General features: G+C 39.7%; 1 protein-coding gene across 1 annotated transcript; it reads left to right on the forward strand.

The window, feature by feature from the left end:
- The first annotated feature begins 28,858 nt into the window (after positions 1 to 28,858).
- On the forward strand, positions 28,859 to 56,834 carry CYTIP (cytohesin 1 interacting protein). The gene is made up of 8 exons (XM_081095367.1): positions 28,859 to 29,426; positions 36,763 to 36,812; positions 37,035 to 37,089; positions 41,469 to 41,571; positions 41,788 to 41,881; positions 45,015 to 45,084; positions 52,177 to 52,243; positions 55,128 to 56,834. Exons 1-8 carry the CDS (start codon positions 29,253 to 29,255, stop codon positions 55,589 to 55,591), a joined length of 1,077 nt encoding a protein of 358 aa, XP_080951493.1. The 5' UTR covers positions 28,859 to 29,252; the 3' UTR covers positions 55,592 to 56,834.
- The last annotated feature ends 15,255 nt before the right edge of the window (positions 56,835 to 72,089 follow it).

The following is a 72,089-nucleotide window of genomic DNA, read 5'->3' on the forward strand; positions in this document are numbered from 1 at the left end:
TTCTACTACTAGTACTGCTACTATTACCACTCCTATTCTTACTACTACTACTACTACTACTACTACTACTGCTGCTGCTGCTATTGTAACTACTACTACTACTTCTATGGCTATTACAACTACTACTACTTTTACTGCTACCATTTCTCCTCCTCCTTCTCTTCCTCCTCTTTTACTTTCTTTTTCTCCTTTTACCACTACTACTAATGTGGGTGTGTTTTTTTAGTGACTATATTCTAGGCACTGTCCTAGGTATTTTTTCATATATCTTCACAACAACCCTGCACAGAGATATTATCTACATTTCACAGGTGAGTTTACTGAGGCTCAAAGAATTTAAGAAACTGAGTTCTGCTTTCTTCTTGTTTTGTCCTCACATGGTAAAGAGAGCAGAGAGAGAGGCAAGCCCTCTTGTGTTTTCTTATAAGGGCACTAATGCTATCTTTAGGCCCCCCCCACCCCCCCTTATGACCTGATTACCTCTCAAAGGCCTCATATCCAAATATCACCACAGTGTGTATTAAGATACAATACATGTATTTTTGAGGGACACAGTCAAACGAAGGGTCTTCTTGAGGGCAGGTGGGTCCCATGTAGGAGAAACCCAGTCTGTCAGACTTCATAGTCAGTGAGTAGTGAGGAGGACAGAGTACTCCATCCTAGGGCAGAAGTGTCACTAAGCATTCGTTTTCTATTTGTTTTGTTTTTGTTTGTACTATCTGCTGAGTATTGGTAGTTATGGGCTTAGAACCATTAATTCTTGGCACAAAAAAATTTATCTTCAGTACTGTAGTTAAAACCACCCATCTTGGGGACAGAGAGAAAGGTGCTTGGATTATCAGATCAGCATTATTAACATCAGCAGTTCCTAAGGAACCCTGCAAATATACTGATGCTTTGGCATGCTCCAGAAGTTTTATTATTTTTTAAAAAACTCACCTTTTAGTGAAGCTATTAAAACTTATTATCAGATTCATAAAATAACAAAGAACATATAAAAACAAATTTAAATTTTTACTCTCTGTTACCTAAGGGGCTGTGTGTGTGTGTCTGTGTGTGTATACACACACACATACTTTGGCAACAGTTAAGAAAGTGTAGACATACCTTATCTGGAGGGAATAAAGTTAGAGCAGGTGCTGAATTAGTTTTAATAAGATCTTTGAAGAGGCACTTAGAGTGGTGGAGAGAGAGCTATGGCCTGAGAGATTAAGAATGGGAGGTGTATTTAGCCACAGGCCATGGGGTGGTAAGGCTCTGTTTCTTGTTGTTTTGGAATAAAGTAATGCCAACCTCAGTGGACTTCTCTTTTTCCCTTCACCTTCACTGAGATACAATTGACAAATAAAATTGTAAGATATTTAAAGTATACAATGTGATGGTTTGATAAATGTACACATTGTGAAATGATTCCCCTCATTTTGTTAATTAACACATGCATCACCTCATAAGGTTACTTTTTTTTTTCCCCCAGTGAGGACATTTAAGTTCTATTTTCCTGGCAAATTTCAGCTGTACGATATGGTGTTATCAACTATACTTACATATTATACATTATGTCCTCATACTTTATTCTTCTTATACTGAGTAGTCTTCTTGTTGAAGCAACTCTTTTGCTAATGGTTTGTGATCAAAGGCTACTATAAGGTAGCAAAGAGAATCATTGACTCAGTCTTTTCTGAACATGGCCTTCCACTTTCTTTTCCAGAATGTTCCTAGTCTAGACAGAGACAATGAAAAGGAGGGAACGTGGCCTGGAAGAGGGCTGGAACTGACTGTTGCATCATATTATTCTGTGTACAATTATTTTTTCTGGTGGCTTTAACCAGGTTTCAGAACTCCCAGCTAAGTGTTGTCATAAAATTGTTGTAGGTAATTTTTCCCCTTCAAGAGATAAGCATTTCTATACAGCTCATTAGGCATGCTTTATGCCCTATACAATTCTATCCAATGTATCAGTAGGAAATTCAAGTATGCAATTTGTGCACTTCATATTCATTACACTTCATATACACATTTGTTCATACTTACTACATAGTGAATCTTGGAATCAACAAGATTTTTCATCATGAAAATTTTTATTGAATTTATTGGGGTGACATCTACACTAATAAAAGAGAAACATGCAAATTAACCATCACTCTGCCACTCTGCTACACCCACAAGACACACCCACCAGCCAATCAGTAGCGAGTATGCAAATTAAACAAACTAAGATGGCGGCAGCCATGGAGCTGGAGTGAGCAGGAGGCTTAGGTTTCCCCCAGCAATGGAGGAAGCCAAGCTTCCCGCCTGCCCTGGCTGGTCCTGGGCTCCACTCAAGGCTACAAGGTTTCAATTATAGAAGATAAATAAATCCCAGATACCTGCTTCCAGCCCACCCTGGCCTCCACTCAAGGAGGCACTGAAAAAAAGAAAAAAAAAGAAAAGAAAAAAAGGAGAGGCTGGGAGCTTGGGTCTCCAGGGGGCATGACCAGCCTGAAAACGGCCATCAGCCCCTCACCCAGGCTGGCCAGGCAACCCAGTGGGGACCCCCCACCCTGAAGGGGCTGTGGCCAGCCGCAATCAGCCATCAGCCCCTCACCCAGGCTGTCCACACCCCCATGGCGTGAGGGTCTCTGCTGGGAGGCTTGGCCAGCCTGCAAACAGCCATCAGCCCCTCATCCAGGCTGGCCAGCCACTCCAGTGGAGAGTCCCACCCTGAAGGGGGTGTGGCCAGCCTGAAAATGGCCCTCAGTCCCTCACCCAGGCTGGCCAGGCACCCCAGTGGGGACCCCCACCCTGATCCGGGACAAACCAGCCGGCCCCCACCCATGCACTAGGGCAAACCAGTCAGCCCCCACCCAGGCACCAGGCCTCTATCCTATATAATAAAAGGGTAATATGTAAATTGACCCTAACAGCAGAACCACTGGGAATGACTGGTCACTATGACACACACTGACCACCAGGGGCAGACGCTCAATGCAGGAGCTGTCTCCTAGTAGTCAGTGCTTTCCCACAGGGTGAGCTCTGCTCAGCCACAAGCCAGGCTGACGGCTGCCAGCACAGAGGTGGTGGTGGTGGGAGCCTCTCCTGCCTCCTCAGCAGCGCTAAGGATGTCTGACTGCAGCTTAGGTCTGCTCACCGCTGGCAAGTGGACATCCCCCGTGGACTCCTGGGCTGCCAGAGGGATGTCTGACTGCCAGCTTAGGCCTGATCCCCCGGGGAGTGGGCCTAAGCCACCAGGTGGACATCCCCTGAGGGGTCCCAGACTGTGAGAGGGCACAGGCCAGGCTGAGGTACCCCCCTGAGTGCACAAATTTTTGCACACTGGGCCTCTAGTTGGTTAATAAAATTTTACAGGTTTCAAGTGTACAATTCTATAATACACCATCTGTTCATTTCATGTTCACCACCCAAAGTGGAATAAGCAAGATTTTGTTTGTTGTTTAGTCAACCTCTTGGTTTATTCATTTTCACCCAGTTTATATCAATAGGCTAAATTTTAGTAAAATTCATCAAGTTAGCTCTTGACCACATTTAGCATGATTCTTCTTGTCTTTGGAAGACTTTCATTTTGTCATTGTTGTTCAAGTCATTGTGAGTTTAAATAGATCTCTTATACTTGAGAGACTGGTATCATCTCTAAGTTTAAAAAGGGAAAAAGGAGATGTAAGATTATTCCTAAAATGCCATAAATTTGGATGAGGTGAAATGCCTGGTACATAACAAAAAAAAAGCCCCCACAAACATCAGGTCTAGCCACCTTTAAGGAGCTGAAATAGTTCACGTTTCTAAGATACTTGGGTAAATTAAACCAAACAGGAAAAAACAGAAGTTCCTGAGTCAGAGAGGAACTGCTCATTAGTCATTTGACTTTGCAAACAGAATGATGATGCCATTACCCTAAAATCTAAAAACTTAAGATAACTCATTGTCGATTATGAAAATCCTATGGCTATGCTCTTGCATCACGAATCCCATGAGCAACTGCCTTATCCATTTTTTAGATCACTCCAACCCTTCAGACCTCTAGAACTAGATAATGTTTTTACCAACTTTTTAGATGATGGGGCACTTTGGGGAAGATAGCTTAACCTCATTCCATCTTTAGAATGATGTACCCCATTCTATATAATTTGAATGGGAAAACTATACATGGGAACAAATGGACAGACAAGTGTTCCTTTGACATAATAGAGACAGTGCTCAGTTTCTCAAAATGCAGGGACAAGGTAACATTACGTGCAAAAGCAAACACTGATCTCTTTGGCCTCCTGTGGATGGCAGTCATGTGTAATACGCAGACCACTGTCACGCCCAATGAAAACCATGAAGGGGAAGCAGAATGGAGAAGTAGGCATGAAGGTTTTAATTTAGTGGTCTTGTAGCATTTTGGAAAATATAAGTCAGTGTGGTATTTGCAGAAGTTCTCACAATGTTATCAAAGATGTCATATACCCTCTCTTGAAACATTACCTAAAAAATGCTGGTTTCTTTTAATCCTTAAATCTAGGGAGGAGAGAGAATGTTTCCCTTTCTAAAGCAACAGTCCACTTCTGCCCCCCTGGGTCTCTGGGTCCACATGCCATGCCAGTGCTCAGGAGCTTGGGATTTCTTGGATATTTTAATTAACATTTATTGAATACTTAGTATTTTTCAGGTACTTCTAAAGCACTTTAATTTTCACAAAAAACCCTCTGAGGTTGGTACTATCTATATACGTATATAAAAGCCAAGCAACCAGAACAACCAGAACGACTAGAATGACCGGTCACTATGATGTGCACTGCAGCGGGCCAACTGGCCCAATGGGCATCGGGCAGGCCAGCCAACCTCCTGCAGCTCCTCCATCAAGCTGGCCCCGTCCCCATTGGCCCCAATTGGGCCAGCCGGCCGTACCCCACCTGTGCACAGATTCATGCACCAGGCCTCTAGTTTTTTATACAGATACTAGAGGCCTGGTGCATGAAAATTCATGCAAATGGGGGTCCCTTAGCCCAGCCTGTGCCCTCTCACAGTCTGGGACCCTTGGGGGATGCCCACCTGCTGGCTTAGGCCTGCTCCCCAAAAACAGATGATCTAAAAGAAATAATCATATCCTTGGGTAAGGATTTTTTTAAAAGGTAATGGTCGCATGAAAATTCACTGCCAGTGGGTTGAGAAGACGGGGACTCCAGCGCCTGCCACCCCCCAGCTGAGCTGAGGGGACTGGGCATCACCATCTTGTGGCTGTGTGCACCACCATTTTGTGAGGTTGTGACAGTCAATTAGCATATTACCTCTTTATGATATAGGACAAAAACAGGCACAGAGGGAGACAATGCACTGGTCTCAATAACTGGTATACTGTCCCCATAGGACACCTGAAGTAAGTCCTCATGTGGTACCTGCAGCATTTTTTTAGCTCTTTCCCTCTTAATCTATAATTATTTTAGAAATTTAAACTGATTTTGAAGTTACAGAAGTACATGTGTAAGGTAAGGATTAAAACATACAAACAGGTAGACAGAATTCTTCCATTCCTTATACCCAAGGACTACTCCACAGAGGTGTAACTATTACCAGTTTATAATGTATTTAGAAATAATCTATGCATAAACCCGGCTATATACACATATGAATACATATTTATTTTAGCTTGTGGTTCTCTTAAGGATTTGTTACACCTTGACATATTATAGTCATTTTGTGAACGTGATTATTTCCCTGAATTGACCATAAGTTCTCTGAGTTCATGCTACATATACTGTTCTGCTTAGCTATTATTAAGTAACAAATGAGCCCAAGACTTAGTGGCTTTAACTAACGAGAACATTTATTTTGCTCAAAGACATGAAATTTGGATAGGGCTCAGTGGGAACATCTCATCTTTGTTTTACTAAGCATCTGTTGGTGGCTCAGAGACTGAAGGTTCAATCGTTCACATTTGTGGTGTTCAATGCTGCTTTCAGGGGGACCTTGAGTGAGACAGCACCTAGCACACCTATGCATGGTCTGTCCATGTAGCTGCTTGGCTTCTGAAGAGCATGGTGACTGGATTCCAAGCATCCCAATGGAACTGGGCAGAAGCTCTATTGCCTTTTATAACTTACCCTTGGATGTCACATAGTCTTATTTCTGCAATGGTCACAGGCTTACCGAGAAATCCATAGGGAGAAGGTATATCCCAACTCTCAAAAAATCATATGGGCCAAAACCGGTTTGGCTCAGTGGATAGAGTGTTGGCCTATGGACTGAAAGGTCTCAGGTTCGATTCCGGTCAAGGGCATGTACCTGGGTTGCGGGCATATCCCCAGTGGGAGATGTGCAGGAGGCAGCTGATCGATGTTTCTCTCTCATTGATGTTTCTAACTCTCTATCTCTCTCCCTTCCTCTCTGTAAAAAATCAATAAAATATATTTAAAAAAAATCATATGGTAAGAAGAGCATGTGGGTTGGGCTATATTGATGAGGCCATCTTTAGAAAATACTATTTGCCACAGTATCTTTTCATCTTGGGCTCATCTCTCTACTGTCTAGCTTTGTATGGAGTAGATGCCCAATTAATGCCCAAAGACAATTAATTGTTGAATGAGGGTTAGGAGGAGGTGGCTCTCTGTACTGAGCTAGGATAACAAGGGAGGGGAGGTGGGGCTCATGCTTGGGAAGACGCTGCTGGGTATCTCAAAAACAAGATCCAGGATATAAAACCTCACTGGGCACAATTGCTAGGGGTGGATAGAAAAAGTGTTCCTAAGCTATTCCCTTGGGGTAGTTAGCAGATGCTTTGAGCTTTCTTCTCTGTCCAAGAGGTTTCTGAGAAGTGCCATTTTGATTGCAAAGGGGAAACGGGCTAGCACAATACTGGGTTTCATGTGAGCAGGTGCATTGAGACTGCATCTTCTAAGAACCACAGTCAGCACTAAAGCCCTACTCTTTTCTAGGGAAGCTCACCTGAATTGCTCACACGCCTTTATTGTGTGTTTGGCAGTGGTTAAGTTAGTATGAAGGTGAGACTCTGGGTAGAAAAGATGAAGGTGGAGTGTGAACTTTGTGTGCTCTTAGATTTTATGGGCATACATATCATAGGTTCCTATCAGAGCAGGGCCTGAAAGGCTGATAGTATCGATGTTGGTCCTCTGGGTCTGAGACTAGGTCTCTAGCACCAGTGGAGGTTTGGTATAGAAGAATTCATCTCTTGGCCAAGCAAAGCAAAGTAAGCTATACATAAGGGAAGGGTGGGGACAGAAAGGAAGGTCCTATTCACAGGACTTGTCTCAGAACTCATTCCTGTTATGTCTTGTCTTTTTTTTCTGGTTTTGTTTCTCTTGTTTCCTGAGTCAGTTCTCAAGCTCCTCTGCTCACTAGACATTGATTGAAACACTTGTTCTCCTATGGCACTGCATCACTTAAACTTGATAACCCTTGCCATAGCCTGTGTGGCTCAGTTGGATGAACATTGTCCCATGCACCAAAAGGTCATTGGTTTGATTCCCTGTCAGGGCACATGCCCAGAGTTTCAGCCTCAATTCTCGGTAGGGGCCATGCAGGACACAGCCCATCAGTGTTTCACACTCACATGTTTCTCTCTCTCTCTCTTCCTCTCCTTCCTCTTATTCTCTCTAAAATATCAATAAAAACATATTTAAAAAACACACACCTGATAACCCTGAATCAGACCAACTGGCCCAAGGAATAATTTCCACCACACCTCACCCTGCCACGCTCACATACTGCAATGTGCATACTCTGTCTTCTTCCATAGGGTCTTTATGAGGCATTCGAGCTCCAACTGCTCTGCTTTTCTTCCCATTTTGTCCTGATAGAGTTAGAGCAAACACTCATTAAGATTCAGTGATGATGTGTTTACAGAGCTTAGAACCAGAGATACAATTTTAAAAATGCTTGTGTGCACATCTTTTGCTAATATTTCTGGCTACTTGTAGGAGCTTTCTGTCACATTGCCTATACTGACTTCTCCACCCAAGTGGGTATTCATAGTGTTTCTTAACTCCATTTTCCCTTTAGTTTAGTTTATTATTTTTAACATTTAGGCTGCTTTATTTTTATTTTTTTAAAAAAGATATTATTTTTTTAAAAAATATAACTTTATTGATTTCAGAGGGGGAGGGAGAGGGAGAGAGAGAGAAACATCAATGATGAGAGAGAATCATTGATTGGCTGCCTCCTGCATGCCCCCTACTGGAGATCAAGCCTGCCACCCAGGCATGTGCTCTTCATCAGAATCAAACCTGGGACCCTTCAGTCCGAAGGACAATGCTCTATCCATTTAGCCAAACTGGTTAGGGCACATTTAAACTACTTTAACTCATTACTTTTGAATAGGTCATTAAAGGTCAACCTTTAGCTGCATACCCATCACTGTCCACATTCCTCCCCTTCCGATAAGATTAACTGGTAGAGTATGACGTCTAATGGGGGTTGCCTAAAATAGGAAGAGGTAGCAGCTGAAACATGACTTTCATGACAGCCTTTGGTGTTCAGGTCAGATTCTCTTACTGGACATTGGTCTGAAGGGTTGGTCAGACACTAAATTATTTAATCGAGTTCAAGGTGTACATTTAGTGTGACTTTCAGAACTGTTGTTTTTGGAAAGCTACAGAATCTTGGTATTTGTTAACCTGCCATTGTAAATGCTTTCTGTAGTGTGGAATAAAGCAAATATAAGATTTTCCAATGTGGTTTAATTTTGGGGTCTTAGAGTTTGAACACGAGCTTGACTACTGTTGTCTCAGTGAAATAGCTTCCTTCCATCATCGCCCATGATATCATCATCCGTCTGTTGCCCAGGATGGTTCAGAATCATCAACTCTGTCTCCCATTTCTCCTTATACCTAGGAGTCACCAAGTCCGATTGCTTAGCCATGTCCAGTGCTTCTGGTTTCTCTTCTTTCCTTTTCCCCTCTCCTCACTAACATTGCTTATTTATAAGTTTCTGGAATTAGTAAACTGTAGCTCTCTCCCCTACAATTACTTGTAATCCACTGCCAAGTCAATTTTCCTAATTTTTTTTTATTTAGTTTACTTATATGTCACTGCTAAAAATATTAGTGATTGCCCTGTGATTATTTTTAAAATTCAGTTTATTTATTAAATTTTTGGGGTGACATTGGTTAATAAAATTATATAGGCTTTAAGTGTACAATTCTACGATACATCATCTGTATATTGATTTGCGTGCCCACCACCCAAACTCAAATCTTCTTCTGCCACCATACACCTGACCCTGGTGATTATTGAATCATTTCTAAGTTATTGAGAAAATAGGGACCCTTACCCATCCAGCCCCAAGAAGGTGCTTGGTAGTTATCTTTTACTTAATACCCCACCCTCCTGAAATACCAGTATTTTAAAATCAATCTTTGATCAGTTATCTTTGTGTTCTCTCCTCTCGGTGATTCTCCTTATACTCACTCATATGTAAAATGTTTATTCTCCACTGGCTGCCATATCTAACTGTTGAAATTCTACTGATTCTCTAAACTTGTCTTCCTCCTTCAAAGGCAACTCTTGCCCCCATCCCATAGAAGAAATCAGTCTGTATTCTGTCTTCTTGAAGTGCTTTGTGCGATTTTTTTCTTTTTCCACTTTTTAAAAAATTTATCTTCATTGTTGAAAGCATTACATATGTCCTCCTTTTTTTCCCCATTGACCCTCTCTACTAAGAACCTGTCCCCCCCCCCGCCCCCGCCACCCACCACTATTGTCTCTGTCCATGGGACATGCATATATGCATGTAAGTTCTTTGGTTATTCTCTCCCCTCCCCCACCCCACTCCCCACCCCGGCCTCTTTGTACTCTGGAAGTAGGCAGGCTGATCTCTTCCTAGACTCATGCAGGGCAGAGATGAGGTTTTAATAACTTCAGCATTACTTTCCCTTAGCCCAGAGCAAGATATGTAGTAGGGCTTTAGTAATAGTTATTGTTTTGAATTTAATTTTTACAGATTCTCTCTGGGAAAAGGTTACATTTAACTCAAACCATTAATTCAAGGTTTTCTGTAAAGGGTGTAAAATTGGTGTGGTGAAAATGTATGGTTGGTTTGGTGTCTAATTACTCTGATTATGTTTTCTAAATAAAAATATTTAAATGTGATTTATTATATTTAAGAGATATAATTGTTGAAGGACACTAGGACTCTTTTCTCAAAAATTGGAGCAGGAAGAGATTAACCAAAGCACTTATATGCATATATGTATAGCCCATGGGCAGACAATAGTGCGGGGGGGGGTGGTTGAAGGGGGACAGTAAGGGAGAAAAGGGGACCCTTGTGATACTTTCAACAATAAAGACACATTTTTAAAAATTTGATGTGCAGAGCTTGATCTGTGTATTAGAGCTTCTTAATTCTAACCGCCCTCATACACACAAATAGTAATACCAATGGTTGTTGTTTACCCAATGTACTGCCATGAGAAATCTTTAAATATTTTGATTTATATACCTATGCCTTTATTTTCCTCATCTTTTTTAGAGGTAAGCTCTATTATGTGGTACGCTTATGAGAAGTGAGACCACCAATGTGTCTTTCCATCTTCATCTGTACTAACAAGATCCAACTAAGGTGTAGGCCAGTCTGAGAATTAGGGTCACAGAAATTTGGGTATTAAAGACATGAAACTGCTCTATTTAAAAAAACATTTTTTTCTTCTTGTAATTTGTTGCCCCAAATTATTGTTCTTCTGTATTAAAAGTTGTAGTGTTCACAACTGATTCTCTTTGCACCTTGTAACAATATCTAGTTATCCTGTTTTCAGTTTTGAATACTGTCATTTTTCCATCACTACCTGCAGGTCATATATACCCCTTTTCTGGTGTTATTCATAATGGACCTGCTTTTCAGTCCTCACTACACATTTAACTACTTCTTTTGGGCACAGATCTTCCTTTGAAGCCAGTGGGAGCTTTGTCACAGATGAAATATGTGCAGGAAGGGAACCGTTTCCCACCTTCCTCTCTCTCTGACCCTTTCATCATGTGTAACAACGTTTTCCACTCCTCTGCAGATAAGAATCTCTTTGTGAATTTTCTATATTTAACACCAACTCTACTGTTAAGCAACATCAGCCTTTCTCACCACATCCACCCAGATGAAAAGTGAGCAAAGACAATTAGGTTACTCTGGCAGGCACCGTGACCCGACAAACTGATAATTTTTTATAGTATCTTCCAGTCCCTGTAGATACAAACAATGTGTTCTCTTCTGCAAATGTCGGGAGGCAGAGTAAGGCAATTTTCTTTGTAGCACCTGTATTTTTAAAGAGAATCTGATATGTTTATTTTGTCCATGCATGCTTGGTCCTTTGCTTGACTTGTTAGAGCTAGAGGGGCGCTTGATGACTCTAAATTGTTACACGCTCAGTGCTCATGTGCAGTCACTGGAATTCATCCAACCCTCTTTGCCTCTATGCCTTGCCTAACTTGGTCAAACTTCAGGAAAAGACACTCCACAAATTCCCTTGATGAGGCATGCTAGCGTTGAATGGTCTTTCCTTTCTGGATAGCACCACCTCAAGTAGTCACTTGAAGAACAATAACCAGCTTGTTCTTGTCTGGACCTCTGACGGTGTCAGTCATGTCCTCTTTTAGATAAAACACACGTCAGATCAGTCCTCATGCTCTGCCACACCCTGTCATTCAAGTCTTAGCTTCCTCCTGATTTCTTCTCTGAATCTCCTTCCAGGTACCCACAGTCTATGAAAGGCTAAAGTTGGGCCTTTCTTTACTCTGAAGTGTGTTCTCATATTTAACCTTTTTCTACATAAAATAAGCTCAGTGGGGGAAGTTTGCTTTTCACCAACCAGTTCAGCTCTACTTCTAGTTAAGAAAATTCAGGGACCAGGAAGAGCTACTCCTCTGACAAGTTTTAATGAAAGGACAGTCTTAGCTTTTAATTGGAGTGTTTTCATAAGCATGGATTGAACACTTGAGGCAGACAGTATATATTTTTAAATATTCAGTTATGAATTATTATGAATGATCTAAATGACCATTCCCCTGCCCAGTTCTTTAGAGTAATTTTGTTTTGGAGTCAATTTTTTTCTTCTAATTCATTTAGAATAATTATCTACATGTCCTTGTGTGTAAGATGAAGCAGAAGAAGGGGATTGTCCCAAGCATGTTTTTAACTCTACTCATATTTTTAAATTTTTGTGATTCTAGATAAAGATGACTTGAAGGGATATTTAACAGAAAGACATGAATTGTACAGTTAATAAAATTTGGTTCAATAAATTTAATTTAAAAATTTGGAGTCAAATTCATCTTTCTCCCTCTGAGAGAGTCTTCACATAACTCAAGAAGAGTCTCCCAGCTTCTCCTCCTGCTGCTTTCCTTCTCTTTTTCCCCTTATTTTTCTCCTCTTTCCTCTTATGCTCTTCTTTCTTCTTCTTTCTTTCCATTTGATTCTTCAAGAGGAAAAAAAGACAATTTTTAAGGACGTTTATGTAATGACTTCTCCAAATTCCTATCGTAATGTAGACCGATATTGAACAAAAAAATCTGTGGCAATGTCCATGTGTGGCTTTTAAACTGTGCTATTTTTATGCTAAATTAACTGCAATTCCCTAGTTTCCCACCTGAGACAGCAAGGGCTCAGGAGAGAGAATATGTATTGGAGTGTGAGGTCCTTTCCATATCCATAATATTTTTCCTTCTCATGAGAAAAGGGCATGCTCATCCAGTGTGCACATTTAGTACAATGGATTTTTATTGCTTTAATAAATTAATTTGATTTCCCATTGAAATTCCAGTTACAGTGATTGCCTCTGTATTCTATCTCCTCTTCTATCTTACCTCAAATAATCAAACACAAAAAAGTGTCTTATATTTAGAACAGACACAAAGAAAATCAGTATTTCATCTAGTGTTCTTTTATCTCGGACTTTTTTCAGATACCTATAGAATGAAACCTTTTTTTTTTTTTAGCTTTCCTATAATTATGTTTTAATATTGAGGATTTTTTCTTGTCAGAGTATATTTCTAGCAATTTAGTAAAATGTTGTAAATCAGTCAGAGTCTTTAAAAAATTTGTCCTACCAAGACTGAAATACGTTCCTACATATTCATGTTTGAATTGATGGGTGGATGACAGCAGTAGGCAGAAGGATTGAGTACGAAACAATTCTGTGTCAGGCTTCAGAAATCTTAGCAATGTGATCTGTAGCAATGAAAAGGAGTAGGGAAAGAGCAAAAAACAGAAATATGTATGAGAATTTGGTCTTAAGTAAGAAAATAGCAACAAAGAATTATTTTTAGTCGCTGGCCTGGTAGCTTTGTTTGTTAGCATGCCATCCTGATATGCCAACGTTGCATGTTCGATCCCCAGTCCGGACACATACAAAAAGTAACCAATGAATGCATCAATAAGTGGAACAACAAATTGATCTCTCTCTCTTCTCTCTCTCTCTCTCTCTCTCTCTCTCTCTCTCTCTCTCTTCTCTCTCTCTCTCTCTCTCTCTCTCTCCTTTCTTCTCTCTCTTAAATCAATAAAAATAAAAATTTAAAAAATTCTGTTTACTAAGGATGAGCAGAAGAATAGTAAGGTTAGAGAGCTGGAACTTTCGATATCATTATGGACAAATGAACTGATTATCTTAAATTTTGTCGAAAAGTTGTCTGTTATCTGGCATAAGTCATGTCGAAATTTTAGAGATTTCTTGAAAGACCATAAAACTGATGGAAAGGTTTGAAGGCTGAATTTATGACACAAGATGAAAAAAAGGCAAAGTGGTTTCTAAAAGGTAGCATGGTTTGATGGGAAGATCATTGGCCTGGGAAATAGAAAGCCTGTGACACATTTTACAGTTGCTCCCAATGACCATGTGTCCCCAGGCAAGTTGCTTCAGTCCTTTGTGTCAAATTGTGCCTATCAGCAAAATGAAGGCATTATATTGGGTGATTATTAAGGTCCTTCAGCTCAAACTTTATAATAGCTTTTCATCTACTAGCAATATAGAATGAGAGAAAAAAATATGCAGAGTATGGATCAAGTTCACCTTGGTAAGAAAAAAAGAAAATACTTTTTAAGTTAAGGATAAACCATTCAGAATTGGGGGAAATTTTATTTAATCTACACTGTTGACATTTGGGTTTAATTCTTATCTTCTTTTCCTTTTTTTTGCAAAGCCCATTGTATCTTGCTTATTCTAAGCAAGTGTTCAAATACCAGCTGCATAAAAGAAAAACAAGTGTGTAAATGGAAAAATCAGTGCCAAGTACAATTTCTTCTAGGGAGTCCACTGGTTTCCTCTCAGCCTGCCCTACTTAAAAAAATAAAACCACAAAAACACCTGGTTCGCATGCCAATTTTGTGTGTTTCTTTGTAAACCTTGTTAGAGATTTTGCAAATAAGTAGAGAAAGAGGAAGAAAAATAAAAATGATAAAACTAAATAAAATTAACAGGTTGGCAGTACTTAAAAGCAAAATAACACAGAATTGCATTCCTGTCTGCACCGAATCATTCAGGAGCCCATGGAATCAAGTAAAACATTAACTACGACCCACTTGGAGAATGACAAAGAGGACCTTGGGTTTGCTGAGCAAGGACTCGATGATCTTCCAAGTCCCATGCAGTCCAAGGTTCCAGGACATGATTCCTGCCAGCAGGGAAATCACATCTCAAGAGAGGAGGAAAAGGGAAATTACACAAAGCCAAGGTAGTTCACCTGAAAATGACAAAAGCTATTTTACCTCCTAGTGTGTCTAACCACTCCCAGCATCCCATACACTGGGGAGTTCCCTGAATTAGCTTTTTCAGTTGCTTGAGAAAATGAACCATATCCCAAAAGCTAAACTATTAAGCAAAGGATAGCAAACAGCAAGTAAGGAATACAGTGGAGAGTGACAAGTGCATAATGGTATGCATTTGTAAACTATTTGCTAGTTAAGGGAATTCAGAGGCACGAGTATAATAAGTCATCAGTTTGTAGTAATTGAAATACAAATCAAAGTTAATTGTAGTGAACACTATTGCTCATGTTATCTCTGCATTTCAGAAAGACTATTTTAAAAACATTTCTTTTTAAAAATCTGCTCTAAAAGCCAGCTAGGAAATTGACTCTCTCAGCCAGGGAGAGTTGGGAGTCAATAGCCTGGCCAAAAACAAAACAAAACAAAACAAACAAACAAACAAAAAAACCCACCATGTTGCAAACCCTGTTTTCTGGAGTGAAGAGGGAAGGAAACGTTTCCTAGTTGGTTACGTAATTGGTGTGTGATATGCACAGAATGCTTTGCCAGGTGTGTGAGTGAGGTAAAATATGTGACAAACACACTTTGCCCTTATGCTAGCTATTATTCAGAAAGATGAAATACAGCAGCCTGAGAAAGACTTGGGAATATTAACCATCTGCTTCCCAGGCAGTGAGTGGAGACCTCCCTGATGATGGAGTGGGATATCACATCATAGATAGGAGCGACAGATCGACACAATCTGGCTTTTCCTCCATTCAGTTTCTTAGCTAGTGGCTGGAAGCCAGTGAGTGACACATTTTCCTGTCTCTTCCTGTAGAATGGCATGTTTTCTCTTCCCTCTTTCCTGTAGAATGGTGGTGCTGCCTTTCTCTGACACTGCTAACCTAAAACCGTGGTGTTTAGGTGATTGCATGCACTCTGGCTTTCCTCCTCCCTACCCCCAAGAAGATTTAACATTTGATCATTTCCACTTTGCACCTGTTCCACTTGGTCTGAACCAAGCAAGTTGGTCAGGGATAATGGCTGTTTTACCTTCTAGTGCATCCCGAAAGATGCCCTGTGTCCGAAGTGTTCCACTGAATGCGCATGTGAAAGAGTTTGAAATAAAATTCTTAATGTCAGTCATTTTTATCTGCTTTCACCCCCTCTGTGTTACTCAGTCACTTCCATGTGACATCCAATTGACAGAAATATCTGCTCCCAAAATCATATTAATTTACTTGACATATATATTTTACTAAACCAAGATGTTATTTAAGCCCATGAGGGTCACAAATATATATAAATGGGGTTCCCAGCTTAATAGGAGAATGCCATACCCCAAAATAACTAAGATATATGGCAATGTGTTAAGGGGTTAATGAGTGGGGTAGATACTAAACTGTATAGGAGTTCAGTAGTGGCAATGAGACATTCCAGCTGCTGCCAGGGAATGCCTCACAGAGCAGGTGGCCTTTGAGCTCAGGTCTTAACGATGGAGGGAATTTCAATGAACAGAAATTGGGGTGGGGGTTTTAGGAAATAACAAAGGTGCGAAGGTTTGACAATGTTAGGCATATTCTCAGGAAGAAGGCTATTATATCTAGAAGCCTCTAAATCAGTTTACTTAGATTAAAAGCTAAGACTGGAGAGTTAGGTATGAATTACATTATGGGTGATTTTGAATGCAAAACTAAGAAGTTTAAGTGTAATTCACTAGGCAGGACATATGGCATGATTAGATTGGAAGAGTTGGGTTGTCTGTATATAGGGAAACCAGTTGCCTGCAATTGTGTTGTGTTGAGGGCCATCCCTGGGGCTTGGAAGATGCAGGTGGTCATGGACAGGAGGAGCCAGATGTGGGATGTTCTAGCGGCAGAAGGAACAAAACGTGAGGTCCAATCAAATAGAAAAAGAGAAGTCTGAGACAATAAGAAGGGAGGCTGTGCTCTGCCTGACAGGACTGGCTGGGCCAGCCTGGTTTAATGTGTGTCCACCTGGGGACACGGAGGGGGCTCTTCCGGGAGATGAGAGCCCTGACTGCATTTCTTCACTTCTGATGCACATCTTCCCACTTTCTATTTCCGAAATTGGGATGCTCCTTACGACCTATGGGTACGTTTAATGTGGAAGTTTTTCTTAAAAAAGTAGTGGTTAGTAAATTAATGATGCATGTTGCTGTGATGGCACCTTATCATCAAATAACTAAAGTATAAAATGTATATTATTATTGTATTAAGTTTTCCTTTCAAACTGCAAATTATTTTGTACAACTTAAAATTAAGCCAAACAATCCAGTAAACATAAATTACATTTAAATATTAAAAACACAATAAATATTATTCATCAAACACCTGCATTGCCCAAAGTAAAGAATCACTAGGAGAATAAATCAACTTCCAGAGCTTTGGGCAGATTATGAATGTATTCATCAAATGCTTACGGAGCAGCTTTTATGAGAAAGTCACTCGTCAAAGTGCTAGAGGGATACGAAGATGAACGACAGAGAATTCTGTCTTGGGGTGGGAGTGGAGGAGGTGAGCTCACAATTTATTAAGGAGGAGGTGAGCTCACAATTTATTAAGGAGGAAAAGACAGGTACACATAATTTTAACAAGGCACAATATGATTCATCATAAGAGAGAGCCCCAAGATGTGCTTCGGAGGATCTGAGGAGGTGATGCTCATATCTGCTTGGAGGTATCAGGCGAGGCTTCATGAATGATGTGGCATTTAAGTTGGGCCTGGGAGAATGGGTACGATGTCTACAGATAGAAGTGGAGCAGGTAAATCCAGATGAATAATGTGTGTGGACAAAGGTAAGAGGTCGGAAAAGACCATGTGTATTCAGGAAACAACCGTCCAGGGGTGCTGGGGGGCAAAGTATGACTAATAATAATGATTACAGAAAGCATTTATTGAGCAATTACTAGGTGCTGAGTAGTGTTATGTTTTACTCGGTGAGATGTAGTATAATTGGTCCTGTTTTATAACTAAGCACAGATTAGTTAATTTCCTTGATCAAAAGCTCAGCTGAACCAGTTTGCCTTGCTCCTTTCACAAGCAGTATCCAGGGAAAGGCGCACGCACAGGGATATGCAGCTGTGAAAGGAGGCTGGACAGAGGTCAGGGGAGGTGCTGTAAAGGAGTCTGAAATTTATTCTGTAGCTGAAATGACAGCATTCTCTGGATTTGGAAGATGATGGCACCACCCTTTTGGTGTGTATAATGGAATCGGATAATAATGGTCTTTAGAAATATAGTACCCAAGGAGTGTAGGTAATGTGTCCAATTATAGCATCCTATAGGTATCTTTTAAAACCCTTAAATTTTTATAAGACTTTACATTCCTAATTTTTATTTTGTTTTATATGTTCTCTATTTTGATCCTTACCGTGGTGTGGCATTTCTCCCTGTATATGGAGAAATGTACCCTAAATGGGCACTGACTTTGACAAACCCCTAGGGCTGGTAGGTGGTAGAGCTGGGGAAGGAAACAAGACCTGGGGTCTAGATTGATGCTCCTGTCTTTTACTCAATCCTCTGTTCCTTTTACTGGTTTTGTCTCAACTCCTCTTTGCAGTCAGAGGTGTGAATGGCCACACAAATGGTAATTGCTAGGTTCGCTCAACCCTGGAGAGCAATGCTCCTAGGTAGAATTTCTGCCTGACAAAAGCAATGGACCATTCTCTGGTTGGCATACGCAGGACCACATGGTCAAGTACTTTTCCATTGGTGAGGGGGGAGCAGTCCTAGCTGGCTGCCTCTGGAAGCTCACATGGCAACTTCCCCAGGCCTCTGTGTTGGGAACGAGGACGACTGTCAAACGACCTCAGGTTAAACCCTTCATTTCACGACCTTTTTGCTCCACCACCTCCCCAACCCTCCCCAGTTGATTAGTAAAATAAACTGTGTACTGGGCTAAAGAGAAAGTATCACTGATTCCGAATTCAGCACAATTCTTTGTCATATACAGGGTGTCCCCAAACATGCATACACTCTTTAACAGCTGATAGCTCAGTTGATATTTCCTTTTTTTCATATTTAACCCATTGGAATTAGTAATTAGTCTAAGTGTGTATACATGTTTTGGGACATCCTGTATTTGTACATAAAATTTCAATACTTGTTGTTTCAGACCTTCCACTGTGTTTTGAATCAATAACCAGACCAAAGAGGTGCTGAATAATCATCTATTCTTGAGATTGACAACACTTCCCACCTTTATTTTTGTCATAAGACCTCTAAATGTAAGGAAGAATGGATATTGGATGAGTTTCCTAGGGCTGCGATGACAAATTACTACCAATTTAGTATCTTCAAACAACACCCCCCAACACCCCCCGCATCGTTCTAGAGGCCAGACGTCTGAAATCAAGGTGTCAGCAGGGCCATGCTCCCTCTGAGTTTCAGGTAGACTCCTTCCTCGTTTCTCCCCAGCTTCTAGTGGTGACCACCGACCCTTGGTGTCTCTTGGTGTGCCTCTGCAAAGCTTACAGTCAAAATCTGCCTGCCATTACCTTGTGCTATTCTTGTGTGCCTATCAATATGGTGTTTTCCTCTTCTTATAAGGACACCAGTAATATATTATATTGGATTAGGGCTCCCCCTAAGACCTCAACTTGATTCCACCTGCAAAGGAAGGTCAAGATCATGGGTGTCAAGAATTAGGACTTCAACATATTTTGGGGGAGGCATAATTCAGGCCTTAACAGATAGAAACCAAATAACTAGCACTATTCCTTTTCTTAAGGTTAAATGTATACAGATCATATGACTTTATCTAGATTGTAAACTTCTTAGGGGTATGAGGAAGGACAGTGTGACCAGGATGTGGTATGATATATCATAGGAATTACTAGTACGTTCAGGACCTCAAACAATAGGCTAAGTAAAGAGCTTGGATTTTATTCAAAGGCCAGGGGGAAATCACCTAGATAGCATGTGGGTGTTTTGTTGTTCCAAGTATTTACACAAAATTCCAGTTTCAAACAGGTTTCTTGCTTTCTAAGAAGTTACTTTCCAAAGTCCTGAAGCTCTTCCTAATTTTGTTGATGGCACTGCCCAGACCCACTGGGCAAGTTCAGTAAAAGCTGATCACTGAGGCTGACGCAGGGTGTTAGCTAAGGGAAGTGGAAGGAGCACTGTCACTTGTTTATCTTAAATTTTGATAAAAGACTTGAATTTTGAAATGGAACTGTGTGTGTGGTGGGGGAGGGAAGGGGTAATAAATGGCTAATGAGAAAGAATTCAGCAGCTGAGAACTGCTATTTTAGAAACAGTGGATTTCAACAGAACAAACCAATGTCTTTTACCTCCATAAAATTAGTGGCCCATAATTGTGTTACTCTTCTTTGCTATACTATTTTGTGGACACGTCAGCAATCCTTTTTGAGGAGGAATTTTACTTGGTTGGAAGAAAATGATAGGGAGATCTGAAAGAATTACATAAGAGGATTTAAAAATCCCATTAAGCAAGATCTTTGGCTATAAACAAACACCAAACATCCAGTCGATAAACAAATAATTATCATTAGTAATCAGAGAAAGAAGCATGAGGACCTATTATAAAAATGCAAGATAGTGCTATCAACAAAATGTGATTGGTTTTCAAAATGTTTTTGTGATTTATTGATACTTTTAAAGTTGACCAAATAATATATGAATGCACACTTATTATAAAAGGTTTGAACTATATGTGAAATAAATTTTGAAAGTCTTCCTTCACACTCCTCCCCTATCTTCCACAACTCCTCCAGAAGCAGCCACTTTTAACAGGTGGATGTAGATTTGTGTTGTCTTTTTTATCTATATATGTTAGTGTACATATACATATGTGATCTTCCTTTAAGAAGAAGGCATAAATGAGATCATATTATGCACATTGTTCTTCTCTCTTTTCCTTTACTTTGTCTTAAAGATCTTTATGAAAATAACTGTTTATTTATATTTCCTAGTGGATGTAGAGTATTCCATTGAATTACATTATTATAAGCTTTAGCCACTTCTCAATTAATATACATTTAAAAATCCAATTTTTCACAATTACAGTGCACAGAAGAATTCTGTGCTGTTGTCTGCACATGTCAGAGTACTTCTGTAGGGTAAATTCTTAAAAGTAAAATTCCTGACATGCATGTTTTAAATTTCAATACTGTTCAATTACCCTACTAATAAAGTTTTATTGATTTATAGTTCTACAAAGTGCTAACATCCCATGTACTTGTAACTTCATCAACACTGGAAATCACCAATTTTTATTTTTTGTTTGTTTGGTGGACAAAAATGAGTGTCTAACTGTTGGTTCAAATTTCACTTTCCTGATTACTAATAAGTTCAAACATTTAATAAATGTATTAATGATTTCTATTTCTTCTTTAAAATACATTTTCATAGCTTTTGCTCATTTAAAAATACTTTTCTACAAAATATATTTAAGAACTATTTATATATTATGGTCTTTAATCAATTGTGTATTACAAATAATTTCTTGCTATCTGTCACTTAGCTTTAACCTATGATGTACATATAGCTTCTATTGACCAGAAGTTTTTAATCTTTATGTTGCTAATCATCTCTGGATATTTTTGTATTTTTAGGAAGACCATTTCCAACTTAATCTTACTAAAATATTATATAGTTTCTGTTATTATTTTATGTATTTAAAATTATGTTGGCATTTAACTCTTTTTTTTAATATTTTTTATTGATTAAGATATTACATAGGTGTACCCTCTCCCCCCGCCCCCCCCCGCTCATCCCCTCGCCCCCCCGTTGTCCGTGTCCATTGGTTAGGCCTATATGCTTGCATATAAGTCCTTTGGTTGATCTTTCCCCCTTGCCCCCACCCTCCCCTACCTTCCCTCCAAGGCCCGACAGTCCAATCAATGCCTCTCCGTCTCTGGATCAGTCCTTGTTCATCAGTTTATGTTGTTCATTATATTCCACAAATAAGTGAGATCCGGTGGTATTTATCCGCTCTCCAGTTCCATCCATGCTGTGGCAAATGGTAAGAGTTCCTTTTTCTTCTTCCTCTTCTTAAAGAATACCTTTCAGCATTTCATATAATGCTGGTTTGGTGGTGATGAACTCCTTTAGCTTTTTCTTATCCGTGAAGCTCTTTATCCGACCTTCCATTCTGAATGATAGCTTTGCTGGATAAAGTAATCTTGGTTGCAGGTTCTTGTTATTCATCTCTTTGAATATTTCTTGCCACTCCCTTCTGGCCTGCATGGTTTCTGTTGAGAAATCAGCTGACAGTCGAATGGGTACTCCCTTGTAGGTAACTGACTGTCTTTCTCTTGCTGCTTTTAAGATTCTCTCTTTATCTTTTGCTCTTGGCATTTTAATTATGATGTGTCTTGGTGTGGTCCTCTTTGGATTCCTTTTGTTTGGGGTTCTCTGCGCTTCCTGGACTTGTAAGTCCATTTCTTTCACCAGGTGGGGGAAGTTTTCTGTCATTATTTCTTCAAAAAGGTTTTCAATATCTTGCCCTCTCTCTCCTTCTGGTACCCCTATAATTCTGATGTTGGTACGCTTGAAGCTGTCCCAGAGGTTCCTTACACTATCTTCATATTTTTTTAATCTCTTTTCTTTTTTCTTTTTTGGTTGGGTATTTTTGTTTCTTTGTATTTCAAATCTTTGACTTGATTCTTGGGATCCTCTTGTCTGCTGTTGGATCTCTGTAAATTATTCTTTATTTCAGTCAGTGTATGCTTAATTTCTAGTTGGTCCTTTTTCATGTCCCCCATGGTCTCACTATACTCCTTGAGGGATTCATTAAATTTATCAGCGGTTTCCATAAAATTCTTGAAAAACCTTATAAACGTGGCCTTGAACTCTATATCCAGTCGTTTGCTTTCCTCTGTTTCTGCCATTTGTGACCTGTTTCTTTTTCTCCGCATTTTGGCTGCTTCCCTGTGTTGATAGAGTGGCCCTGCGCACCAGGTGTCCTGTAGGGCCCAGTGGCTCAGCCTCCCCAGTTACCTGGGGTGGACACTCTTGGTGCACTCTTGGTGCCTTGGTTGTTGTAGGATCACTGGGAGGAATGGACCTCCAGGCCAATTGGCTGTGGGAAGCAGCTGTGTCTGAAGTGGGAGAATGGTCCCCCTCTGACCACTGGGTACAGTGGCTCCTGGATCTAAGGAGGTGCTAATTCAGCCCCTGCCTGAGGCCACACAGCCGGAGCCACAATGAGGCTCAGCTGTGAAGCAATGCAAGCCGCTGCGGGGCCTTGGGCCTTCTCTTGGAAGTTCCGGGTCTCCCTGGCTGGGCTGTGGTTAGGTACATTCACATGCAAAAGCCTCTGCCGCAGCCTGGGTGGGGTGGGGTCTCAGGGAGTCAAAGGGCGGAGAAAACAGCTATGGTGATTCTCCATGCCCGGAGTCGCGCGTCTCAGTGTCCCGGTAACGGCTGCAAGCACCTCTGAGGGAAATCCGCCCTCAAGTTCACCCGCTGCCGCCTGACAGAGCAGCCTCTCCCCGTATGAGACCTGGGTCCCCAGAGACTTCCCAGATCCGGAGTTCAGAGCAGTCGGGAGCTTGTGATTCAAAAAGACAGCTGCGTCCTCAGGTGCCATCCCCTTTCCGAGCGCGCGAGCCGCCGCCGTACCTCTGCAGTCCACCTCCGCAGCTTCTCTGGCTCTCAGCGTGCTTTTCTTTCCTTCTAGTTGTAGAAATTACACTCAGCCAGCCTTCTGGTTGTTCTGGATGATGTTTGCTCTGACCTTTGCAGTATTTTTCAATTGTTGTGTGAGGCAAAAATTTCCTGGTGTTTATCTATGCCGTCATCTTAGTTTCTCCTGGCATTTAACTCTTTAAGCCATATTGATTTGATTATTATAATAAATGACTATGACTTAATTTTTTCCAAGTAGGTGCTAACACTATTTATCAAAAGGTCAATTCTTTTCCTAATGAGCTAAAATAACTTGGTGATATAGTAAATTTCTGAATAAGTATATGTATATATATCTACACTAATAAAAGAGAAAAATGGTAATTGGCATACGGCGATACCTTTTTCATTGGCTAATCAGGGCTATATGCAAATTAACTGCCAACTAAGATTGGCAGTTAACTGCCAACTAAGATTGGCAGTTAACTGCCAAGAAGATGGCGGCTAATTTGCATATGTAGGCACAATGCAGGGAGGTGAAAGGGAAAGCAGGAAGAAGCCCCCTGCCACTGACAGTGATCTGAAACCCAGGGGGGAGCTAAGAGCTGGGGGGCAGGGCAAAGGCGGCCCTGGGACCGCCTTTGCCCTGCCCCCCAGCCATGATCGGAGAATCAGGCACCTTTGCCGCCCTGGCCAGTGATAGCAGGAAGTAGGGGTGGAGCCAGCGATGGGAGCTGGGCACGGTCGAAGCTGGCAGTCCCAGGAGCTAGGGGTCCCTTGCCTGGGCCTAAAGCGAAGCCCACAATCGCGGCGCCCCCCGTTGCCACTGCGGGTCCCCACTGCCCGGGCCGGACGCCTAGGCCAGAGGCGTTAGGCCTGGGCAGGGGCGGAGCCTGCAACCGCGGGGAGCTGGAGGTCCCCTGCCCAGGCCTGACACCTCTGCCGGAGGCCTCAGGCCTGGTCAAGGGGCCGATCCAGTGACTGGTGACTGGAGGGTGATGAGGGTCAACTCCTCTGGCTGAGGCATCAGGCCTGGGTGGGGGGCGGAGCCGGGGATTGGGGGGATATGATGGTCCCCTTGCCCAGGCCTGAAGCCTGGGTCAGAGGCGTCAGGCTTGGGCGGGGGGTGGAGCAAGCGATCAGAGGGAGATGGGGGTCCCCTGCCCAGGCATGATTCCTGGGCCAGAGGCCTCAGGCCTGGGCGGGGGCCAGAGCCAGTGATCGGGGGGAGATGGGGGTCCCCTGTCCAAGCCTGACACCTCTGGCAGAGGTGTCAGGCCTGGGCAAGGGGCCGATCAGGCGATCGGAGGGTGATGGGGGTCAACGCCTGAGGGCTCCCAGTATGTGAGAGGGGGCAGGCTGGGCTGAGGGACACTCTCCCCCCCACCCCCACCCAGTGCACGAATTTCGTGCACCAGGCCCCTAGTATATATATATGTTTTGTGTTTCTTTATTCATTTGACAATTTCCATTTATCAATACTATTTTTCTAACTTTTTCTTTAATCCTCATCTGAGGATATGTCTTTATTGATTTTAGAGAGAGAGGAAGGGAGAAAGAGAGAGAGAAACATCCAAGTGAGAGAGAAACATCAGTTGGTTGCCTCCTGTATTCGCTCCAACCAGGGATAGAACCCTCAACCTTGGAATGTGCCTTGACTGGGAATCGAACAACACTCCAACCAAGTCACCCAGCTGGGGCTATTTGTCAATATCCTTTTACTGACTTATTCTACTTGATAATACAGTTCTAACTTTTGTAATATCTTTTGATGCCCAAGTAGGGTAGTTTTCTCAATGTCCATCCTCACCTCCATCCCCTACCATTATTATTTTCAAAAATTCTTCTTGGCTAGTCTTATGCACTTTCTTTTTCACATAAGTGTAAGAATATATATCAAATTTTATTAACCAACAAGCAAATAAACAAAACCGGCAGATATTTTGATTCACAGTACATTGAATATTTTAGAAAATTGGGGATAATAGACATCTTTTACAAGAAGGACTCTTCTCATGTGGGAAAGGATGTTTCTTTCCCATAGTCTGGACATCCCATAGAATGTTCTTCAAAAAAATCTTAAAAAAGGTAGTTAGGGCCCTGTCCGGGTAGCTCAAGTTGGTCAGAGTGTCGTCCCAATAAGCCCAAGTTACAGTTTTGATCCCTGATCAGGGCACATACAAAAATCAACTAATGAATACATAGGTAAGTGGAACAATTAGTGTTTTGCTCTCCCTCTCTCTCTCCTTACCTCTCTCTCTCTCTCTCAAATCAATATAAAAAAAGGGTTTAAAAATGCTTGCTAGGTTTATTCCTGTTTTATGACTTTTTGGTTATTTTGACAGTATTCCTTTCCTCTATTATTATAACTCCTTCCTTATCATCATTGTTGCTGTTTGAGAAATTTATTTATTTTTATATGGGTCTTTTGAATTCTACACTTAGAAAAACTGTCTTACTAAGTCTGTTCTTCAGGGGAGTGTCTTGGATATTCTAGTCATGCAACCATATTACCAACAAGCCTTACAGTTTTGTCTCTCTCCCTTTTCTTTCCCCCTTCCCCCCCCCAAATTCTATACCTCTTATCTATGATATAGAACAAAACAGTGACAGGTGGTTAGGGTTATTGTCATCACTGCCTTCTCATGACTATAATGGAGACACATTTCAAAATTCAGGACAATATTTGGTGGGTGTTTCTGTCAGATACCTTTTATTATGTTAAAAATATTTCCTTCAATTCTTAGCTTACTTGGGATTGTTCAAAGCAAAGAAAAACATTTTTAAAAAGTAAAATTTTTAAAAATACAGTTAATGATGATTCTATGTGATAAGTGCATGACATGAAAGTATCAAGACATTTAGTTTTACATCTAAAAGAAGGCTTGAAATTACCTAAGTGGATTCCTGAAAAGCCAATCTAGATAATCTATTTAAGGTCCCAGATAAAGTCAGTTCTTAAGCTCTTGGATGATATTGTAATCTACTCATAGGTCATGATTTGACTGCATTAAACTTTAATAGTTCAGAAAATTGTTTCCTTGTATATGTGTTAACAATATATAGATATGATTTATTGCTAGCTATTATTTATATTTGGTTTAAAGCTGTGTGTGTATGCTGTTTTAAATATGTATGTCACCTCCCCAACCGAAGGACTATGCATGCATATAAGCATAACCAATGGACTCAAGACACTGGGAGGGAGGTGAGGGCATGTGCTGAGGGGTAGAGGAGGCTGGGGGGAAGGTCAAATGGAATAAATAAATATATATATATATATATATATATATATATATATATATATATATGTCACAACTCTAAACTAGTACTTGGTTTGTATCTACCTTGGGATTTCTAATACAGGGACTTCACAACCTCTGCTTCCTTACTGTCCTTTCCTGTGCTAGCTACTTTTCAGAGCCAATCCTGATCATAGAGTTTAGTTTACCTTTCTCTGAAAGACTACTCCTCTATGGGAATTGCTCTGAGAGTCCCAGTAATCCATCCTGAGTGGGGAAGATGGAGACACCCTTCCACCAGCCAATTACTCAAATAAAGTGAGAAATAGGACAAACAGTCATCCCAGTCTGTGGGCTCTCTGGGATATATTGAGTCTACCTTATACAAATTCAAACATAAAATATTCAAATATTATCTCCATGACTTTACCCCATTTCCTACATCAGTCCAGGTAACTAAATAAAGGTTTTTCTGTGGAAATAAAGGCAAAAAGCCAAAATAAACAGAATAAGCAAACCACAAAACAAAACCTTGTAATATTTCAGTAAACTGAATAAAGTCTTCTTATGCAAATAAAGGCAAACAGCCAAACCAAAATGAACAAAAACTCAATAACTATCATAAAGTCAGAAGGACAGAGAGGCATCCTTATTTTTTGAGTAACCACTGACTCCCATGTCTACCCTAATGAACAGATGAGTCGGGCTAATGGTAATCCAGAAACTTCAGACACTGGCTCTGACTGCTTTGCAAGCATACCTTGGTGAATGACAGCTAAGATTTTCACATGCATTTTAGCCTTTAAACCAAGCATGTCAAACTCGAAGGCTAATGCGGGCCAAATAAAGGAGGCATGTGGCCCGCAGGCCAAGAGTTTGACATGCTTGCTTTAGCCAGCGGTTCTCAACCTGTGGGTAGCGACCCTTTCACAGGGGTCACCTAAGACCATCGAGAAACACATAGATAATTACATATTGTCTTTGTGATTAATCACTATGCATTAATTATGTTCAATTTGTAACAATGAAATTGGGGGTCACCACAACATGAGGAACTGTATTAAAGTGTCGCGGCATTAGGAAGGTTGAGACCCACTGCTAGACTATATGGTGGATGAGGCCATGAGGTGCATTTGGTAATGGATAGGGCAGCTCATAGAGCATTAAGAATCGTTTTTCTTTAAAGTTTTTCCTTTAAATTCTTATTACTGTACACAAAAACTCCATGGTAATTCTTTACTTTTACAAAGTGATATGTGTGGACTATTTTATCTATTCCTCACTAAAAATTTTTATTTTAGAATGTGGAAACTGAGGTTCAGAGAGTGTATTAGTTAGCTCACACTAATACCATCTGTAATAATAAAAGTGTAATGTGCTAATTAGACTGGACATCCTTCCGGACGACCTTCCAGATGAAGCCTGGGCTGCAAGGCAAGCCTGGGTCCCGGATGCCTGCCTGAGGCTGGAGGGAAGCTGGTGCTGGAAGGAAGGCCTACTCTTTCACGAATTTCGTGCATCGGGCCTCTAGTAATACCATAATGACAATTACCATATCCTGGGTGGTATTGACTTTGGCAATTAACTCTGCCAATGATAAAGCACTGCTAACTCTGAAGATTTTACTATTTTTACATTTCACAGGTTCTGCTTGAGCGGAATTCACCTTGACTTCCATTTTAGTTGAAAGACTTCCTAAATTCTACTGTTGACCCTCAAAATGATTTCAAAAATCGTAGTTGACTTTTTTAGACTATGTAAAACTTCTCTTTTTTTTAATTTTTGTTTTGATTCTTCCTTCTATTTCCATCCCTTGCTCCTCCTCTGAAACCAGTTCTCTCAAAACACACGTCCCCAGCCCCGGCCAGAAAAAGCGTGTGGTCTTGACTACTTCACCATGGTGCCCTTGGCCCACATGCACATGCAGGGGCCATCGGCAACATTCTTGCTCCACTTTGGTTGGCCTGTCACCTTACTGCCCTCTCCATTCCTCCCAAGGCCCACTTGCTGATGCTGCAGCAACGTCCACTCTAAAATATAGCCAATTCTGTGCTCTGCGTGTGCCGGTCTTCCTCTGCCCTTGTTCCTTGTAAAGATGATGGATAATGCTAGCCAGGGCAGCGTAGTTAAAGGACAACCAGGAGAATGCTGAATGGTTACAGTCCACGTGGCACATATAATGTCTTTCTGATGAACATTAATGGGTTACAGTGTACTTTGGGGAAAGTACATTACAAGGACTTTGCGAGAGAACATTATGACCGGACCTTGTAATTCTTGCTTATACTCACGGGAACTGAATGTTCGCACATCCTGGCTTTTACATCGCCTTGCTCATATTAAATAGGAAAATGGATGGGAAACAAATGGCAGAACTTGGGAAAATTTTTCTTCCTTTAAAAAAAAAAGGCAGATGGTGTTTTGAACACAACTTGTCAGAGAACATGAACGCATAAGAGTCCTGGCTGTTTGAAGGGGGGAGAAATAAGTTGGTTCTTTTTTAGTGGTAAAAAGTAGCTATAGGTTTCTCTCAGGAGCACAAAGAAAAAAGCCACTGAGAAATGGGAGTGAACTGCAAGATAGGGTTTCTGTAACAAGTACCTCAAACCACAGAAGTCACATGGGCTCTTTCTGCTTTGCTACTTCTGATTACTTGTCAGAGGGTTATACTTTTAGCTTCCCGCATCCTGCAAGGCCATTCAGCCATGTGCCAGCTGGAGTGATCTTTGCGCACAATGTCTTTACCAAGGCTCATGCACCAGAGCAGCAATGGCAATTTGGTGGACGGCTGCGCTGGCCCAGCATGCGGCTCATACTCCCTACTCACAGGCAGCTTTTCCATGGATGACAATAGGCGGATTCAAATGCTGGCCGACACTGTGGCCACTTTGCCTCGGGGACGAAAGCAGGTACGATTGCTATTTTGTAACTTTTAGAGGGTTCATGTTCTCTTGAGAGCAGAGTGATATGTCTGTCCGGCTTCATACTGAAATTGTTATTTTAGAGGCTTCTAAGAGAACGAGTGAGGAAGGAGGTGAGGAGCCCAGACAGTACTAGTATATTGTCCAAAAATTTAAGACCATCACAAAACTTCCTTTGTTATGGCAAAACTTAAGAGAAGATTGCTTTTCTCATTTGGAGAGGTGTCAAATCTTCATCAAATTTGGAGATGCTACTTATAGACATGACCCATTTGAGAATTCTTGATTCCGCCCCCCTGTGTGTGTCCCATTGATTCTCCCCCCCCCCCCCCCCAGCCTCACTCCCAGTCTTAGATGGTCATTTCAGTTCATAATCAAAGGAGAGTGCTTTTTCGGAGGGCAAGTTTTGTGGACTAAATTATCTTCAGCTTTGAGGCATGGGCACATGCCTCATGCCCTGGAAAATATTTGTATTAGATAAGTGAGTGCAGATTGCACGTCAGTCCAGTCCCTTAAGAGCTGTGGGATCTTGGACAAGTCACTTGCCTCCCTAAGATTCAGGTTTCTTTTTCCTAAAGTGACGATAATATTAGAACCAGCCCATGCGGCTCTTCAGCTGCTTAAGTGAGAAATGTGCAGCGCTTAACACCGAGACTGAAATGCAGTACACGCTCAATAATTATGCTATTATTTTTATTTTTACTGCAAAGTATTTCCCCAGAGAGGGAAACACATTAGGAAAAATCCCATGTTTAACTGGATTTATTGTAAACATTTTTTATTCTTTGACTTCCAATTAAAAAAAATTAAAACCATAACACCGCTTTAGTTATTTAACCTGCTATAATGCCCTAAGTACATATCTGAATGTAGCCATAAGAATTGTGCAGAAAATACTTACAATTGTTTTAGAGCATAAAATTTGCCCTTAAATGTTGCAAATGTATCATGTTCTCCATGTAAGCCTTTTAATTTTGGAATTAGAGAGTAGAACATAGTGGGAGTCATGATGTTTTCTCAGTGATGGATGTAGCTGATTGATTCCTTGGGATTTTTCACCATGAAGATAAGGGTATCATTTGCCATGGTTTGGATTATCAATCTTTTCAATGCAAAAGTGCTTTTATGATGTTAAATTTAACATAATGATGAGCATGTCCATCAATTTACTACCTGTATGAAAAAAAAGCAACTATTGGAAGTACCAAAATCTTCATTTAGTTTTCAGAAAAAGAACAGTATAGGAGGTATAAGAGATGAGAAGAACATGTTTCCTGTCCTTATTGGGTTTACAATGAAGCAGGAGAATGAGTAGGTGTTACACAAAGTAAACAGCATACATACTTGAATCCAAATACTACGTGTTTTTGAGTACAACTTTGAAGGAGAGATGTTCCAGATATTGGAATTCCAGAACAAGGGAATAATTACTGCTGAAGCACAGATCTTGGGGTCTTCAGGGAATGTTTAGGGAAGGACACATTATTGGGTCAGGAGGACCTAGTGTCTGTGTGGGAGGTGAGGAGAGACCTCAGAGATGGGCTGCTTTGCAAAACACTTGGACACTCCCCCTGAGGCAGCAGCAATCTGAGCAGCACAGGGAGCCATTGAGTGTGTCTGGGCAGCAGAGGGACTTAGGAATCTTATTCTGGAAATGTGGCCTGGAATGTATTCTGGAAATGTGGATAAGTGGGTAGAGACTAGTGGTGAGGGAGCAACTCTTGCACTCGTTGGAGAAAGAAGAAATGGAGGGAATGGAGAGGAGACCCACAGTTTTGACTACCAAAGGCAATGAAGATGGAAGAGGGACCTTTGGATGTTAAGCCTGAGTGAAGACAGCATGAACTGAAAAAGGGCAATCCGTAGGAGGTTACTGGAAGAAGTGAGGGATTTCAGCATATGAGATGCACACAAGTATGTGTATATGTTTACATGTGTATAATATATATACTTACACATATATTCTCACCCAGATAAATTTATTTGTATGTTCTCATCTTTTCTAGGTCTTTTCTTCTCCCTTTTCTCATGGTCCTTCCTCCTAGTCAAATAGCTTTTTCTTACTGTTATGAGAATTACCTTAAAAAAAAAAAAAGGCAAGACAAAACTCTTGTACATAACACTTTTGATTCTATACAACTATCATCAATGAGACTTGTTGCAAGTTAATCCCAGCATTACACAATTTTCCAAAAGGAGGTCCATTTCCTTGAACTGGTTTTTAGAGAATAATCACCCGCTTGGCTCTGACTGGATTGTAGGCAACAAGATCTCTGGGAGGCCACCACAAGAGCAGGTGTTTCTCTGCCCGCTGTTATTTTCAACCCTCTCAGGGTTGACGTCAACAATTCACACTTCTCGTTATTGTTGGCTTTGGTTTCTGCAAAGCCGTATCTGGTTAGCCTGTAGTTTCAGATGCATCTTCAGAATCATTTGGGTGTTTACACTCAGAATTGCTTATAAAAGATTTCTGTGTGTGCAAATTTATCTCATTACCTGTATATGAAAGAGGTGGCAGACACCCCGGTGCAGTTCCTAATTCTATTTCTGAACTCAGTGTTAGGGGGAAAAATACCTACAATGGAAAACACGGTAGGAAGGAGACTGGGGACCGTAAGGCAAATCTTTAGAAATGTTGGAATGCCCAAGCACTAGGGTTGCTCCTCGAAAACAGTTTTTACCAAATGCTGTAGTGAGGCCAGGGGCCGGACCTGTGAGAAGCTTGAATATGCACTAGTGGTGCACACACTGAACCCCTTGGCCTGCTTTTCCCTTGGTTGTCCAATGACAGTTGACCCTTGAACTACGTGGGGGTTAAGGGTGCTAATGGTTGAATTTTGGTGTATAAGTTTTGATCCCCAAATCTTAATTATTAAAGAGCCTACTATTGATAAGCCTTACTGAGAGCATAAACAGTTGATTAACACATCTCTTTTTTTCTTTTTTTAATTAAATCTTTATTGTTCAGATTATTACAGTTGCTCCCCTTTTTCCCCCCCATAACTCCCCTCCACCCAGTTCCCACCCCACCCTCCTTCCTCACTCCCCACCCACTGTCCTCATCCCTAGGTGCATGATTTTTGTCCAGTCTCTTCCCGCATCCCCCACACCCCTTTCCCCCCAAGAATAGTCAGTCCATTCCCTTTCTATGTCCCTGATTCTATTATAATCACCAGTTCATTCTGTTCATCAGATTATTCACTTGATTTTCAGATTCACTTGTTGATAGATGTGTATTTGTTGTTCAAAATTGAGTAACACATCTCTTGTTGTAAGTTATGTGTATTATATAATGTATTCTTATAGTAAAGTAAGCTAGAGAAATATTAAAAAATATAAGGAAGAGAAAATACATTTACACTATTTATTTTAAAAATCCACATATAATGGGCCTGCACAGTTCAAACCCATGTTGTTCGAGGTCAATTGTATTACTAAACAGACAACTTCCGGGAGGGTGATTTTACTTAAAACTTCAGATACGGACTATTGTGCTCAACTCTGTAATGCGTGTATTTCTGGGATGGGTCCTGCCCGTGAGGAGCTTTTACATTATTTGTGGCTGCACACCCGTCTGTTACCAAAACTCCCAAGTGCTCCTCCTAACTTGGAGGTATTTTGCTCATTGAATGAATCATTTTAGGTAGAAAACTGTTAATTTCACCACAAAAGAATTGGAAAAGTCTTCTCTGATCCACATTGTTGCATGCTGGGAGTCAAGTTCCAACAGTTCTTCCTGAGAAAAGGGATTGTTGAGCTCACCATGAGACTTTCCTGGGGAGCTGCCACCCTCTTTGGGTTCCTTAAGGGCACTTACAAGTCAAACAATTGAGTTCAATGCCTTTATTTCCCTGTAGCGTAGAGTCATCTGCACAGCCTTGGTATCCCAAGAATCCTGCTTTCGAAGGGAAAAGCAAGCAAACTGTATTCATGCAAGAACTGGGGCGAGTGAGGCAGGGGACAGGAAAGGGAGCAGAGCACAGGATTTGGAACTTTGGAAACAGACAAACAAACAAACAAACACAAGCACTCCTCACCTATGCATGAGTGCCTCCCCTCTCTCTCCTCCCTCAGTGCTTTCAGGAAGTGAGTGCACAGCGGGGACCAGACCAGGAAGTAGCGCTCTGTTACTTAACAGCAGGAGTGGCTACGGTACTGACCTTTGAGCTCCTCTGAGCCTGGCAGGCAATCTGACTGAGCTACAGCTCATTCCTCTTTGCAAGCTGACAGCTGGAGCATTTGGTCTTGGTTTCCCACAAAAAAGGGACATTGTAAATCACTGTCCAGCAGGAAAAATTACATCTTGAATATTAACGCCTGATTGTTAAGTCATCTGACTAAAACCAAAAGAAGAGGGATCATACACCCAAGCCCAGGCATCTCTGCCTTAGTGGCTAGCAAGGGTTAAAGAGCTATGTGTACTCGGCAGTCGCAACTGAATTGCCAAATTGCTAAACCTAGCGTTCTCATATTAGATAATGTGTAATAAAAGACAGCTGTTGCCAGCATATGCTGTTCATTCCACACCAGCGCCTCATTCATGAGTTTTGGTGCCGTCACCACCACCCTGAGAAAAGACTCCGGAGGGCAGGCTGGGAGTAGAGACTCCTCTAGCTAGGTCCTAGAACAGGGCTGCTCACACTGGGAAAGGGCTGCAGGGAACACTTTTTCCCGAGTGTCAGACCTCTAATAAGACCTTAGGCAGACTTCTTCTCACTGAGGCAGGTAGCTTGGGGTGAGAGCAAGTTTGAACCCTGAGAACATTCCTTTCCACATCACGTGCGTCTGACAGCCCTGATCAAAAGCAAGTAGTCTTTGTGTCAAGAAGTGGCATGGGTCAGGGAATTTGATGGTGCCACTATATTTAAATTGTTTTTCTTATTTAAATGTTAGGACCCTAAAACAGGCTCCCCACTAACCCAGAGTGGAAACTAATTTATAATTTGGCTTAGTCTGATTTTTGGGCGTGTCACTGATAACCCAAATCAGTCAGTCCACAGGAGCTGAGTACCCGCTATGCCTCTAACATTGTCCTAGGCAAAAATGTTCATTTTCAATGAGTCAATTAGCTAGATGGAAAGGGTAGCAGGAGAGAGGTGGGGAAATTTCCTTCTCTTATTACACATAATATGAGAACGCTAGGTTTAGCAATTTGGTGATTCAATTGAGACTGCTGAGTACCCAAAGTTCTTTAACCCCTTGCTAGCCACTAATAGAAAGATGCCTGGGGTTGAGTTTATGATCCCTCTTCTTTAGGTCTTGGAGTTGTCATGTAGATTTAAAAAATCTTAGATTTGATCTATCTAGAATGATTTTTTTTTATTTAGAAGGTAGGATGAGGGTGGACCAGATGAAATCTTGAGGTTCCTATCAATGCTATGACTAATCTGCTAACTAAAAGCAAGAGTCATATTTTTAAATATAAACCCTGGTTATGATTATAGATAACATAGATATGGCCTCCCTAAGTAATTTACAACTTGAAAGAGGATAAAAAAGCCAATGAGATGCAAATAATAAAAACAGATTAAGAAAATGAGAGAAACAATGTAAGGGAAAGATTGAGAATGCTCGGGAATATCGTTTCCTGCTCTCTTCCACCAGAAGTTCGCCTACTATACAGCTTAATGGTCCCCACTCTTCTTATTGATACTTCCCAGGACAAAATCAGGCTGAAATAAACCATGCACATTGTTGTAGCTCTTCCACAGTCAGTCTTTATAAGTTGCAAATAAATACTTTGCAGCAACTCAAGACAATCTTTTTGTGTCTGAGCCTTTCTATTGCTACTACAGGATGATATAAATGATTTGAGGTTCAGAACTGACGCAAAAGAAAGATGTAATTAATTTACATCAACTCGGTGGGAAGAAACCAGCGCTCCATTACATTAACTTTACTGACCAGCAGCCAAACTCTGCCCCAGTACTGAGTGTTCCAGAAAATGTGTCAGAATGTTGGCATCCGGTACTAGGTAATTCCAGTTCCTTACAGGGCTGTGGGCTTCTCTCCTAACAAATGCCTTAATGAGGGTTTCTTTCGTGCATTAATTCCTTCTATGAGTTTTTCTCCTTCCAGTTTTTCTTCTCTATTTTATTTGTGTTTGTTTAGACTCAGTATGCATTGATCTCCTGACAATTTATGTTAGGTTGACAGCGAAACATCATGGGTAAGCTTGGAGCATGAATGTTTATGTGTAGGGCCCCAGGACCAACACTTGAGAAAAGGCTAATTAACATTTGTTAATTCCTCAACAAATAAACAAAACACTCACAGAAACTCATTTTGATCACTTAGAAAAACACCTAAAAATCTAGATGCTTGCCTTAACCGGTTTGGCTCAGTGGATAAAGTGTCAGCCTATGGACCGAAGGGTCCCAGGTTCGATTCCAGTCAAGGGCACATGCCCAGGTTGTGGGCTCGATCCCCAGTGGGGGGCGTGCAGAAGGCAGCCAATCAATGATTCTCTCTCATCATTGATGTTTCTATCTCTCTCTCGCCCTTCCTCTCTGAAATCAATAAAAATACATTTTAAAAAAATCTAGATGCCACCTTTTGTCAGCTTTTCCTCAATTGACAATGGTTGAATGTATTTTGGAATTTTATGTGTATATGATCTTCTTCCAAAACATAAAGTGAAGGTGATATTCTTTATGCCATTTAGACCATTCCGAGGTTCCTTTTTCTTCCTTGGCTGGAAATCTCACTGCACTCTTCCAAAACTATTACAAAAATAAATCATAAACAGAATTGAGGTTTTGAGTGTTTGGCTTTACCTGGGTTATATTTCTGCATATGAATCGGTTCTTTAGAGCATTCTTTAACCTGCTTTTAAAAAGTAACATTTTAAAGTAACTATTACTATAAACGCAGTCATTTCATCAGCATCTCCAAAAACGATTAAGTATTTGGGTTTTGCATGCCGTTCTCTGGGTGTTGTTTTTCTTTGGATTTCAGTGTGATTAATCTCTATGGTTAATCTCTCAGAGTCTATTTTTAATTGCTATGGTTAATCTCTCAGAGTCTATTTTTAATACAGATTAGATATGAAGTTCTTTTTGGGAAGCTTTGGAGTTTTGCCACATTACATTGACTCTTGCCACAGTGTATTATTATCAGAGCTTTTTAAATCTTTTAAAAAGAATGCTTGGGCCTCCCTTTGCCAGCTCTCCTGTGCTACCACTAAGGAATGGAAATTACTGCCTTTACCTTCTTTGAGCTGAGCCAAAGAAGGTGATAAAAAGCAAAGTTCTTTGTGATTTAGAACATTTACAGATGTGTCTTAAGGACCTTTTGGTAATGGTGTGTTTGTTGTATTTTTCAGCTTGCTTTGACGAGATCAAGTTCTTTAGGTGATTTTGCCTGGTCTCAAAGGTAAAGAGATTTATTTGTTTTTTTGGTCTCTCGTCAACATATTTAGGAACACAGCTCTCCAGACTTATTTACACACACACACAGTTACAATACTATAATTTACATAAATGTCAGCTATTTTAAATTGTGGCTGTTTTTCATTTTCAATAAGTATGTGACATATATGATACTTTGATCTTTATGCATCATTTTTTAAAACCTTTTTTTAATATTTTATTACAGAAAGCTTGTTACTGTGGAGAAGCAGGATAATGGAACATTTGGATTTGAAATTCAGGTGGGCAGTTTTCAAACTTTTCATAAAGATAGTGGCACTAGCAGTGTCATGATACTTGCAAAGTAAGAATGAAGTAGAGAATGATGGAGACTCTGATTTTCATTCAATGTGCAGTTATCTTGGTAGTTCTTAAGTGTCTTTGGGACGATCTAGGAAAGAAAACATTGAAACACATAAAATAAAACCCCTGAGACTTGCTCAACTCTTTGTTCTTAGTTGCTTCAGTCTCCATGAAAGCCTGAGACTGATCAGAAATGCTTGATGTCAGCCAGGTCTTTTTATTTTATCTTTATTGTTGAAGGTATTACACATGTTCCATGGCAAGTCTTAACTAAGAGAGAGAAATGATCTTCATAGATGTGTATTTTGAATATTTGCCTGTCTGCTGTCTTTGCCTAATGATTTTTATACTACATGTCAGATTTTAAATCTGTACTTTGATATTTAAGAAATCCTTGATAACATATATACTTGTATATATGGACTGCATTCATGTATAATTCTTACTACATTTTGGAAAAAAAATTATTTTATGACAAATTTGCCCTTTTATATTAATGATGACACTTTATAATTATTTGAAACACTTAAAAACATTGCTCTATTTGCATAGTGCTTCGTAACCTGGGAAATTTTTAAAACAGTCTATAGGTTTCCATGTAATAGCCCAAGAATTTCAGTTCTTATTTGTTGTCTGCTTTTTAAATGGCCATATTTGTAAAGATGATGAGTTTGGGCAAATGAAGTCTAATGCAATGAAGTACAGTAGTAGCTTAAGTATTAACAGTGTGTATTTTTCCATTACACTTTTGTGGTTCTTTTAGATGTATTTTGCACAATCATATTCTTATACTGCACATCATCTTTTAGGTTTTAGCTTTGGTGCTGCTTTCAGAAAACGTTGGTGACTTTCCACAATTGGAAAGTCAGCGTGTATTTTAAGATAAGGAACAGGAAGCTGCTAAGTAAAGCATGCTTTATGAATAAAGAAACAAAATGGAACTCTATCTTCACTGAACATAGAGCGGCGGTAGGAGAACAGAAGACACCTTCTGTTTTCTGACCTCTTCTATTTTAAAATTTGGGGAAATCTATAATTCTTCCATCAGTACTATGCTTCTAAAAGCAGTACTATGCTTTCTCCCCATTCACACAAAACAACCCCTGATCTATTGCAGAGACTGTACGTTTTGTGATTGCTTTTTTTAAATGAGAATTATGCACAAGGATGTGCAGCCATTGCTACTGAAAGCAGGATCAGTGGCTGCTCACATACCCTTATTTAAAGTGACAAATAGGAATTTTTTTCTCATGCTTCTATGACATGTCACTGCCCCCCATCTGTCTCCCCCATACCATAAACACACATTCCATGTGGAGCAAGGGTCACTAATAGATCACAGCCTACAGCACCATGAACCTTTGTAGCTCAACATGAGCTAATGGCTTCACTTCTGAACTGGAGCACCTATGTGTTGTCTCAGTACTGAAGGAACTCACTCCTCTGGACATTCTTTTTGGGTGTATGCTTTCCATTACCAGCTCCCTGCGGTGTCTCTTCTCTAGTACTTACAACATTTGCATATTCATTGAATAGAGGAAATGCCGTGGGAACTTTCTGACGACCAGACAGAACCTCATGTGCTCATAATGTTAATACCTATGTGGGTCCTGGTCTACCAAGGGAAGGGGTGGTTAGAAGAGAACAACCTCACTGTCCTCTCTGGTTTTCCATGGGTTGCCACTCATATGCTGCTAGCGAGGATCATAGAGTATGATAGAAGCACGGACTTTAGATTCAGGTACACCTGCCTCGTGGGGGTTTTAGGAATTTCAAATGAAATAACACATACAAAATACTTAAGTGTTTTATGTGTCTGTACCAGTAGAAGATCAGCAAATGACAAGTGTTAGAATGAAGGCCATTGGGTATGAGAAAGGGCAATGTGACTTTTGTGTCTCTAAGGATTGGTTTTGTTATTAAATGTGAAAGCAGAAGACAGAGAGAGAGAGAAAGAGAGAGGGAGAGAGAGAGAGAGAGGTATACAACTAGTTATTCCTTCCTATAACTTTGGGGCCTCTGCCTTTTCTTTCCTATCTCTAACCCACAAATTTTATAGCAGTTGGCAAACATTTCTCCTTCCCTGCACTTACTTTCATCCCTGGACTTGGAGGGCACATTTTCACTGCTAATAGAGTTGGTATAACAGTGGTTTCCAAATGGAGTGTCTGTTATAGCTATAGTTCTTGTACCAGAAAGGTCTGGCCTGGAAAGGTCTGGCTGTGGCAAGACTTCCTGGCAGAAAAAACTGTTAAAGGGTGTCTTAGAGAGATGGGAAATATATTATGTGACCTCTAAAAGTCCCTTTTACCTTAAGATATGGGGATTCTAAATGCCTTCTTGAGTGACTAGAACCTTACATTTTAACAAAGTCAAATTTCTAGAAGTTGCTTGCACATGACTACCTTCTGGTTCTAGAGCTTGTAAGTCTGTAAAATAAGAAGGAATGAGCCATGGCCAGTGTGACTCAGTTGGTTAAGCATAGTCACTGGTTTGATTCCCAGTCAGGGCATATACCCAAATTGGAGGTTTGATGCCCGGTAGGGGTGCGTATGGGAGACAAACAATCGATGTCTCTTTCACATCAATGTTTCTCACTCTCTCCCTCCCTCTTCATTCCTCTCTTTTTAAAATCAATAAAAATAACAACATATTTTTTTTTAATGAGAAGGATCCTGCTAGTGTGGCTCAGTGGTTGAGTATCAACCCATGAACCAAGAGGTCACTGGTTTGATTCCCACTCAGGGCACATGCCTGAGTTGCAGGCTCGATCCCCAGTAGGGGGCATGCAGGAAATAGTCAACTGATGTTTCCATCACTCTATCCTTTTTCCTTCCTCTCTCCTTAAAAAAATCAATAAAAACATATTAAAATATAAGAAGGAATACTCATCAGACATTAATTCCTTCATAAAGAGGCAGAACTGGAATGTGGTTTAATTTTAGGAATCAGAATGGTGATTTTGAGTCTAAATGGAACTAGACCCCATAATTTACCTGTGTTGGGCTATAAGTCATCTAGCAAACACATATGCAGTGCTCTTGGTATAATTTAAAAAACAAAAACAACCTGCTCTTGCCAAATTGAAGCAAGATGTGAAGCATAACGTTTTCTGATTTGGTTGGGTGACTAATGAACCAGTGATTATTCAAGACAGGTGTACCAGCAAGTGCTCAGAAATGAAGGTGGCTGAGTCAATTATAGTACTTTTGAATGAATGCAGGGCAGATTGTCATTATTTGCAGAACCCTAATGTAAAAGAATTATTGTTGGCATATCTCCATTGCTGGACATGGACTATTTTGTCGTCTCCTGTAGCAAGTATTTTAGCATGGGAGATCCTCAGGGACATCTTTCTCTTTGCTATTGGCCACCATTTTTTTTATCCCATTTGGGAAATGAGAAACTTAATTTTCCTCAAGAAATATGTCATAATGAGAGCATCAGGTGGTCTCTTAGGCCTGAAAATATAAAAGCTTGAGCCAGTATTATCCCACTTTTTTTCTCTAGGCAGGTTTTTTTTAATGAATGGGGTTGGTTGAAGATTATCTGGTAGGATTGCAAAATTGGTCTATTTCGGTGGTTGGCAAACTGCGGCTCGCGAGGCACATGCGGCTCTTTGTCCCCTTGAGTGTGGCTCTTCCACAAAATACCGACTTCTGCGCATGGGTCACAAGTTCCAATTTCACTGTATGTGCGCGCCCACACGTGGTATTTTGTGGGAGAGCCACACTCAAGAGGCCAAAGAGTCGCATGTGGCTTGCGAGCCGCAGTTTGCCGACCACAAGTGGCTCATCCACCACTCGTGAGCCACATGCGGCTCTTTGGCCCCTTGAGTGTGGCTGTTCCACAAAATACCACGTGCAGGCGCACATGTGCAGTGCGATTGAAACTTCATGGCCCATGTGCAGAAGTCGGTTTTCGGCCTGGGCGAGTCTATTTTGAAGAAGTGGCGTTAGAAGAAGTGGGGGTACGTTCGCTGAGGTCAACCCCTCAGATTGAGGACGTTTTTAGCAAAGGCCAGTTTAGGAGTACCCTAATTAAGTTAATAATAATGTACCTACCTATATAGTTTAAGTTTAAAAAATTTGGCTCTCAAAAGAAATTTCAATCATTGTACTGTTGATATTTGGCTCTGTTGACTAATGAGTTTGCCGACCACTGGTCTATTTGATTCAGTTTATATTCAGGAAAGCCTTTCCAAATTGTTCTTTGCATCTACCATTATACCACTTACACAACTGACACCATTTTATTTTTTGGCAAATAGATTTTGAGTTTTTGGAATAGTAATTATGTCTCACTTGAATTTTTGCAGACTTACAGGCTCCAGAACCAGAACACCTGCACCTCAGAGCTGTGCACTCTGATCTGCAAAATCCAGGAGGACAGCCCAGCGCACTGTGCTGGCCTGCAAGCCGGTAACTTTCAGCTTTGCTCATGTTAAGAATTATTTAAATAGCAAGAAGAGAAAACTTTTTGATAGCCAAGGTCAGGACAGTATTGTTGCTTTGGATTTTCTTAGTGCCTTTATGTTGCTAAGGTTTGAGGCTTGCTTGTTTTTCTTCGTTTGCATGTCAGGAAGGATTATTTAACCAATCACATTAACACTCATTTTTTTTCTTGGCATCTCCCAGGTGATATCCTTGCAAATATCAATGGTGTGGGCACAGAAGGCTTTACCCACAAGCAAGTTGTTGACCTGATCAGATCGTCAGGAAACCTGCTAACGTAACTATCCATCTGCTTCCCATGGGGCTTCAGAAATGTTACAGTCTCTCATAATGCCTGTTGAGTGAATGAATAGACTTATTGTTCAGGTTCCTAAGAAGGGAGGCAGTGCACCATAGCTTTGGAACTGGATACAGACGTTTTTATCAGTTCCTTTTGTTTCTCAAGGTTTCCTCAAACTTGAACATGTTGTCAACATCTGAAGTCAGAGGACATCGATAGCCCAAACATCCAAGTGGGAGGGAGAGTATTTTAGAAAATAACATTAAATTCAATTAAATTGGCACTCCTTTTCTTTGGATAGACAAAAAATGATCCAATTTTCATGGCTGATATGAACTTGTGGTTAGAACAAACAAAAGGTCAGAATGGCTGAGTTTTTCATTTTATACCACAAGCCAATAGTTTTTCTCATCGAGTGTTCCATTTGGAAGGAAGAACCAAGTCTGACAGCCCTCCCCACCCTGCGCACACACACACACACACACACACACACACACACACACACACACATGCGTGCGCACTCACCCCGGCTACTATTTCAGACTTAATAATGGGACACTGGTCTCCCCTATTGGAGATTTATTTTTTCAACTATACCATCCCTAGTACCTAATAAAACTTTAGTATTTAGTTAAAAGATGGATTTCACTCGTTTGTTAAAATGGTATTTCTTGAGCAAATATTATGTTTCCAGCACTGTGATAGGCTCAGGGGAGATGGAAGGAGATGGATAAGAAAAACCTGCAAAAATAAATAATGTTGATATTGCAATTATCCATAATTGCTATGAAGCAAGTACAATAAGGTATGGGTTAGAACATTGAGTAAGAGGGCTGATACTTTAGCCTAGGTGTTTAAAATGGCCCTTTCTGAAGAGGTGGACTTTGAGCTGAGACTTAAATGAAGAGAAGGATGATTATATGAATTCTTCATGAGAGAGCATTTAAGGTAAAGAGAGAGGTCTCTAAGTAGTCAAAATGGGCTTGGCACATTCAAGGAAGAGAAAGAAAGCCAGTGTAATTCGTGGTTGGTGATTTAGGGGGAATATAATAAGGGATGAAGGTAGGGAGTTGAGCTCTGGACAGTGTGCTCAGTGGTTAGATAGTTGGCTCATATATTGAAGTTTCATGGATTCGATTCCTGGTCAAGGGTTGCAAGTTTGGTCCCTGGCCCCTGTTGGGCTTGTGCCAGAGGCAACCAATGGATATGTCACTCTCACATCTCTCTCTCGCTCTCTCTCTCTCTCTCTCGCTCTCTCTCTCTCTCTCTCTCTTTCTCTTCATCTCCCTCTTCCCCTCCCTCCCTTCTACTCTCTCTAAAAATCAGTGGGAAAGATTTCTTTGGGTGCAGATTAACAACAAAGACAGGGAGTTGGCCTGGGGGCAGAGTATGGGTCTATCAACCAGGCTAGGTAGTTTAGGATTTATTCTGATTATGTTAGATCCTATATTTTCTCATTTCTTCTTCAGAGCCACCTCATGAGGCTAGTTTTATTCCTATTTATAGGTGAAGTGACTGAGACTGAAAGGAGGTTTAGTTAAGATCAACCATCTAGTAAGTCACAGGGCTGGGGTTTGACCACCTGCTCCGGATGCCAAGATCTCTTCTTTTCAGCCACAGCACAGCTGCTCATTGTAAGCTGCCAATAGAAAATCCACTGGCTACTCTTCAGTGATTGTGGTCTAAAACTTCAAAGGATGTTTTGGGTGTGTCTACTAGTTTTGGAAGATGACTGCTGGTGATAGAGGACTGAGTCCAACTACCGGCATTTTCTCTTGGACTCTATATGGTTTCTGCCTTGCAGATTCAAGCTTCTCTTTACCTGAACTCATAGGATCCACAGAGTTGGAATCAGTCTTCTATCAGCACCAGAAGATTGTTCTTAACTAAACCTAATGTAAGCGTCAGGAGATATCTAAGGAGTAATGGCTGGAGACAGTGGGAAAGTCAGAGATCAGGAAAATGATAGTCTATACTAATACTGAAGAGAGCAGCCAATCTAGGCCTGAGGTTTTTCCCATAGACATCTGTTGCTTGGGCAGGTCAGATTGACATTAAAAATCCCAATGGAACAGATTTGCAGGGATCCTCACCATTGCTCACAATCAAGACTGCTCTAATGAGGAAGCAGATAATGTCTTGGCTTGCTATCATTTCATTATCTTGGGTATTATGCTATTAGAAATTGAGGAAAATTGATCTCCACCTTTAATGCTTATATTTTACCATGCCTTGAAAAATTCTTGCATCTTTAGAGAGTTATAGAAGGAATTTGAACCAATACTTTAATAATGTTTAGGTGTGTGACTCACACATAAAATTTATCTTATTCAGATTGATGGCTTAACAGTGAAAATAAAGGCCTTAACTTGTGCCCACAAAACAAATCAAATCACTCAGGATAGAACAAGTCTTTTTTATTTTTAGGAAGGTATAGGGAGAAAGAACACTATTAAGTAGATAATTCTAGGATTGAAGTGTGTGAGCTTAAAAGGTTTTGAGATGAGAGAGTCATATGAAGGTTACTAACTGATAGTAGTTCTGGTTTTCTTTGTTCTCGTTCCAAAGTGAAGACAATTTACAGATGTAAAAGCTCCTGACATGTTAGTGAGGAAAAGATTTTTTCCCTTCAAGGAATAGCATGTTGATGCCACTGCTTGAAATTCTTATTGTTATTCTTATTGCTTGCTATTCTTATTGCTATATTCCTCATGCTTAGCATGGTGTCCAAAGTCTGGTACATAGTAGATGTCCAATAAATATTCACCAAATGGATGAGGTGATTCAGCCAGACCCCACAAGAATAGATTCTAGTAGAGAACACCCACCATCGTCATACAGGGGCTTCTATAAAATGAGCTACAATTGACAAATTCACCAAATTCTTTCAGTCACCCTCTGCAGGGGAGTTGTTTTTTGCTTGTTTGTTTCCCCCATTTTCTTTCTCTGAATGTTGTTAGAAGATTTGAAGTAGGTCCAGATACTTATAGTGCCAGGAGAATCTTAACGCTTATGTTGCCTTTTAAGGAGCCTGAGTTTAAATTGTAGTGCTTCATAAGGATGGTACTTGTTTGAATGAATCACTCATGCTCTTCTCCTCCCCTCCGTTTTTTTTTTTTTCTTAAAACAGGATAGAGACTCTTAATGGAACAGCAATTCTCAAGAGAGCCGAGCTTGAAGCAAAGCTGCAAGTTTTAAAGGTAATTTAATTTAATACAGTGAGGAACATTTTTCATCCTTGAATGTGTGAGTGGTAGGATGAAGATCTATTTGAGGAATTGAGATAGCCCTTGAGGATGAAATGTCATGATGAGTCTAAACTGCTGAGTTATCAAGAGACAGACAATTGGCTTTGCAGGCATATTAAATTTCACAAACCAGTGCAAATCATTTCCTCCCTCTTTCTGTGTGTCTATGAGGCTCAGAAAGGCAACAGGAAGGCACATCAATTGAAGAACATTTCATTAATGCATCTTTCTCTCTTGATTTACATTTTGTGTGGGGTAGGTGAGGGGGAACAAAGAAGGAGGAGTTGGTCTCTGTCATTTTCCCAAGTGCTGTGTGTGTGTGTGTGTGTGTTGGTGTGTGTGTGTGTGTGTGCAGAGGGCCTGGAAGTTTTGCTTCCTATTGTCTTCCTCTGTGTCCTTCCATTCTGCCTCATTCTTACCACAAAAATAATCTCCCTGTACTCCTTTGGCTGTCCTTGAATCTGCTTTCACTGGCAAGCACACAATCAACTTTGAAGAGGAAAAAATAAAGCTTTGAGGAGAAGTGCATAGTGTAGGATGTTCAGTGAAAATTTTCTGGTATGAGACTAAAAATGGAACTCCCGTTTGACCCTGTGATCCCACTCCTAGGAATATATCCCAAGAAACCAGAAACGCCAATCAGAAAGGATATATGCACCCCTATGTTCATAGCAGCACAATTCACCATAGCTAAGATTTGGAAACAGCCTAAGTGCCCATCAGCAGATGAGTGGATTAGAAAACTGTGGTACATCTACACAATGGAATACTATGCTGCGGTTAAAAAAAAGGAACTCTTGCCTTTTGCAACAGCATGGATGGAACTGGAGAGCATTATGCTAAGTGAAATAAGCCAGTCAGAGAAAGATAAATACCACATGATCTCACTCATTTGTGGATTATAGAGAACAACATAGACTGATGAAAAAGGACAGACCCAAAGACTGAGAAACAGCGATCAGGCTATCAATCCCCAGAAGGAAAGTAGGGGAGGGCGGGGGGTAAGGGGAAGAGATCAACAGAAGGACTTGTATACATGTATATAAGCCAAACCAATGGACATGGACAACGGGGGGATGGGAGCATGAGTCTGTGTGTGGGGGGGAGGTTGGGGGTTAAAGGGGGGGATGAGGACACATTTGTAATACCTTAACTAATAATAATAATTAAAAAAAAATGGGAAGAAAAAAAAAATTTTCTGGTATGGCTCTTTGAAGGTCTTAAAGTCTTAGAAGACTGGAGGGGTTCTGCCAGGACATGAAGTTCAGACCTCACTCATGTGCACCTGGGTCAGAGCCCTGCAGACCCCGGCCGGTTCCAAGGACTCTGTATCCCGGGGCTGCAGCCCCTCTGAGCAAGGATCGCAGGGTTTGCTGTAGACAGGCTGCTCACTTGGGTTTTGTATAGCGATAGCTGCCATTTATTAGTTTTCTTTATGAAGTATGTACTTCTAAATTATTGAGCCCATTAATTACTATTGATCAGTATTAACTCCATTGAGGATGGAGTTACTATACAGTATTTATATTTTATCTTGTATTCACTTCCCCCACATCTAATTAATCAACAAGACCTGTTTTCTTCTTTGTCAACATCTTGCTATTTTGCTTATACCTATTATTTTTTTAAATCAATTTGTAAAATTCTTTGGGGAAATTTTTCGATTAGATTTTCATAGAAATTGAATTGCATTTATAGAATAAATAAAATCAATTGACATCTTTATAGTTTTTACTTTTCTTATTTCAAACACAGTTTAATAATGGAGGTAAAGGGACAAAACTTTATCTACAAAAAAATTATAACTATACAGAAAAATCTAAGGAAATCTATAAACATTTTATTAAAATAAAGAGAGATCATCAAGACTATTGTATTTAAAAACCAGTAACAGTAAGTTAAAAATCTTTTAATATTAAAATATTATATTTATTAAGAAAGAAAAATTAGAAGGTACTTAAGAATAAATATAGCATATATATATATATAATTGCATGAATAAATTATAAAATGTTTTTGAAATAAATAAAGATTCTATAAATCTTTGTTAGATTTATTATTTTATAATTTATGATTTTGTTTCTATAGTTTCTTTACTTAAAATTAATATTTTGATTGAGATTTAAGTATAGATATGTAAAATAACATTTTCTATGCTGTTGCTATATTCAAACACCTTGCTAAACTGTATAATTTCTAATAAATTATCTATAGATATTTGGAGGCTTGCTATAAAGATAATAACTATCTGTTAAGAATGACATTTAGTTCTTTTTCTTAGTAACTAGGGCCTGCAATATAATGGTGAATAGAAACTGTAATTGTAGAAATCCTTGTTTTGTTCTTAACTTTAAAAAGGGAATTTTTTGCCTCTTTCATGTTAGCAATGAGCTATCTCTATGAATATACTTTTCAGGTTAAAGAAGCTCCCTTCTATACCAAGTTTGCTGGTAGTTTTTATAGGGCTTGTATATTAAACTTTACCAAATATCTGTTTTTGCATGTGCTAAGATGGTCATCTCATTTTTTTTATTTTAAAAAAATCTGGTGAATATGGTGAATGACATTTAAAGGTTTTCTAATGTAAAGCCACCCTTGAATTTCTAAAACAAACCCAATCTGATCCATAATTTATAATCTTTTTTATAAACATATAGATTTGATTTGCTAACATTTTCTTAAGGATATCTGAAGGTAGCTTCACTTTCAGATAGAATGGCCTATATTCCCCCCTCCCCCCCCCCCCGCCCTTAGTCTGTCTTTAGTTTTGGTATCACATTTACTGGCCTCCTAGTGTGAGCTAGGGAATATGTTCCCTTTTTGTTCTCTGTACAATATTTGTAACACTATCTGAACCATCAGGGCTGGAAGGTGTTTTTTTTTTGGTGGAAATACTTTTAAATTGTTTCAGTTTCTTTATTAGTTATAAAATTACGTAGGCTTTCTGTTTTATGGGGTGTTGTGGTTTTTCTGGAGCCAATTTTGTCAAATTATCTTTTTGTTAATAAAGTCTTTAAATAATTGCATGAAGTTTTTAATAAAATTCTATTCTCGTTTTTTTTTTTCTTTTCTATCACAACTGATTAAGTCCTCATTTTTATTTGTACTACTTTCTATGCCTTCTCATCTTTTTATTTCTTGGTAACTCTCTCTAGAGGATTGTTGAGTCTTTTAAAAAACAGTATTTCAATTTGTGCCAATTTTTTATCTTTCGCTGATTGCTTTTCAGCTGTTCTTTTGTCTTTACCAATCTAAAGTTTCACCTCAATGTGACTGCATATGGATTCACTTCTAAATATATACTGCATAGAGCTTAGAACTTCAGTGCCCTTTGCATCTAAACACTGGTGACTGTCTTTAGTTTTAGAAAACTATCAGCTTGATACCTTTGAATAGATAGTTGACCCTTGAACAACATGGATTTGAACTGCATGGATTCACTTACACATGGATTATTTTTCATCTTATAATCAGGCTGTGTAAACTTATGGCATCAGAAATACAGCACAGTACTTTAAACTTATTTTAGCTTCCTTATGATTTTCTTAACATTTTTTTTCGAGTTTATTGTGAGAATACAGTATATGCTACATATAACATACAAAATAAGTGTTAATTGGCTGTTTATATTATTGGAAAGGCTTCCAGTCAATAGTAGACAATCAGTAATTAAGTTTGGGGTGTCAAACGTTATATGGTTATACGCAGATGCTTTACTGTGTAAAGGTGGGGGGGCTCCCGCATTATTCAAGGGTCAGCTTACCTTTTTAGACCGTCCCCAGAATTATCTTGTGGAGTTCCTTAAGTTTGAGTCCCTTGATTTGCCTTCCAGGCTGCCTATCTGCCCTTTCATATTTCATATTCCTTTATCTTTTTTATGTTCTTTTTGAATTCCTTAGTAATAGCTTCAGTAATGTTGTCTGTGTTCAGTACAGAATGTGTTCTTTCTATTAAAAGTTATCTTTTTATTTTCAAATAGCTCTTTTTTTATGTAGATCAGTTCTTGTTCCTTTTTGTTTCAAATGTCTTCTTCTTATTAACATTGATACCATTCACCTCTCAGGAGATTATAAATATTCTCATTTTAAAGTCTTTTTGGACACTTTCTATTTTCATTTTACTTGGAGAGAATCCATATGCTGATGATCAGTTTTATTGTCCTTGTTACTAAACTTCAGCAGGTGTTTTGAAGTTTAGATTGCCCACTTCCCTTGCATGGTGGCCTCTCCCTTCTGCTCAGTGTGATAGTTGGGCGGTTGCCTCCATGATACATATCAACCCAGAGCCAGGCCTGGCAGCTAGGATGTCTTCCCTGTAGGGTCAGTGTGCTGCTTGGCTTGGGTCATGAGGCTGCGTTTATGTACTCCTGCCCCTCCAGGTACAAGCTCTACGTGAGCCATCGCCACCATTAGACCCTTTCCCCAGCCTCCTTTGCATGGTGCTGGAGCTTCCGCCAAGGTTCTTTTCTCAAGCAGGAAACTGGTCTCTGTCCTGTGCCACATAAGTATATTTAAACTATGTATCACCATAAGATCCACATTCCTAGCGACCTCTTTCTGTTTCTTCAGGTCCAGCAGGACTTTGGGTTCATTCCTGCTTACTTCTTGCATGTCTGTTCCTTTTCTAATCTTGACATGTTAAAATTTCCAGTTCATCTCTTGAGCCAGAAGTTTCTTTGGTATGACCTATAACCAGGGTCAGGCTGTCTTCCCCTTCACAGAACGACATTTAGTATGTAAGGGTGCGTTCTGTTTCCTCAAAGACTCTGTGTTTTCAGGGATTCCCTTTCTCATAACCTATGATTCACAGTTTAACTGAAAACAGTACATCCAATGGGCTAGGGGGGGAATTACTTTTTAATCTAGTTCCGTCATTGACTGGGTTTGTAGCCCTTGGGAAGTATTTTGCTGTATTGAACCTTTATTTTCTAATCTGGGACATTTTTGGACAGTTAGGAAAATTAAATAGCAGGTTATCCATGAAAGCACTATAGAGTAGTAAAGTGCCATGGAAATAGTTAACTTACATGTGTGTCTCATGTAGACTGAAAACATTAGAAATATGTCCAATCCAAAATATTTAATCTGTGATAGTTGAATATTGTTTCAGGGAGCTGTTAGTTTACATGTCCACCCAAGCAATATTTATTGAGCTGTTGCTATACCAGGCACTGACCTGGGCATAGTGAGGGGATGTGGCCCAGTATAGTTAAATTTCCCATGTGCTTTTTCTCCTAATGGTGAAAGATTAAATTGGTGCAAATATACAACTGGAATGTTAATAGCAGCCAGAAACAGACTCTGAGGAAAATAGAGAAGCTTAGATATAAACTAAAAACTCTTAGTCACTTTGACGTATCTGCTCTTTACACTGGTATTTCCTTGGTTTAAGTGATGACATACTTAGATGACTGGGCCAGATCAACAGATTAGATATTTTAAAACCTTTATTTTTTTAAAACAAATTCAGTATGTAGCAAGCCTTGACTTTGTATTTCTGGTTAAGTAGGTGCAGATATACAACTTCCTCTTCTCTCTACTTAGTTGACTATCAAGCCAGCCTCATGCTCCCCTATTAGACTCTATTCCTTTACAGGAGATAAGCCTTTTTAAGAAAGAAGAAAGGGGTTGATATATAGGCCAGATATTTTTAGTTCTACTATACTCCTTGGGTCCCTAATTCTGACCTCCATGTGACTGATGAAAGGTGTGCACAGATAACAGCTGGGATTTAGGTAGCCCAGCAGTCTTATAGCCATATGGACTATATTATAATACAGAGAGAACAAGAACTTGATGGGGTCAGGTATTTTATGGCTTGAATTTATTGCTTGCAATATTATATTTGCAACCACAGGATTGCTGCTAAATATTATCAGGGATTGGAAAATCCTGCCCAGTGATTGTTTAGTCCCAGAATTCAGGAACCAGCCATTTTCCCTTAAGCATTAATGACATGCTTGTATTTTATTATTTTCTTTCCTTTAGACTTTCCCCTTTCAAATGTACTTCTTTTTCTCTTCATTTTTAGACTTTATCTGACCTTCCCAGGTTGCATCAATTGAAGGACCCTTTCCCACTAGGTGTCCGGAGGCAAAGCTGAGCTGTGCCTGCCTGCTGGGCTGGCTGTGGGGCCCTGAAATGGCAAAGGAAAGGGTGGGGTAGAGAACAAAGAGCAGGAGAGAGCATGAGCCTTTGGTGGTACCTTGCCAGATGCTTTTTGCCTGCTTGGCTTTCAATTCCCATCCCCTCAGCCCAGTCATGTGCTAGTCCAAGCCTCCCCTGCCACCTTGATCATCACATCAGCCACTCCATTCCCACCCTGGGCCACTGATCTCAGGTGCTGGGCAGCAGGGGAAGGAAGCAGTTGAGAAGTCAGGGTGCTGTGCAATGTTTAAGTTTAGCCTTCCAAGGAAGCCTCTCAGAACAGGTAGACTTCCTCTCTATGGTGTAGAAAATAAAAAAGCTGTCCAGCAGAAAAGACAGCTTTTTATTTTCTAAAAAGTTTTAGTGCTCCAGGCTTAAAAAATGATGATGGTATTTATTGAACAATTACTATGATCTACTCACTGTTCTAATCACTTTACATCTATTAACTCATTTAAGCTTCATGACAATCCCAGTGTCTAGGTTCTATTATTATCTACATCCTGCATATGAGAGAATCCTAGAATGAAAGTCCCTGTCTAAACAGATACTAAATGGACACAAACCTAAGCAATCTGGTTCTATAATATTTATTTAAAATAAAAATATACAAATGTCATTGTTTCTATTGTCTATTGTTTTTATTGTTTCTATTGTTTTCATTGTTCCGATTGAAATGATGTCATGGTTTCAACTTCTTGGTGCTACTCAATTATTTATTGAGAAAGTAGTTTTCCCAATATCTGCCTTTTATACAGAAAAACATCTTTCAAATGAGCAAGAGAGGTTGTTAGTGCCAGAAAGAAAATAAAAATATAAAGACAAATCTCAACACTCAGAAGTAAATTGCTATTTCACTGAGGTTTCCTAATATTGGCACTTTTTTCTTTTTTCTCAGCAAACCTTGAAGAAGAAATGGGTGGAGTTCAGAACTCTGCAGTTACAGGAACAGCGCCTGCTTCATGGTAAATGTGATTTCCTGTTCAGAAACCACACTAACATTTCACCCTTTTAGTATTTCTGCCTCTAAGTTGCATTAAGATTATCATCATTATAAGAAAAAAATTGTGCAGCATGGATAATGAATACCAGTTTGTATTTCTTTGGAGTGACCTATGTATTTGGAGGAGGAATAAGTCAAGTCACATCCCTCCTTCATACATATAACACATATGCACATCAAAGCATGCAGATATGCTCCTGCAAGCACATGCTTGCAAGAGGCACCTGGAGATTTTAGAAGAGCAGTAGGAATGATGGCCTGATTTCAGCAGATGAGTGAAATTCCTGAGAACGTCCATGGCTCAGGGGCTGTGTGGTTCCCAGAAACTACGGAGGCTGGAATGGTAGAACACTTTGTGTGTAGAGCTCCTAACACTTGTTCAAATTGTATAGGTTACATTAATGCAGAGATATTCTCCTTCATGACCACTGAGACCGAAATGTGAATGATTATAATAATAGTAACGTCGTGGTTCTTGACATTGTGTACCTTCTAAAGGGAAGGGATGAGTTTAAAATTTGTCAACTTGAGATTTGCTATGTGACTAGTGTGGCCTGAAGAAGAACTTGTATGTATAAATAATTCATTGAAACCACTAGCAGAGTGGGTGTGAAAGATAGATTATATTTCCTTCAAATAATACTAAGTTTAAAGTCTCTATTTATAACCTAGATATGTCAAAAGTGATAACCTCTTTACAGAAAAAAGGTACATTTAATTTTTAATTAGGCACTTAACTTATGGCTTAGAAATTATGTTGAAGTTGTTGTTTTTTGATAAAAAGTTTGTATGAGTTACTTCTATTTTTTATATATTTAACTTAATATTTTTTAAAAATTCATAACAGATTTTTTGGGGGCCTGAAGATTACTAGCAAGACAGGTACAAAATTTAGCTACCTTTTGGGTTTCTGTAGACCTGAAGATTCGGGAAACCTTTGCCTTCACTTTTGGAGCATTCTGGAGTAGAGATGGGCTTTGTTCTGGGATTCTGTAGCAATGGCCTTGTGGAGACAAGGTCCTTAGGTAAGAATGGAGACTGAATCCTCATAAGGTCATTGTTGTACAAATTTTTTGAGAGTTGAACGAGTGTTTTTTACTTTTTCTAGACCTAGAATAAATATTCAGGGCATGAAATTCTATAAAGCAATTGCTCTCTAATCAAAGCATTGCAAAATGCAATAAAGTAGGTTGTATTAGCAAAAAGAAAAGAATTATGATTAATCACTCACTGAGGGCTGGCCATACTTAACCTTACAGATCAAAAGGAAAAATAAACAGTCTCCTTTTATATTGTCAACAAAGGACAAAGGAGAGCAGCAGGAGAGATAATGCAAAGTGAAACCATTTCTGAATGTCAATGTTCTTTTTCTTTTTTAAAAAATCTTTTAAAATATGTATTTTCATTCATTTCAAAGAGAAAGGGAGAGGGAGAGAGAGATAGAAACATCAATGATGAGAGAGAATCATTGATTGACTGCCTCCTGCAATCATTGATTGACTGCCCGCGCCCCCCTCCCCCCCGCCGCCCCTGGGGATTGAGCATGCAACCCAGGCCTGTGCCCTTGACCAGGAATTGAACCCTGACCTTCTGGTTCATAGGTCGATGCTCAACTACTGAGCCATGCCAGCTAGGCTTTCTTGTTTTTCTTGAAGTACTTACCATCTAATTACAGTTATCCCTTGGCATCCATGCGAGATCGTTTCTAGGACACACCCTGTGGATACCAAAATTCAAGATGCCCAAGGGTATTCCATAAAATGCCATAGTATTTTCATACAACTTGTATTTACATGTAAGGCTACCAAATGGTATGCTATCTTTCACTTCATTCATGTGGATTCAGTGTAGTGCTCGGTGCCATGGCAAATTCAAGTTTTGCTCTTTGAAACTTTCTGGAATTATTATTATTTTTCTCAAATATTTTAGATCAGTGATTGGTTGAAACTAGGGGGCTGGACGTATGTCTTTCTCAGGCTGGTATTACAGATAATCTGCTTTCTTTTTGCATTATACCAGCTAGAATAGAAGCAAGGGGGTGGGGCAGGATATTGGTCTGTGATTACAATTTGAGTTTGGGGACCCCAGATGTCGGTTATAAAAGGTTGATGAAAAACTCAGCTAAGCAGATAAAACTCAATTCCTTCAAATGAATTGTTACTTATTTGAGGACAGGGCTATTTTCTGGGCACAGTACCATTTCAGAGCACTTAAGTATTATAGCATTCTAATATGAAACTTGGAATATTGAGACTCGACAATATCCTTTTTGCCTTAAATACCTTTGACTTCTCTATAATGAGCCTACAGGTGCAGGTTTTATAACTGTGTTTCCCCTACACATCAAATAATGTTATTGTAAATTTATAATCACGAAAAAGGACAGTAGTTAAACATAAGAGGAACTAAATGGAGAAAATCTATAAGACAGCATTTCTCCAAGTATATTCCTTAAAGTCCCATTTCTTTATCAAGTTTTTAATAAAGATTACAGGGTCACTTCAGTTTAAAAATGATCCTTTCAAAAGTTCTCAAGTCATGCAGGCATGCTGTCAAATGAATAGAACTTGTTCTCATATGAAGAATCTGGTTTAAATGTATTTAATCTAGCCTTACCCTTTTCATGACCATCAACCCTTTTACATGGCGTAGGCCATGGGCAACTAGTTTTGGAAATCCGACTATAGGTTTATCAAATTACCTTATAGCCAGTCATTTATTCATGCAAGCCAAGACTCAATGAAAAATATTATTTACCCTTGGAAGAGAAATTTTGGTGTATTTACTTGTAGGGAGTGATGGTGCTTAGATCCATTCCACAGTAGACTTTGTTTTCTGCATTCTAGGTGATGCAGCTAACTGCCCAAGTTTGGAAAACATGGACATAGATGAATCAATTTTGTTTGGAACCCTGCCCGGGGCAGGTTCAGCCCTCCCAGACCGGAATCGATTATCCAGTGAGAGCAGCTGTAAGAGCTGGCTGAGCTCCATGACAATGGACAGCGAGGACGGCTACCAGACATGTGTGTCTGAGGACTCGAGCAAGGGAGCCTTCAGCAGGCAAACAAGCACCGATGATGAGTGCTTTGTCCTCAAGGATGGGGACGATTTTCTGAAGAAGTCATCTTCCAGGAACCGGAGCATCAGTACTGCCAGCAGTGGGTCCATGTCTCCCATGTGGGAGAGCAACTTCTCAAGCATGTTTGGGACTCTGCCCCGAAAAAGCAGAAGGGGGAGCGTCCGGAAACAACTCTTGAAATTCATCCCTGGCCTTCACCGCCCTGTGGAAGAGGAAGAGAGTCGCTTCTGAGGGGTTGCGATGCCCCTTCCTATGAGCTTATTTCATAAATACCTTCTGGACTTGTTTAGATCAACTCCACCCAGCTTAGTGGGAAAGTGCAAATGAATTGCAAAACTGACATCCCATTTTAGGCAATAGTGACCTTTATTTAAAGTTTTTCTATCGTGTTTTTTTTTTTTTTCTGCATCTTAATGTTTTAACTAGAACAGCTGAAGTTCTAAGCAGACAGCAAGGAAATAAAGTTGTAAGTTAGATAATATAACAAATGAACACAAATGCTTGCTCATGCTAATGCTGCCTGTGAAGGCAAGAGTAATATTTATTTTGTAGATTATCCATGTGAAAAATTGAGAACTTTGGAGTCCAGTGTAAATAAGAAAGTGACAATATAATTATTTGGAATACCTTCTGTAGGTAAATAAGTAGGTATCAAAACGTTATGTTAACTTAAGCTCAGAAACCTCTGGGGAGGCTTAAAAATAGGCAATTTTGAATGTTTCTATTGAAATCTCTGAAGGATTATAAACAAAGATGACCATCAGCCATTTTTCACATCTACAGTGACAGTCAAGTAGGAAATGTAAGATTTAATATGAGGGTTTAAGCTTCATAAGATCCATGGAAAGATATTGTCTAAGGTGGGTACTGAGGAAGATTATAATAAGTTTGGTGGTTTTTGTTTTTTTTTATAGGCAGCCTAAACAAAATGGGTGGAAATGTTATTCTTACTTGATTCATTTTTTATTCCATCTAAATATTGAACTGGCAAGATTTTATAGCTTTGTAATTTTTTTAAACAAATCTAAAATGTGAAAAACTAGATTCAGGAAGAGGATTTTCCTCCTGTAGATTTTTTCCATATCACTCCTTACATTATGTTATATATTTTAAATAGTTATTGCCTCGGCACTCTTGAGCCTATTAGTTATGTTAGTATCATATTATGTCTAGCCACTCAATAGCATTTTTTTTCAATGCCTATTAAAGTCCATAATTTTTCTGTTCTGGTGATACAGCTGCTCACTGCCTCTATTCTAGAGTAAATAACCCTGACAATATAATAACTAGCCCTTACTGATTTGTGTGTGTGTGTGTGTGTTTGGGAGAAATAGAGTCATTTGATAGTTGACTTTAAGTGGAAAATCTACACTCAAATAAACTGAGGGAAGAATGAATCATTTGAGAAAAAAATAGAGAAGAGGGTTAGAAAGCCTGTAGGTTAAGAACAAAATAATAAAATAAAAGTGATCTCTAATTGAGACCTGCTCTCTATTAATTCTTTGAACTCAGAAGCATCCAGTGGGCTCTACTTGAGAATCACTCATATGAAAAGCAGAGTGCAGCATGTTTCACAGAGACAATAGCAATCCTGCCTACAATTACAGACTGTCTAGTAGGTTAAAAATGGTTTCTGTGCGATCCCTGACACAACCCTGGAGATAGGTGTTAAGCATGCCCTCAGAAGCAAAAATTTGCAGACGTCCCCATAGGCAGTGACAGGGCTGAAGTTGGAAGCCAGTTCTTCCTGTCTCTCGCCTATCATTATAGTCTCCCTAGATGTCGTTTACCCTTTTTGCTGGTTCTGTGTAGTTATTTTATCACCACAAGCCACAGGAGGATACACTCTCCCTCCAAGAATACATAAAACATGCAATTGTAGCTACTGCATGGAAAAAGAGACTGGTTTTGGTAAATAGGAAAACAAACACCTATTTAGGGTGATTGTCCTGGTCTGCATTAGCAAGTTTTCAGATATAGGCACATTTCTAACAGCATGGTTAGCAATACATTTATTTTCAACCAGGGCTAGCAAATGGGCTATGATTCAACTGATAGAGCTTACTTCTTATCATGGACTAGAATTATCCTGTCAGAGATCTGCTTACACAAATGCATTTCCTGTGAATCCTATTTCACAGAGTTCAGCAGAAGGAAATACCACATTTATTTGAGGAAAGATGACTTTAGTCTTCTGCGATGTGAGCAATGTTTTGAGAACCACCATGGGTCATCTGGGGAAGCAGACCACAGGTCATTTACTTTTCTTGTGGCTTTAAGTGTTCAGTGTAGTGCAATTCTTCCTTCTTACAGTCACCAACCCCTCACAAAAGGCCCAGGGAAGGAACAGATCGAGTCACACTGTTGTCTGTGATAAGATGGACTAGAGTCAAGAGTCAGTTATGTTCTGGAAAAAAAGAAAAGCACTTTATAACCAGAATACAGGAAGGGAGGGTATGACATGTGTGTTCACAAGTTGTAAGAAAACTAGCTGTTTTTCAGTGGAAATGTGGGTAATAGCTTTTCAGACTGAGTGTGACCTTAGGAGGGCTTTAGATTTCATTTCCCTGCTTAGATGCAAGATGACTCACTTTGATGTAATTTACTAAGAAAATGGTTGAAAAGTGTTTTTTTAACCCCAAACTTGTCAAATATGTAATATTGGTGATTAGCATTAATTGACAATTTTTATGAAAATGCATTTTCTAGTACGCATTGATAAACCATAATCTGAATCAAGCATACTGGGAATTTCATTGTTATGTGATTAAAGTAACATCACCATGTCAAAAAGTTAGAAATTATATTTTTGAAAGAAAACTTTATTTTCACTTTCTACTTTGTAACACCTTTATATCTTAGTTGCATGATGCAAACAGTATTAAAAATTCTAGTTTGCACTAAAGAAATCAAACATGGACACAGTTTATGTGTTCTGATTATAAAGTATAAGTATTTATGGACGTATGTAATCTAAGTACTAGTAAATAATACATAACTATCAAATAGTTCAGATCACAAAATTATTGGTACTTTATATCCATTTTCTACAGAACTATGGGCAATAAAATAAAAAATTGATAATATTTTGAAATAAAGGATACCATTATTCAGTGTCATAACTTTTTCTCTATCCCTATCTAATTTCTTTCCTTACCTACTTTAAATGAAATAAATGGCTGTTGAGAGTGTAAACTTTTAAAAATCTGGGGTGAACACTTGACACCTCTTAAGGTTCCTAAAAGGCATTACCTACTAATTGAGGCTTTGCACTTGTACTAGCTTTCTGTTCTTTAACAAATTACTACAAACTTGGAGGCTTAAAACATATTTATCATCTCAAAGTTTCTGAAGGTCAGGAGTCTGGGCAAAGCCTAATTGGGTCTGCTCAGTGTCTCACAAGGTTGCAATCAAAATGTCACCCAGAATGGAGTTCTTGCCTGGAGGCTCCACTGGGAAAGGATTTACTATCAAGTTCCCCCAGGTTGTTGTCAGATTCAGTTCCTTGAGGGCATAAGATTCATAGCAGCTTGCCTATTGAAAACCAACAATGGAAACAAAGACTGAAGCAAGACAGTCTTAAATAATGGAGTGCAAGCACAAGGGTGGCATCCCCTCACTTTTTCCATGCACTGAACAGAACTGCAGAGGGACATCCCATCAACTGCTATATTCTCTTCCGTAGACACAGTCACAGGACCCACCCACCCCCTAGAAGCAGGGATACGCAAAGGCTGGAACATCCGGAGGTGGAGATCAGTGTGCTACCTTGGAGTCTTCACAGCACCATTCAGGAGGACACAGATTTGACAATACAAAGATAATGAGTTTCTCCAAAATATTTTGAGTAAAAATAAGTGGTGAATGTTACCATTGTTAATTTTTCTATAAATAAATGGTAAGATTAAAGATCCTTGAAGTTAAAGAACCTGGTCAAGATTGTATAACTAGCCAAAAAGCTGAGGAGGAAACTGAAACCAGATCTATTACTAACTTCTCAACTTTGTCTAGAGGTGCATGAAATGATAGAATATTTATTATTATTATTATTGTTATTATATTTTTATTGATTTCAGAGAGGGAGAGAGAGAGAGAGAGAGAGAGAGAGAGAGAGAGAGAGAGAGAGAGAGAGAGAGAGAGAGAGAAACATCAATGATGAGAGAGAATCATCCATTGCTGCTTCCTGCATGCCCCGTACTTAGGGCATGTGCCCTGATCAAGAATCAAACCCTGACTTCCTGGTTCATAGGTCGATGCTCAACCATTGAGCCAAGCTGGCTGGGCTGATAGAAAATTTTAAAAGAATATTAAAAAGTGAACTTAAATGGTTACTTGCTTTCCAATTTGCTGGGGGAGTCTGAATGTATTTAAATGAATTCAGTGATTGGCATGCTGACTTTATCATTTCTATATTGGTACATCTTTATGAGCAGAGGATAAAGATTCTACAGAAAAACAAAACAATTCATAATTAAAGTTACAAAACACAAAAGAAAGGAACAATAATGAGCAGAGGTCAGGAGATATCATAAACAGCAGAATTGTCATATGAAAAAATAAACCAGTTTGAACAAATATAAAACATGTATCTCTCAGGAAGAGGACAAGTTCCTCAACTTAATAAAGAATATCTTCAAGAAGCCTACAGCTAAGGCCTCCTGACATGGTTCAGCAGGTTGAATGTCATCCCATGCACCAAGAGGTTGCCGGTTCCATTCCCAGTCAGTTCCATTCCCATGCCAGTGTTGCAGGTTTGGTCCCCAATAGGATGCATGCAGGAGACAGCCAATTGATATTTCTCTCTCTCCCTCTTCCTTTCTCTCTCTCTAAAAAAATCAATAAAACATTTAAAAATAAACAAAAAATATAACTAATATCATAGCAGTAAGAAATTAGATGCTTTCTCCCTAAGGATATCCTCTCACTATTTCTATTCACCATTGTACTAAAAGTCCTAGCCAGTACACCAAGACAAGGAAAGAAAGGGAAAGGTATACAAATTGGGAAGGAAGAAATGAAACTGTGTGTGTTTGCAAATGACACGGTTATCTATGTGGAACATCCCAAAGAATCAACAACAGAAATCCTGAAACTAATAAGTGAATATAGTAAGGTCACAGGATACAAATCCTATGTAATAAGAGAGGCATATGCTAATTAGCCCAGATATGCTAATTAGTCATGACCAGTATGCAAATTGACCATCACTCCAACACACAAGATGGCCACCCCCATGTGGTCAAAGATGGCCACCACAAGATGGCCTAGAGAGGAGGGCAGTTGGGGGGGGACCAGGCCTGCAGGGGAGGGCAGTTGGAGGGGGACCAAGCCTGCAGGGGAGGGCAGTTGGGGGGGGACCAGGCCAGTAAGGGAGGGCAGTTGGGGAGACTAGGCCTGCATGGGAGGGCAGTTGGGGGGACCAGGCCTAAAGGGGCAGTCATATATCCCTCGAGGGGTCCCAGATTAGAGAGGGTGCAGGCTTGGCTGAGGGACACACACACACACACACACACACACACACACACTTGTGCATGAATTTCATGCACCTGGCCTCTAGTTATTATATAAAAGTCAATTGATTTCTTATACACTAACAATGAACAACTAAGATTTGAAATTAAACAAATAATGCCATTTATCCCTAAAATGAAAAAGATATAAACCTAACAAAAATATATGCAGAATCTATATAGGGAAAACTCTAAAACTCTGATGAAAAAATACAAGAACATCTAAATAAACAGAGATACTCTGTGTTCATGGATAAGAAGACTCAGTAGTGTTAAGATGTAAGTTCTTCTTAACTTATATAATAGATTTAGTATAGATTAAATGAAATTTCCAGCAAACTGTTCTGTAGACATTGACAAACTGCTTCTAAATCTTATATGGAAAGGCAAAAGACCTAGAATAGCTGATGTAAAATTGGAGGAAGAGGAGGGGGAGAAGAAAGAGTAAGAGGATGTTGGAGAAATCATATACCCAAATTTCTAGACTTTTAATCTACAATAATTAGGACAACATGGTATTGGCAAAAGAGTAGATATATAGATCAATGAAACAATAGAGTGCTCAGAAACAGACCCACATAAATATAGTCAGTCACTGACCTTTGACAAAGGAGCAAAGACAGTTAAATGGAGAAAGGACAGTGTTTGCAACAAATGTTTCTGGAACAATTGGACATCCATATGCAAAACTTTACACATTTTGCAAAATTAACTCAAAATTGCATCATAGACTTATATATGTAAAACATAAAATTATAAAACTTCTAGAAGATAATATAGGAAAAAGTCTAGATGAATTTGGTGATGAATTTTTAAATACACCAAAAGTATGATTTATGAAAGAAAAAGTTGATACATTGGATTTATTAAAATTAAAACTTCTGTTTTGAGAAAGATGCTGTTAAGAGAATCAAAAGACAAGTCATAGACTAAGAGGAAATATTTACAAAACACATATTTGTACAAAAGGATTTGTATTTAAACTATAAAAAAGAGCTTTTAAAATAAAAAATATAAGAACACAAACAACCCACTTAAAACATGTTCAAAAAGATCTGAAAAAACAGCTCAAAAGATGGTATATAGATGGCAAATACCTGCATTAAAAGAGTTCAGTATCATTTGTCATTTGGGATTTTAAAATTAAGACAAGGATGAGATATTACTACATGGCTATTGGCTAACTAAAATCTAAACAAACAAACAAACAAACAAATGTGAATACCAATTGCTGGCAAAAATGTCAGGCAACAGCAATGATTTTCATTGCTGGTAGGAATGTAAAAATACTACAGCCACTTTGAAAGAGAGTTTGGCAGTTTTTTTTTACAAAGCCATGTGGTCCATATGATACAACAATCACCCTCTTAGGTATTTACCTGACTGATTTGAAAACTTATGTCCACACAAAACCCACACACAAATATATGTAACCGCTTTATTCAGAATCACCAAATATTGGAAACAACAAAAATGTCCTATAATAGGTTAGTGGATAAACAAACTGTGGTATATCCATACAATTGATGATTATTTAACCATTAAGAAATGAGCTATCAATCAAGCCAGGCAAAGACATGACAAATCTTACATTATTATTGCTAAGTTTAAAAAGCTAGTTTGAAAGGGCCACATATTATATGATTGTATGATTCCATTTTCATGACATTCTGGAAGAGACAATATTATAGAATAGCAAAAAGTGGTCCTATGGATTTGAGGGTAGGGTGGAGTAGTGTGTGTGTGTGTGTGTGTGTGTGTGTGTGTGTGTGTGTGTGTAAACGTTTAAATAGATAGAACACTGGTGAGTTTTACAGAGTTATTTTAGTTTGCTTGGGCTACAGAAACAAAATATCACAGACTGGGTGGCTTAACCAACAGAATTTTTTTTTCTCACAATTTTGGAAACTAACTGCCTAGCAGAGTCTTGGATGTAGGAATAGCCATTTGAGGACAAAGTAGCCATTTGCAAGCCAGGAAGAGAGCTCTCACCAGGAACCAAACCCAGCTTAATCCTCAATCTTGGACTGGGACTGGAACCAGCATCCAGAACTGGAAGAAAATAAGTTTTTGTTGTTTAAGCCAACCAGTCTATGGAATTTTGTTATGGCAGCAGGAGCAGGCTAAGACAAGAGTGGTAAAACTATTCTGTATAATATTGTAATTGTGGATACATGAACCTATGCATTTGTCAAAACCTATAGAACTTTATAGCACAAAAAATGACACTTACTGTATGCAAATTATGAAAGCAAATTTAAGAAGTTGGGGGAATCCCAGGATAGAAAGCAGATGTGACAAAACAATCTAACTGTATTACTAATTACGCAACAACCTACTTAAGAAAGTGGGAGTAAAAGGGGCTGATCTACATAACTTTGAAAATGATTGTAATCTGTCAAATTAAACACAAACATTGTGCTGTAGTTGGAAAAGTTTGTTTTCCATGGGGTTCCAGTTAACCATTCTGGTCCTGCTATACATGTACTAGTATATTGGAACTGAACTGTTGATAAATGAATGACTGGTTATGGGAGCCTGGTTTTTACTGTTGGAGTGGGAGTTTACAGATAAGCAAGCAAGGGAAGAGGCTAGTAATCCATGTGTAAAAGAATTAGAGTTAGAAACATCAGTGTACAATCAATATTAGCTTAATACAGATTATATAGAAAATATTTATAGATATGTTACACTGATGGGATAGTATACACACATATATGAACTTGCTCTCTCACATGAGAGATCCTGGGAGTAATGATACCTTAGTAGTAATGAGCACATCTAACGCCACGATTTTGGTTTCTAATTCCATTCTTCAATGAAAGAAACCAGGCTTCCTTGGACAAATAACTGATTCTATGACTGGTACAGAAAATGCACCAGAAGAGCTTGGAGTATTTTGTAGTGCCATAACATAAGGAAATTTTTAAAAACAGAAACAAAGCAAAATCTCACAATCATGGTATAGTGAAGGGACACAGAAGCCAGTTGAATGAGCTTCCAGTGGCCAAGTATGCAACAGTTTGAGCAATAAATAAATAAATAAAGGAGTATTAGATTGTAATCCAAAAGATAACATAAATATCCATGCATGACCCCATCCATACTAATATAAATAGATGACAATAAATAATAAATGGGGTGAAAAGACAAATTTCCTTTGCAGAACAATTCCAAGGAAGTTACCAGATATATAGATATTGCACCCTTAAGGAGATGGAGCATAATTCCCCATTCCATTAAGCATGGTGACTACCTTCCATGGAGTGCAGCATAGAAAGTGAAGAAAAGAGGTAACTCCACAGTGGAGACAACCAGCAAACACTGCTTCAGCCAGGTGATCAAGGTCAACATCAATAGTGACAGGTCATGTTGATAACATGTATGCTTGATATGATGTAGTGAGAATGGCATTTTATCTCTATAGTCTTCCTCCCAAAACTCATAACTTGAGTCTAATAATAAGAAAATATCAGACAAATCACAGTTAAGAGATATTCTACAAAATATGAACCAATGCTTCTTAAAACTGTCAAAGCCATCAAAATAAGTAGAATCTGGGAACTGTTATAGCCAAGAAAAGCCTAGCTAGACATGATGACTAAATATAATATAGTGTCCTGAAAGGCATACCGGAACAAAAGAATATTAGGTAAAAAAATACCCATGCAGGACTTAATAAATTCTTAATAAAGCATGGACTTTAGCTAACAGTAATGTATCAATATTTTTTCATTAATTATAACAAATGTGCCATATTAATATAATATGTGCAAGGTATATGAAAACCTCTATACTATCTGTACAATTTTCTGTAAATCTATAACTTTTCTAAAAATTAAAGATTATTAAAATTAAGGACATTGAAGTTGATTAAAGATAGAATAAAAATAAGGAATAGAAACCATAGTGGAGCAAAAATTATTAACATAAATTAGAAGGATTTAAATACATATAATACATTTTCATTCTATAAACATTGTCTTTGAAATTAAATTTTAATGATGTGTGGAACAGCATATAACACATAGATACTGAGAAAATTTGTGAACTTAAAGATATAGAAAATTACCTTAATGTGTGTGTGGAGGAGAGAGAGAGAGAGAGAGAGAGAGAGAGAGAGAGAGAGAGAGAGAGAGAGAAAGTATTAAAACAAGTGAAGAAAATGGAGAGGAGAATGAAAAGGTTATATATATATATATATATATATATATATATATATATACATATATTGAACATTCTTAAAGGATGAAAGATGATAACGTGTATGGGTCTGATCCTTACTAGCTGTACTTGAAGATACAGTTGTCATTTCCTCACCACAGTGTGCAACACTTTTAGTTTAGTTTTAAAACTACAGACAGAGCCACTGATTCAAAACAGGATGTGGGTGAATAGTCATGTATAAAGCTCACTGGCCTAGACATGAGCTAAGAAAGTGGTTCTGGAACAACAGTCTTCAGACAACGCTGGCTGACTGTATAAAAATCACCTAAGAGACATTAACATGCAGATCCCGGGTATTGAGCAAAGACCATCAGTTAAGGCTACTTGCCTTGTGGTGAAGTCTCCTTCGTGAGGTTTTCCTGTTAGTGGACCTTATTAAGGACAATCTCAATTCATCAGAGGTCTTAAAAATCCAGTTTTAGAGTTTAAAGAGAGTGATTGGTGTTCATTTCTGGCTTCTAAACTCTTGTGCAAAGGTGTCCAGCTCTGCATACAAGGACATCAGTTGTTCACTGATGAAAGGTCCTGTTGTATCTTTATAACTAGGCTAGTAGGTTGCCATGTGTGTTTCATTTAGCTAATTGAAGAGTCACATTAGTGATTCTTTCCTTAACAACAAAATAAGTTGTAGTCTCCATTTCTAGACTTGGAGAAATTTGTCATAATTTTACATGCCTTTAATATGCGTGTATATCTACAGATATACTAGTATATGTACTTCCTATATAATAAAGAGCTAATATGCTAATTAGACTGGATGGTGGAATGACCTTCCAGAACGACCAGTGGGTGGGGCCGCGTGGTCACGGGGCAGCCAGGGCCATGAGACAGTTAGGGCTGCCAGGGCCGAGCCCCTTGCACAAATTTTGTGCATTGGGCCTCTAGTATATACATAAATGCATACACACACATTTGTATATCTACACATCTATGCATCTATGCAGCTTCTCTTCACTGATTTTCCCTTGAATCTGCTGCTTCTATTGTATCTTTCTCCCTGTCTAAGCAATCAATCTTCTTGGAAAAGTGCTCCACCCATTTACTGTCTCCACTTTCTTCTAATTCAATCACTTGTTGGATCATGCCCCATCACTCAAGCATAAAACATTCTTGTCATTGTCAACCTTCTAAAGAACAACGCCATGGCTTTTTATTAAATCTTGTCTTCTTCAACCTCTTTGCAATATTTGGTATCTGCGATAAGACTATTTTCTTTATGAAATACTCTATTCCTGCCTTCTTGATTATTCCTTTTCTAATTCGTCTCTTGGCCACCTAAATAGAGACATTCCTTAAGTTCTTTCCTTAACACAAAATAAGTTGTAGTCTCCATTTCTGTCCCCTACTCTCTCTTTGACCCTCCCTACACTCTTTTCTTCAGGACTCTCAACTTCAAATATCATGTCTGTGTACCTCAGCCATTTTTCCAGACCAGAATTCCTTGCTCCTAATCCAATTTTCTGCTCCTATCTCTCACTGTCTCTCTTACATACTTTGGATATCAATTGTTTGAATAAACAAACTTTTCTGTCTCTATGATTACAAAGATTAAAGAGAATACATAAATGAGTGGTGTGGGCCAGGGAAAGACAAATCATTTTGTAATAGACACTCAGCCTCAGTGTAAGGACAAGAATGAGAGGTGGCAGCAAAGGAGAGCGCATGGCCAGAAGGCCAGCTGCTACTCAGCTCTGGTGATTTTTCCCCAGGTTTTTTGGTCTTTATTTTTAATTGAGTTGTACATAGTCCCCTGGTTTCTAAATGTAGATAACTAAATTTTAAAGCTTAGAAAATACAGTGCAAGGCTAAGAAAATATACATTCCAGCCATATTTAACCCAATGCCAACCAGCTTGCAACTTCTGACCTAAACCTCAGTTATTGAAGAAATGCCCTGCACAATCCATTCTCTAACTCCAGATTCTACCTATTCCCACTCACCGTACTCAATGGCCAAATTAATCTTTCAAAGGCTAAAGTGAACTGCAGATCATGTTATTTCCCACATAATATATTCCATTATTGATCAAAGTGAGCATTAAAACCTTAGCAGAGCTCTAAATGCTCGCTTCAAGATAGTCATAATCTTCTTTTCCAGCTTTATTTTTTCCCGCTTCCCTACATGTATATCAAATTTTTGAATAAACAAACTTTTCTGTATCTATGATTACAAAGATTAAGGAGAACACATAAATGTGTATGGGGGCCAGGGAAAGACAAATCATTTTATAATAGACACTCAGCCTCAGTGTAAGGACAAGGGTGAGTGGTGGCACCAAGTTAATTCACATTTGGTGTGGCCATGCATCTCTACTTCCTCAAGTTGAGGTGTATGCTGTTGAAGGTTTGCTTGTATTTATTTATTTATTTATTTACTAGAGGCCTGCTGCATGAAATTTGTGCACTGGGGATGTGGGGTGTCCTTCAGTCCAGCTTGTACCCTCTCCAATCTGGGACCCCTCGGGGGATGTCTGCCTGCTGGTTTAGGCTCAATCCCTGCCGATGACTCCTAACTGCTCACCTGCCTGCCTGCCTGATCACCCCCTAACTGCTCCCCTGATGGCCTGATTGACACCTACCTGCTCCCCTGCTTGCCGATCACCCACAACTGCCCTCCCCTGTGGGCCTGGTAGCCCCCAACTGCCCTCCCCTGCCAGCCATCTTATGACAATGTGGGGCAGTCGCCTTGTGACAAAGTGGGGAGGCCATCTTGTGACAATGTGGGGCGGCCATCTTGTGACAATGTGGGGGTAGCCATCTTGTGACCACGTAGGGCTTGGAGGCGGCAATCTTGTGATGCGAGGACATGAGGGTCGATTTGCATATTACCTCTTTATTATATAGGATTTATTTATTTATTTATTTATTTATTTATTTATTTATTTATATTTTATTGATTTCAGAGAGGAAGGGAGAGGGAGAAAAAGATAGAAACATCAATAATGGGAGAGAATCATTGATTGGCTGCCTCCTGCACACACACCCCACCGCCCCCACTGGGGATTGAGCCTACAACCTAGGCATGTGCCCTGACCTGAATCCAACTGTGACCTCCTGGTTTATAGGTAAATGCTCAACCACTGAGTCATGCCAGCCAGATGAGGCTTGGTTGTTTTTATTTGCAATTGTACTTGTGACTTAAAAATTGTTGCTGAAATTGGGCAATATGATATAAAAGATTAGAAGAAATTAATAAAAATCCAACATTCTGCACTTAGATTGCTTCCTAAGAGTCTGTCATTTCTTTCACTTTTAAGAAACTGGGACTGGATATTTTGGATAAGTTTCTATACAAAAATGATGACCTTGGAATTCCAATTAGTGGACCAATAGTCAAAAAAGAGTGCTTAAACTTAGGCCACAATGTTGGTGAATGAATCTGCACCTGTATATTTTAAGTTAAAATAAAATGTGTTCAGGTAAATAGCATCTTTAAGTTTATTTGGTTTAATAGACTTCGTAGATTTATTGACTACTAGAGGCCCAGTGCACAAAAATTTGTGCACTCGGGGATAGGGGGTCCCTCAACCCGGACTGTGCCCTCTCCCAGTCTGGGACCCCTTGGGGGTGAACACTTGCTGCTTAGGCCTGCTCCCCAGGGGATTGGGCCTAAGATGTCAATCAGACATCCCTCTGGCAGCCCGGCAGCCCTCGGGGGATGTCCATTTGCCAATGGGGAGCAGACCTAAGCTGCAGTCAGACATTCTTAGTGCTACTGAGGAGGCAGGAGAGGCTCCCACCACCACTGCTGTACTGGCAACCATCAGCCTGACTTGTGGCTGAGCAGAGCTCCCCCATGTGGGAGTGCCCTGACCACCAGAGGGCAGCTCCTGCATTGAGCGTCTACCCACTGGTGGTCAGTGTGTGGCATAGTGACCAGTCATTCCCAGTCTTTCTGCTGTTAAGGTCAGTTTGCATATTACCCTTTTACTATATAGGATAGAGGCCTGGTGCATGGGTGGGGGCCGGCTGGTTTGCCCTGAAGGGTGTCCCGGATCAGGGTGGGGGTCCCGCTTGGGTGCCTGGCCAGCCTGGGTGAGGGGCTGATGGCTGTTTGCAGCTGGTCACACCCCCTTCAGGGTGGGGGTCCCCACTGGGGTGTCTGGCCAGTCTGGGTGAGGGGCTGAGGGCCGTTTTCAGGCTGGCGGGCGACTGAAACTCCCAGCCTCTTTTTTTTTTCTTTTTTTTTTATTCTGGGATTTGTTTACCTTCTATAGCTGTCACTGGAGCTAAGAGCCGGCTCCAACTCTGAGGCCCGGCTCCAGCTCTGAGGCCACGGCCAGCTGAAAGCAGGTATCTGGGGTTTGTTTAGCTTTTATAATTGAAACATTGTTGCTTCCAGAGCTCAGAGCCGGGCTGCGGCAGGCGGGGAACCTTGGCTTCCTCCATCACTGGAGCAAGCAAGCCTCATGTTCGCTTCAGCTGCGTGGCTGTTGGCCGCCATCTTTGTTGGCAGTTAATTTGCATATCCTGCTGATTAGCCAATGGGAAGCGTAGTGGAGGTATGGTCAATTACCATGTTTGTCTATTATTAGACAGGATGTGTCAAAATTATCTTGTATTATATTTAATATTTTGCAGCCTCATTCCATCCTCAAGCTTTCTTGACATTATTGTTTTGTTTATGCTGTTCCCCGGGTCTGTATATATCCCCTTCTCATTCTAATTTTTTGAAATTGAATCCAATACTATAAATTGACTCAAATGCCATACTCTCCAGCACCCCTTATACTTGTAATTGCAAACATACATATACATGTGTGGCCATTCCCACACCCACAGTTTTCCTCTTGACTTGTCCACCTTAATATGAGTTCTCCATCCTTTACCTATTCTTGGTCTTTAGGCTTCTGTTTCTTAATAGCACTGGTTATATTCCTCATTGTTATGCTGTATAATCATTTGTGTTCTTATGCCTCTAAACATACTACATTTTCTGAAGACAGATTTGTTTATTTAATCATCTATGTTTCCCATAGTACCTAGTGTTGTACGTGCACATGGGCAGTACTGAGACTCACTTGCTTTGTTGTGTCCCCAAATCCTCTCTTCTCTTACTTGGGATCAAATAATGCTGACTGGCCAACTTCCCTGGGTGCTCAACCCAGTTGGTAAACAGAAATTTTTTAAAATATATTTTATTGATTTCAGAAAGGAAGGTAGAGGGAGAGAGAGATCAATGATGAGAGAGAATCATTGATTGGCTGCTTCCTTCATGCCCCCTAATGGGGATTGAGCCCACAACCCTGGCATGTGTCCTGACCAGGACTCAAACCGTGTCCTCCAGGTTCATTTGACACTCAACTACTGAGCCACTCCGTACAGGCGGTAATCAGAGGTTTCGAATGGATTGTATTTAAACACAGCAGGTCCTTGAATGACATTGTTTTATTCAATGTCATCTTGTTATAATGTTGATGATAAAAAAATTGATTTACAGCAGGGGCCACTGTCTCCATGGAGTTTGTAGTATGTCCCATGTTGTAGAGAGTTTTTGGCTTGCCTATATAGTCCCAGTTTGAGTATTGGTGTGTGTGTGCCCAGCTGTCCAGGTGGGTTCCTGCCTGTCACTCTAAGCTGCCAGGATAGCCACCTGCAACCTTGAACTGGAATAAGCAGGTTGGAAAAGCATTAGTATCTTACTTGTTTTATTAATCTTTCTTAAATGTATGCATAGTGCACATTTATTTCAATATTCAATGTTAGAAGTATTAATATCAGGAGTGTGTTGGGTCTTAATTTAGAAGTGTGGTGATGTCTTGTGACCAGAAATATACTGTGGGAACTTGGCTCTTGTTTATATCAATTAGCCTCTGGGAAACTGGTTTCCTTATTTTTTGTTTCATTTAAAGTCACAGTTTCCAAGGACCTATCGACGACATTAAGTGGACTCACTGTACTCCATTCAAGAGACTTAGACTGGTTCAGAATTTGCAGGCCAGTGTAGCAAATGAGCTTCTTCCCTCTCTGTCATCAGAGATGGCACATGGACCAACCCTTGGAAAAAAGATACACTGAATTTAGAAATGGTATATTGGCAGGCCAGTGCTGAGTTGATGTTCATTGCTTTTAGAAAAATCTTTTCATTTTTAGGTGTTTAAATGTTGCAATAGTATCTATGCTGATTTCACAATTAGACGAATTATAAAAAAAAAAATAAGTCCATGTAATTTACTTCTGTATAATTGGAGATTTTCTTATTATTACTATTTGAGGGGGGAAAATTTCACATTCAAAATTTTCCAAATGATAAACACTTTTGCCTTAAAATATTTTTTAAATATTGTGTATGCATCACTAAGCATAGAGGAGACAAAAACTTGGTTATCATGTTAGACAGTAATAGAAATATGTGTGCCCTTTGGGCTTATTTTGGAAACAAAAAAGAATTTGAAAGTGTCATGTTTATGGGAGCAGAATCCCCTTGTGAGGTGCCAGGACAGGAAACATGCTTAACAGCAGCCTCCTTTGAATGCCCTCAAAGAAGAAAGGTTATGTGCCCAGCAGTGACAAAATAATTTTTATGTTTTTATTAAATCAAATTTAAAATGTTCCTGGTTTATTCTTATTTCCTCAGAGATATTGTTAACACTTTAGTGAGTTTTCTTATAGGCCTTTGGTCATTTATATGTTAATGAGAGGCCTGGTGCATGAAAATTAGTGCACTCAGGAGGTCCCTCAGCCTGGCCTGTGCCCTCTCACAGTCAGGGATCCCTCTGGGAATGTCCACCTGCCAGCCCAGGAGCCCTCAGGGATGTCCGACTGCAGCTGAAGCCACTCCCTGTGGCCACCTCTGCAGAAGGCATGGTGCTGGGACCGGGACCACGCAGCCCCCTCTCCCACTGCCTCTGCGGAAAAGGGGGCGCTGGGACCACCATGGCTGGCCTGGCAACGCAGGCTTGCTGGCCCCCTTCCTCCCACCCCACCCCCCGCCCACTGGTTGCTCTGGCAAGTCGTTCTGGAAGGTCGTTCCGCCACCCAGTCTAATTAGTA

This window comes from Myotis nattereri, assembly GCF_964212035.1.
Source record: "Myotis nattereri genome assembly, chromosome: 7".
NCBI lineage: Eukaryota > Metazoa > Chordata > Mammalia > Chiroptera > Vespertilionidae > Myotis > Myotis nattereri.

What these genes read in the sequence shown, in the direction of transcription:
- CYTIP (XM_081095367.1), top strand. Translation starts at nt 29,253, where the DNA reads ATGTCTTTACCAAGGCTCATGCACCAGAGCAGCAATGGCAATTTGGTG. An exon ending in CATTTGGATTTGAAATTCAG is followed by an intron (nt 37,090 to 41,468) that starts GTGGGCAGTTTT and finishes GAATTTTTGCAG; the next exon opens with ACTTACAGGCTCCAGAACCA. An exon ending in TCGTCAGGAAACCTGCTAAC is followed by an intron (nt 41,882 to 45,014) that starts GTAACTATCCAT and finishes TTCTTAAAACAG; the next exon opens with GATAGAGACTCTTAATGGAA.